Genomic DNA, 72089 nt, shown 5'->3' on the forward strand with positions numbered 1-72089 from the left:
ACAGGAAAAGGCATTACCTTTAAGGCATACATCTCTCATGCACAGAACATGTATTTTTAAATCTGGGAAGGGGGAGCAATGGTGGAGTGAGGACAGTGTTAAGGGCTCCTTGCCCTTCTGTTTGACCATTGCAGTGCCGGCACAAGATTGCTAATATATATATATATATATATATATATATATATATATATATATATATATATAATTTTTTCTTCAAACAGAAAGCATCATTGGGCTCTCAAGCAGCCACATGCAATGTCATTTGTCTGAAGGATACATAGGTTCCACTGTGCAAGACAAAAGGAACACCTTAAATTGACTACTGAGAGGGTCACATGAAACAGACTAAGCAGATCAGCCCTGAGGTTCATGGCAAAATAAAGAAGAGCAATTTAAAACAACAACTCTGAGCAACTCAGTTATCTTTCAGGAAAGGTCAGTTTCATTGTTGCATGTACTGCAGTAGCCCCCAGTCAGCTGTGGATACCTGATTTCTAGAGAGAACACAAGAATCATTCTTGGCTGTGCTATGACAGACTGGGGAGACGTTCATGTTTCACTAGAAGTTCATGTTCTTCTTGTACAAGGTATGTTATATACCTCAATTCCTCAATTCCAAATGAAGCTCAGAGATCAGTTCTATCATAGGTACTATACATACTATAGCACAAAGGTGTTTATAGAATAAATCTCTGTGTACAAGTGCGGGCACACTTCTCAATCAAAATGCAATAGCATCTCTGTGTAGCCCATCAAATGAACTATAACCCCCAATGAGTGGTTTACGAATCCTGCTCTTGAGAGGCTGCAGATCTTTGTACTGGAAGACACTCATCTAAACTGAAAGCAGTTATGAAGATCTGCTGTTATGCATGTACTAGTTTACAAAGAATAAGAGGACAGGTCTCTGCCCTATGAAGCTTACAATCTAGAAAACAATACAAGACAGGCAGAGGAAGGGGAGGGAAATTTGGTTACATGTACTTAGGGCAGTGATTTTCAACCTTTTTTGTCTCATGGCACACTGACAAAGTACTAAAATTGTCACAGCACACCATTAGTTTTTGAACAACTGACAATGCACACCACCCTGTTGGTGGGAGGCTCATATTCCCCAACGGTCCTATTTATAAATGACCACCAAACTGCCACAGCACACCTGGGGACCATTTGCGGCACACCAGTGTGCCATGGCAGTGGTTGAAAATGGCTGACTTAGGGGAAGAATATGCAGTTAAGTGTACTTAGGCTTAGTTACAGTAAGTGAAGTGTGGAAACCACTCCAATTCAAAGGTAAAACATGTAATAAGATTCTAGTTCTGGGACCTTTGCAAAAAAAGTCCACTTGGTTATATTGATGCATCTGTTAGCCTCATTCTTGCTGACCATACTCATGAAGCTTTGTCAATTAATTTGACCTTTTCAATAAAAAGGCACAAGAGCTTGAAAGAGAATTGACAGAGTCTATATACTATAAAACCCAAAGGTCATTCTTGGTTTCAGATGCAAGTTTAATTCCGTTGACATTTAGTACAGAAAGATTAGAAGCAAGTATAATCTTTAGAGATATCAAATGAGGGCAGACCCTCTTACTCTTGTATGTGGTCAAAATTCCCCTTCCCCCGTTTATCCTCTCAGCAATCCTCTGAGGTTGGTTAGGCTGAGATGCAGTGACTGCCCCACCATCACCCAGAGAGGTTCAGAGCCGAGTGGGGATTTGAGCCTGGGCTCCCAGCTCCTAGTATGTCACCACACCATCATCCTCTGAAGGTAGGTTGATCTAAGACTTGCACTATCTCCAAGAAAACGTTTGCAAGTGTGTGTAGTCTTCGCCACCTGGCTAGTGCCAGCATACCACACTAAAAGTGGAAGATTAACATTGCATGCCCAGAAATGAGTAATTTGGCCTGTTGTCCCATTTTGTTACATATCATGTAGGGAAGCAAGCAAAATCCATGGTGGGAAAGACCAGGGGAACTTTCTGCTGCTGCCACTGTTCCAACTCCACTCACTCACTCACTCGACTCACACCCCATAAGCTATTTATAGGAGAGGAAAACAGCTGCCACTGGCTGCCTTCCTGAGCACATGTAGCTTTGCCTTTACTCAATACACACACCAGGAAATATAAATTTCAGAGCTGCTGTTAGTGCCTATTCAAGGATATGGTTTTTATAGTGATTCATACTGTGGAAAAAGAATAGTCAAGACAACAAAGCTGACTAGCTTCATTGCTCTAGGCTAGTTTGTCAGCCCCAAGCACAGGGACCTCTCATGTTACATGTGTTTGATTTACCGTAGATGTTTTTGAAAAAAACACACTTGTTCAATTAATAACCAAACCTAATTTACAAATTTTTGGAATAGCATGGTCATTTTTTTTTTAGATTTATGAGTTTTTGAGATACATGCAGTTTTCTAAAAACTTATGTAAAAGAAGAGTGTATTTCCTGAAAACACCAGTCAATTTATAAACTGAAGACAGGCTGGACCCTCCAGCTATCAAAAGTAGGAGATGCAGGCAGTTGGCAGAGGACGCACTTCCATTCCACCTCAAAAACTTCTTGTATCAGCCAGATGATCCCCCCCCCAAAGTCCCACTGATCAGTCTACATTCAGTGAACAGAAGTACCTCTAACACTAGTTTCTTAGAGCTGTTCTTCATACTATTTTATTACACTTTCATCCTCTCCATTTCTCATGAGTCAATACAGACAGTAGTGCTCAAGTTCTGCTATTCTTTATGTTAACATTTTGTTCAGCACCTTGATTTTTAGGCATGTAACAATAATCCTTATTACAGCATGGACTGTGCGTGAGTGCCTCTCCTACCTCTCAGAAATGGACGTCATAGCAGCCATTCCCCCAGAACATATTATTCCCTACCCTCCCTTGATTCTTGAGGTTTACAATAAAATCTAAGAATACCTGGCCCAGCCACATCACAGAAGTATCCTTATTTGTGGGGAGCATACTTAAGAGTATAGGACAGCTCTGGTAAGGAGTCAGACACTCTTCACATCTCAAGTGACTTGCCTAAAGAAGTGGTGGGTGGATGACCAGTGTTCACTGTCTGAAGAAAGACCTGTATGACAAGTACTAGGCCTGCTATGGCTTGAAGAGAGTTCAGACTAGATCCGTACCCTGTTGCCATAACTCATGGATTTCAAGACTCTGAAGTTGGCTTATCAATAGCTGGCAGGCTGCCAGCTCTAGGGACAACAATAAAATACAGGCTTTGGCAGGAACCAATCACTCACACTTTATAACACAAAGTATAAGGGGATCTTCCATATGTTTACAAGTTACAACCAAAATACCCGACATATACACAAAATCAAGGAATTATTTATGTATTTTAGAAACTTTTACAGACCTTTGCTTAAAAACAAAAATCAGTGAGAAATACAATACATTGCAATGAAACTGACATTAGACCTTTGCAAAAGTGTCCAACTTGAATGCTGGAATATGTCATCCTCCAGGAAAGAAAGAACATTAAGTGCCATGCAACCATAATGGAAGCCCCACCCCAACCCACCACCCAGGAATAATTGGCCTCATATAAGGCCCTGAAATGTGCTTGGTAGCTAGCAAAAACAAAATGACAGCACCATCCATAATTGGAGCTATTACAGCATTGTGGTTGGTCACCTTTTCTGGTATCCAAATAAAGGGAAACTGGCAGGAGAGGATCTCCATCACTCCAGAATATAAAACAGATGTCTCCTTCTGTTAGCTGCCACATAACGACACATTCCTGCAGTCAAAATCTCAATGATTTGGCATCAAAGACACACATACTATCTTGCAATTTACTCATGCATTTCCGTCCTTGATCAGGAAAGCATAACAGTTCTTAGCTTCTGGCCAGTAGGTTATTGTGCTGGGTAATGCTGAAGAGACAACTGAGATTCATGTATGATAAATAAAAACATTTTCCTAGATGCCTTTTTCCTAGATATAATTAAGACTACTATAGAAGGAAACAGAGTTAAATTTCTTTACATTCAGTTTAATCTCTAATTCATCAGGTAGCCTAGGGCACTTTCTCCTACTCTCAAGTCCACTAGGCTAAGATCACTAGAATTCAATCTCATATGCAACACAACTGGGCAGCCTGGGTTCCCCTGGGCCTGGGAAATTCAGAGAACTTGCCTCGCAAGGAGTACTTTTGAACATATACATATTCCATAAGAATCTTATTTTCTGATCACAAGGAACTTCAAAATATTATAACAATCTTAGTATCAGCCTGAAAATCTTTTCAATTGAAGACAACAGGTACCAAACCACGGGCACAGATCCAAGCCACTTTGAATCAGAGATTGTTAAAAAAAACACATATAAACATACAAAAGCCTTACAATGAAGCAAAGCTCCAGCAAGCCAGCTATTTTCATAGGGGGCTTCTGAAGGGTAACAATCATAAAAGTGATGCCCTGGGTCCTGTTCCTGAGGGACTGGCACACAGAGTTTTCTTGGTCAGCTCTAGATTGATCCCTATCAATCTCCCATCCCTTGGGTCACCGTAGAATTGAGTTGCCCCATTGCAGGGCTACTTGTCTTATGAAAGTCCCCTTCTCCTGAGGAGCCGCCAGCGCTGCCCATTGAGCACACAGGATGCAGTGGCAGTCATTTTTTTTGCACTGCTGCAGCCCTGGGCAGCTCATGATTGGGCTGCCAGTGTATTGTGCTGACTCATACCTTGGCTATGCCAATTCTATAGTCTTTCCAGCATCCTCCACACTTGACTGAATGAGAGATTTACTATAACACAGCACATAGGTGCTCTGGAGACTTATTTCCATCACCACATGAGTTTTCAAGTAAAAGAAAGAGCCAACGGACCTCACATTTATCTCTACAGAATTGCCTGCTACTCACACAAGGATATTTTACCCACAGTGAAAGTAGAGTATCATCCCCAGTAAAAGACTTGGTGTCTGCATCTAAAAACAGCTGCAAGACTGGCTAATATTTTAATAGGTGCTTCTTGGATGTATTTTCACTTGCTAACATGCAGAAAACACAGCCAAATTTGACACTTAATCTTCATGCTTGTGCAGTCTCAACCTTTAAACTGCAAATGCCAGCAGAGGGAGAAGATTTCCTAAGTGTGCATGAGCCATTTAAGTTCAGCAACTTACTGTGGCATTGCTAGGATTGCTGCTTGTCCTTTGGTGATGCCCCTAAGCCTTGAACAGCTTGCATAGCAAGCTAAAGTCAACAAGTACAGCTTTCTCCATTAATACATTGGCTGAATTTCTGCCTGCTGAGCAGCTGTTCAAAGCTTTGGAATACTGGGGGGGAGGGGTTAATTGGTCTCCTAAACAAAGGTAGCAGGTTTAAACAATCTACAGATAATATTATTGTTCAGGCAATAGCCTCTGGTCAGAAAAGCTCTGTGATGCCTTAAAGCCCAAGCTAGATTTTCAATGGCTTAGCTAAGTATTAACACCCAGGTGTAACACCACATGGCTCTGTGTAATGCAGTTTGAAACCAACACTCAGACAAAGATTTGACATTACCATCACTGGAAAGAGAAAAGTTGTTTAGAAAATTCTATTTCACTATCTCTCGTAGTTTGTGATTACATAGTATCCTGTTCCTTGGCCTCGGAACACACGCAGTAAGATGTCATGTAAAGAACTAAATTTCCACTGCAGTCTGGCGCATCTTAGTAACAGCAAGTGCATATATGCAGTGAATGCAACATCAAGCAACAAAATAGGGAGCATGTGAAAAAGAAAAACAAGTCACCACAGAGAGCACTTCCCTGCCACCTCAAGAACAATACTGACAGTGGAGGCAGTTTACATATTTAACACTGCAAATCAGTAGTAAGATAGTGGCATACACACATGAGTAAATTGGGCCCAGTTCTTAGAGATTTTAGATAAATAGTGGTTATCTATTCAAATCATCTACTTTCCAGTAATACAGGGAGGAAAAGTTAAAGCTTTCATTTATTTGAACACAGAATCTTGGTCTGAAGACAGAGACTAATGATGCATCTAGCTCCAAGGGTTTGAGGTTGAATGTGCAACAATTAACTTCTCGTTCCAAGTAGCATTAAATCTTGCGTGTTCACCATTGTATCCATTTTCTTCTCTTCCCCATTCTGTTTTGCTCTCTTTTTCTCCTCTCACTCAGCTCCAAAAAAATGACCTGGAGGTGCTCTCGAAGTGTATAATTAACAATTATCTATTATCCATATATATTATTCATGAATTTAAGACTAAAGAGGCTGTGTCTGATAAAAATATCAAGAAAAAATTCAAAGAGGAGCTTATTTAAAGTTGGGACAGCTAACTCCTTTCTACATGATGCTCAGAAGCATGATTTAAGTCTGACACTGGAGCAGCTGTTAATTGGTCCTGGGAAGCATCATTGGCTTCAAAGCGCAGTTAAATTGAATGTTGCTAACGTTCTACCCTACAGGGTTATGGATCAAAGTGCATTTCAGCCAATGGTGCAGAAGAGCTCTTGTGCATTTCAAATGACTGGATAAGGCCATAGCTCAGTGACAGAGCATGTGCTTAGCATCCAGAAGGTCCAACATTCAACCCCAAGCAAGTCCAGTTAGAAGGACCTCAGTTAGCAGGGCTGGGAAAGAGAACTCAAACGAGATAGTCCAGATGGACAGGATTTGGCTAGACAGGCCAATGGCCTGTCTAAGGCAGCTTCATATATTCAGCACAAGTCAGCTCCCGAGGCAGCAAAGAATCAGAACTGAAACCTGACAGGATAAAAGTTCTGGTCTGCCTTTGCAAACAGGCACTTGGTCATCAAAAATATCTCCTTTTACTACATAAAAGCAAAGAACCAAAGAGGCCAAATGAGGTACAATATGTGGATGTTTTGTGAAACACAGTGTAGGGGCACGTTGCAAGTACCTCCCTGTCTGAGAAGTGTGCATAGAAGCTATGCACAGCAATACTTTACAGTGCTAAGTAATGGCTTTGATACAGTGTTGGATAATAAGTCAGTCTAGTTTTCCTGCCAGATGTGGAGATCTCTTTTCATAGCATTTGGTCTTTACTGTTTTACATATAACCAGTTCCTCAGCTTGAACCTACCAGAGAAAGAGGAAGGAAAATCCCACCATATCAGACTTGCTTTGCCTGCTCAGTTGAGCAAAGAGGTAGTTGTTCAGAGACATTCTTGTCAGGTGCTGATAGAAAAAAATTAGTACTGATCAACCTGAATCAGGATACTGGCCAGACATCACAAAATGCAACACAGTGGAATTAAGGTACACCTCCCAGATGCACTTTGGTGTTTCAGGCAGCTGAAATAAAGAAGTTCATTCCATTAGCTCTCTTTTACTACAGTTTCTATAATACAAGGCTGTGCATTACAGAATGCCCCAATGTACTGCAAGAAGGTCCATCAGGCAGTGCCAATTTCTAGTTAAATGAGCTCTCAGAACTCAAAACAGGCTGAAGGGATCCTAAGAATAACAAAGCCAAGGAAGATAGATTCTGGGAATCCAGCAAGCTACAGACATTTTATTACCCCTTAATTAACAGAACTACTCTGACTAGATGGCTATAGAGAGTTTTCAAAAATAAGGGATGCTGCAGAGAAACAGCATTCACTCCAAGGTATTTAGTTTGTTTATAGCAGGGGTGTCCAAAGTTTTTGGCAGGAGGGCCACATCGTCTCGCTGACACTGTGTCGGGGGCTGGGGGGAAAAAGAATTAATTTACATTTAAAATTTGAATAAATTTACATAAGTTTACATAAATGAATATATTAAAGATGAACTTAATGAATGAAGGTCTTGCAATAGCTCAAGGCCTACAAAAGGCCTTGCACAAAGCAAGGCTGGCCTTTCCTTTGCTGCCGCTACTGCATCACAGATGTGAAACAACAAGCAGTGGAGGGAGCCCTCATCCCACAGCTCACACAAGACGTCAAACAGTTGCCCTCACGCTGAGAGCAGTTGCATCGGGCCAGTGTGGGCTCCAACAAATCTCCGGAGGGCCAGAGGCTCATTGGAGACTGGGGGCTCCCTGAGGGCCGCATTGAGAAGCCTTGAGGGCCGCAAGTGGCCCCAGGGCCGGGGTTTGGGCACCCCTGGTTTATAGCAATGCTTCCCCAATTCCTACAAGAGAGTTGGGAGTACTGTAAGTTGTTGAAGGGGACAGGGGAAGGCAGCAACGCAATTCCCCAGGATCACACTGCTGCTGGGGACAGGAGGGTTTTTTGTTTGTTTTATTTAAACTTACCTGCAGCCAGTGCTGTAGTCCTGGGGGCCCTCCGCATGGCTCCCTGTGCCTGCAAAAGTCTTAAAAAAGAAAAATCCTGGCACTTCCGGTTTCTGTGCTAAAACCATAATGCCCTTTCCCCCTTTTTAAAGACTTTTGCAGAGGGCTCTTCTGGACTGCAACACTGGCTGCGGGTAAGTACAAAGACCCCTCCCAACCCTGGCAGCAGTGCTATCCTGGGGATCATATTGCTACCTTTCCCCTCCCCACCCCTTTAAAGGGCAGGGACAAGTGCTTCCCAGGCCGATGGGTTGTGTTTAAAGTACTGCAGTGTTGCAGAGTTAAGTACTGCAACATATTCTGGCAGGAGTCCCCAAATATAAGTCAAATCCTTTTAAAGATATGAACACTTCAGGCACCCACCTAGTGCTTGCAAACAGCTTCCTCTTTATTAATCTTCCGGCGAGGCTTCAAGACTTTTTTTATTTCAGAAGGCTTTTGCCTGATGGAGGGCATGATGGCTGCTTTTCAACAACTGTTTTACTGCTGTATTTATTGCTGCTGTTTTATTATCTATTTTATTGTTGTTTTATTTTTTATATTTTATGACTTTTAAATGTTAGCCACCTTGGGTGTCCTTCGGGGAGAAAGGCGGATTACAAATCCAACCAACCAAACCAAACAATCCCCCGTCACAAGGCACTCCACCAATAGCCAAGATGTATTAAATTTTCCCACTTTTCTGTGTTACAACATTCTGCCACTCATCTATTGGAGAGTCAGGTTTTGTCCTAGCTGCATTTTATCTAGACCAGGGGTCTCTAAACCCTGGCCCGGGGGCTGGATGTGGCCCGTAGCAAGCCTCTATCTGGCCCGTGGCCAGCCTCTTGTCCCCTAAAAGCCTCTGGCCCACTCAACTGTACATGACCAGAGCTGTACTCTGATTGCATCTGGAGGGTGTTCTGAGGGCCGAAGAGGCTGAGTGAATGAGCCCACTCATTCATTTATTCATTCATCTAATTTCCTTTTCTAATTTATTTATTTAAATTTTTTATTTACATTTTTTTCAGGCCCTCAGTACTGCACCAGATATTTCATGCAGCCCTCTGGCCAAAAAGTTTAGAGACCCCTGGTCTAGACACTTGCAATATCATGCCTACTTTGTAAAACATATTCTGCCTGGAGTTAAGAAACCAAAATATGGGCACGTCTTTGAAGAAAGACACCACCAACACACATCCCGTTTGCCAAACAAATTAGGAGAAGTCCCATTCCATCTCACCTGATCACATCACAAGGCATGGTAGCCCCATGCACCCTTGCTTCCCATCTTCACTGCTGTTTAGTCTTTTCATTCGATACTGGCGAATCTCCCTCACCAGTGTGTAAAAGGCATCCTCAACACCCTAAAGGAGAATAAGGTCAGAAACATGCAGAAACAGGTTGCTTTACCCCAGATTGTCCCTTCTCCACATACCCCATATCAAACTTACCAATACCATGCTCTATTAAGTAGGAATCCCTCAAACTACGAAAGGCAAGATTTTGCATCACAAAGGTATACCATAAAATGTTTACTTTTCCTTCTGCATAGTGAATTGTGATATGAGAAACATCACCACTACAGAAAGTGGGATTGTCCACTATCAGACAGTCCAAATTTATCACACAAATTTGCTTAGCAAACATCAAACCCTTTAATATGCTCTGTAAAATGTAAGCAAATAGTGCACAAAACAGGGAGATGCTGTTTGGATGCTTTTTACAAGAGATGCTCCTTACAGGAATATGACAGGGTCCTGACATTCATGCTGAACAGGTACCTTAGGGGCAAGTACTAAAAACAATGCCAAGTTTGAAGAAAAAAACAAAAGCAACTCAGTAACTCTGGAGCAAAACATAGTTCAGGTCTTCTCCCTATCCGCAACAATGTCATGAGGGTCTGCAACAGAAGAGAAGGGCTTAACTATGACCTATGACAGATTTCACCTTTTCAGAAACCAGTGCCTGTAGATAACAAACAATAAATCTGCAAACAGAACCAAGCAGCTAATTACACAAAGTCCATAATTCTTTCAAATGTAAGCACCCCACCAAATGTGTTCCTGCCAGCAGGCACCAACAACTGCCTGGTTAGCATTGCTAGTGCACAAGAGCAGTGCTGGTAGTTCTCTTAAGAAAGAGCTGAGCAGAAGTGCAGAGATTCATTACCTGTCTTGTTTTGGCAGATGTCTCAATGAAGGGGATCCCGTAGCTCTTGGCTACTTCCTGAGCCTGTTTGGTATCTACAGTTCGTGTTGGCAAATCACATTTGTTTCCCACCAGCACCATTGGTACATCTTCAGAATCTTTCACTCTTTTTATCTGTTCTCTAAAAAAAGAGACCGTTGAGGAGAACACCCAGCCATGCAGTGCTTTAGTCCAACATGCTGCTACATAACCCAGCTACTGGGACTGACATGGTGTCCCTGTTTTACCCAGTTAACAGTACAATCCTGTGCATGTTTACTTGGAACTCCCACTAAAGCCATGTGTGCACAGGACTTCAGTTTTCTATCTTCCTATCCCTTATCAGGGTGTTTCCCCACATCTGCAGTGCCCTGCTGAAAATATTTGATGATATAGGCAAAATCATTTAGGATTTTGAGTTTATTCAATATTGACTCATACAACTCACTAAATGCTGGTTACAACTTAGAATGTTGGCTCCGGCTAAAGATCTGGGTATCTATACATACATGAACACACCCAGACATATACATATTGGTGTGTCAGTAACCATATGACCACTTGCTCTCCCCTCCCCACCTCCAAGATTCTAGTGGACAAGAAATACATAGAGTCTATTCTCTCTCATCCACCTCCAAGATTCCAGTGGACAAGAAATACATAGAGCAGGGGTGCTCAATAGGTGGATCGCGAGGCAAAATGAGTAGATCGCGGAGTGCCGAACCCCCCCCCCTTTCAGGTGCCTCTGGGAGGAAACGCCAGGAGTAAGGCCCATTGTACTCAATGGGGCTTACTCCCAGGTAAGTATGGATAGGATTGCAGCCTCACAGCCTAATCCTAGGCATGTCTACACAGGGGTAAGTCCTGTTATACTCAGTGGGGCTCAAGGTACACCAACATACATTGTAAACATAAATGTTATATGTTATGATGGCGCGAACATTGTAAAAAAAACTCTGGTAGATCTCCAGGCCTTGCTGGGTTTCAAAGTAGCTCTCGAGCCAAAAAAGTGTGAGCACCCCTGACACAGAGTCTATTCTCTCTCTCATCCATTAAACACACAGACGCTGGAGGGCAAAGCCAGTAAATACAGCCTCACTCCCTCACTGTGCACTGACTGAAGGCATAAATGGAACATGGACAAAAATTTTATACCCAGGAATTCTCTCTAATGTGCTACTCTCTGAATGTGCAAAAATTAGTATGTTAATAGTTTTCAGTGCCTTCATTTTGTTTCTTAAATTTAAACAACATAAGAGGACACATCATTGAATAATCATGCCTTAATATTTATAAGTATTCCAAGAAAAATAAATTTCTAAGCAAAGCTTTGATTAAATTTGAACATTAATACAAACCCTATGCATGTTTATTTAGAATTAATCTTACTGTGTTTAACAGGACTTACTCACAAGTAGAGGTGCACTACATTTCTCTAATCAAAGATTTTAGTTCAAAAACATCTGGCTGTAGGAAAAGCTTATTTTACATGCTATATAAATACAACGTGGGATCGGTTTTTCATTTTGTTTACCAAGTCAAGCATACACCTTAAATCAGTTTCTAATCAGTGTAGGTTACTGGAAAATTTAAGAACATTTCATGATTCAGATTTTCCTGAAGTTCCACATGTATGCAAGGCATTTGAATAATTTCTGAACACACACAACATTGAAGGAGATATTCAAGCACTACTAGCTGTCTTAGGACCCAGTCCTATCTAACTTTCTAGCACTGATGCAGCCATACCAATGAGAGAATGTGCTGCATCGTGTGATGGGGAGGCAGTAATGGAGGCTTCCTCAAGGTAAGGGAACGTTTGCTCCCTTACCTTGGGGCTGCATCTGTTCTGGAAAGCTGGATAAGATTAGGCTGCTAGTAATGCAGCCTATTCAAAGGCTGTAGTAGATACTGCTCAGCACCAGTACACAACTGTGCCTATCCCAATTTGGACATTCTTTCCTATAAGCAGTTCTTACCTGTAAAGATTAATATCTGCAAAGGATTTGCTGTTGTTAATAGCAAAAACACACAGAAAGCCTTCACCAGTTCTCATATACTGGTCCCTCATGGCACTATACTCCTCCTGTCCTGCTGTGTCCAAGATGTCTAGTAAACAAGTCTCCCCATCGATAACTACCTGTTTCCGGTAAGAGTCCTGTGGGAAATAAGGGAAATTTCAATAAGCAGAGAATAGAGTGAGCCTCTGAATTCTGCCAACACCACACTTCATCAGCACCTCAAATGCACACATAGTTTTAATAAATGGCCACTTTGTCCATTTCTTATTTATACTATAAATAATGAAGCACCTCTAATAGTGTGGTTTAGGGTAGGGGTGTCAATCAAACATAAGGCCCGGGGGCCAGATGCAGCCCCCGGAAGCTTTTTATTCAGCCCTCAGGCTCTTAGCTGCTGAGCACTGCTGAGGTGTTACTGCTGAAACAGCAGCCCACATGAAAGTTGGGCTTTCCTATATCTTGAAATATGATCAAGATTTGTGTATTTTCATTAACTGTCATTTCCAGTTAATGAGAACAAAGTGCTGATTTCTGGCCATCAGCTGCTTAATATCACTTTCTGGTTAATGACATCACTTCCAGCCCTCAGCAGGCGCCCTGAATGCTGACTTCGGCCCTCTATATGAAACGAGTTGGACACCCCTGGTTTAGGGAGACTTCACACATTTTCTCACAGCCTGTAGAGATGGTAGTTCACATGATCTCTTGTATAACAAGGAGGCATAGCAGTTATGATTCAATGCAATTATCCAAGGCAGGGAGTAAACAGGATTTCCCTTATAAATACTGCTACACCCAATGTTTTTACAAATCTGTTTTGTGAAGTATAAAGAACAAGTGTGCTGTTCTACAAAGTGTAGGTGCATATTCTGGAATAGATTGGGATGCGATGAATCAGAATTTGTATTTCAGAAGTCTTTTCTAATTCTTTGACTTGGAATGTTATTAAAACATCTGAACATATAGAACACAATTTCCAGGTTCCGATCAGAATCCAGGTCTAGAACAAGGGAGGAGTCCATGTTCCAAATCTGCGGAGCTCCCTGTCCTTTAACCTTACATTGTCGTCTTTCCCACACCTTTATGCATTTCTGCATACAATTGTGCAACTGAACACATATGGCCCTAGGTTTTATAAAGTCACATATTTTAACAGATATATTTGCCCTCCATGTATGAAATCTCATATGCATCCTAGCCCACACACTGCATTTGCCTTTGTGTTGCTAAAACTTAATGTTTTAGAAAAGTGACTCTGAGAAGTCAAGAGCTTGTTTTAAGGGCAAACAGTCTTACAAACCACAATGCTCAGTCAGTAAGGACAGTTTCCTTCAGTAGACTCAAGTGAAAGTTTTCCTGGACAGTACAATATGGGCAAGGGACACATTTTGAATGATATCCTTGATGAAATAGAACCATCTCTGTATATTAAAAATATTTAGGTAAGAGGCCTCAGCCTTCTGCTTGACAAGTGCAGCAAGGTTTTCTAAAATGTTCAGCTATGCAGTCCAAAACAGAACAGGAAAAACTCTGTCATAGGTCCCCTGATGCACAAACTAGCCCAATGTGTCTATACTCCTTTAAACACACACACACACGCACACGCACACGCACGCAGAGAGAGAGAGAGAGAGAGAGAGAGAGAGAGAGAGAGAGAATGGCTGAAATTAAACACATTTGCTGCACTGGAAAGATCAGGTGTGAAGTTGAAATCTTCTGGAGAAGACACTTCTAATGCTACAATGATGTATGTATGTGGCTATTTCTCTAAACCTGACCACATCTCTAAAACATGACTAGAGATTTAATATTAAAATGAGTTTGGCTTCTAATATCAACATTCATAATAGCATGTTCAACCCTGCTCATGGTAGCAGTAAAACAAACACAGGAGACATGGCTTCACACACACATACCCAATATGGTGTAGAGGATGCAAGTGCCTGCAGGGGCTCACCTCTATGGTTGGGTCATATTCATCCACAAAGTGATTCTGGATGAGCTGGATAGTCAAGGCACTTTTTCCAACACCACCAGCACCCACCACCACCAGTTTGTACTCAGTCATTGCCCTCCTTCGGAACCTGTTAGAAGCATAGATACATTATAAGGAGAAAGGAGCTCCAAAATTACCACCCTTTCCAAACTGCACCCAGAGCAGAACATCCCCTCTGAAGATATGACATTTAAGGGGGGGATGTTATCCAGCATATTTTGTAATATGAGCCACTTTAAGGGCCTTACTGTAGCCCAGAAGGCATGCTATAATTAAGGCAGACATGTACAAAGGAAAGTCAGAGACTATGAATGTCAAGACTTGGACCAATTCTCCCCATACATGCTCAATGGTGTAGAAAAATCAGGGCAGTGTTGAGGAAAGACACCTCCCTGAGGTGAAATCATGCGGAACTTTAATTAACCTCACATCGACTGGGTCAATTTGTGCTCTGGTCATGAAATTTCTTGACATGCTAAATTACTGTGCTTTAGAGCAGGGGTCTCCAAACCCCAGCTCGGGGGCCAGATGCAGCCCATGGTGAGCCTCTATCCGGCCCACGGCCAGCCTCTGATCCCCTGAGAGCCTCTGGCCCAGCAGACCAAACACAACTAGAGTTGTGCTTGTGGGGTGGGGGAATGGGGGTCCATTTAAGTGTGTGCTATATTTCTTGGGCTGTGTTCGTTCTTGGAGAAGTCCTGGACATTTGAGCCCATTCATTTATTCATTCATCTAAGTTCCATCTCTAATGTGTTTATTTAAATTTTATATTTAATTTTTTTCCCGGCACTCGATACTGTGCCAGATATTTGATGCGGCCCTTCGGTCAAAAAGTTTAGAGACCCCTGCTTTAGAGCAACTTGTCATGGAACCCACCAGAGGACAGGTGACTGGACATAATATTGTGTGGTACTCAGGACTTGGTTAGAGACGTAAATGTTACTGAGCCATTGTGCAACAGTGACCATGCTGCGATTAGTTTCGCTGTTCATGTTGGGGGAAGAGTGTCAAACAAATCTGACACAAAACCCTTTGACTTCCAAAGGGCAGACTTCCCTCAAATGAGGAAATTATTATTATTATTATACAGTTAAAAGTAGTATGTAAATACTGTTAATAATACTAATACTACTACTAATAATAGCTTCAAATATAAGCAGGAAACCTGCCAGAGAAGCATTGGCCCTCTAAACGGTGAGGGAGGGAAATGGGATATAAAAGGAGACTTGGAGATGGCAGAGAAATTAAATGAGTTCTTTGCATCTGTCTTCACAACAGAAGACCTCGGGCAGATATTGCTGCCCGAACGGCCCCTCTTTACTAAGGAATTAAGTCAGACAGAGGTTAAAAGAGAAGATGTTTCAGACCTAATTGATAAAGATAAATAAATCACCAGGCCCAAATGGCATTCACCCAAGAGTTATTAAGGAACTGAAGAATGAAGTAGCCAATCTCTTGACTAAAATATGCAACTAGTCCCTTAAAACAGCCATGGTGCCAGAGGATTGGAAGACAGCAAATGTCACACCAATCTTTAAAAAGAGAAGGAGAGGGGACCAGGGAAACTATAGGCTGGTCAGCCTAATGTCTGTTCCTGGTAAGATGGTGGAATGCCTCATCAAAGACAAAACACATAGACATGCCTTCTGTAAGGGTAAGTCTTGCCTCACGAACCTTATAGAATTCTTTGAAAAGGTCAACAGGCATGTGGATGTGGGAGAATCTGTGGATATTATATATCTGGACTTTCAGAAGGTGTCCGATACAGTCCCTCACCAAAGGCTGAGGAGGAAACTCCATAGTCAGGGATTTAGAGGGCAGGTCCTCTCATGGATTAGAAACTGGTTGAGGACCAGGAAGCAGAGAGTGGGTGTCAATGGGCAATTTTCACAACGGGGCACACCACTTTTCACCTCTCTCCAAGGATCTATCCTGATACTGGTGCTTTTCAACCTGTTTCATAAATGACCTGGAGACAGCAGTGAGGTGGCTAAGTTTTCCAAGTGGTGAAGAGATTGTGAAGAGCTCCAGAAGGAATTGGCAGCAAAATGGAAGATGCTTTTCAATGCAAGTAAATGTAAAGTCATGCACATTAGGGCAAAGAATCAAAACTTTATATATAGGCTAATGGGTCCTGAGCTGTGTGTGACAGATCAGTAGAGAGATCTTGGGGTGCTGGTGGACAGTTCAATGACATTGCTGACCCACTGTGCGGCAGCAGTGAAGAAAGCTAATTCCATGCTTAGGATCATTGGAAAGGCTAATATTATAATAACTTACAAATCGATGGTAAAGTCACACCTGGAGTATTGCATCCAGTTCTACTCACCACATCTCAAAAAGGATATAGTGGAAATGGAAAAGTGCAGAAGAGAGCAACTGAAATGATCACTGGGCTGGGGCACCTCCCTTACGAGGAAAGGCTACAGTGTTCAGGGCTCTTCAGTTTAGAAAAGAGGCGCCTGAGGGGGGACATGATTGAGACACACAAAATTATGCAGGGGATGGATAGAGTGGATAGAGAGATGCTCCTTTCCCTCTCACATAACACCAGAACCAGGAGACATCCACTAAAAATTGAGTGTTAGGAGAGTTAAGACAGACAAAAGAAAATATTTCTTTACGCAGCCTGTAGTTGGTCTGTGGAACTCCTTGCCACAGGAAGTGGTGGTGGCACCTTGCCTAGATGCATTTAAGAGGGGATTGGACATATTTCCGGAGGAACAGTCCATCATGAGTTACACACCATGACAGATATGTGCAAGCTCCTGTTTGCAGAAGTGGGCTACCTCAGAATGCCAGATGCAGAGGAGGGCACCAGGATGCAGGTTGTGTCTTGTTGTTTTGTGTGCTCCCTGAGGCATCTGGTGGGCCACTGTGAGATACAGGAAGCTGGACTAGATGGCCTGATCCATTAGGGCTCTTCTTATGAAAGTTCTGCCATAGAGCTACTGGGTGGAGATTACGTAATCTAACAAATGAACCTGAGCTCAGTAGAAGTAAAACAAGAGGCAAATGTGAGAATAATAGGCACAGGAGTTTCATACTTCTTTTTTGGTCAAGGGTTTGTTTTTAAAATACTGGACATATTTTCACAGGAAATGTTTTAGATGTAACCTCCCTTAGCCCACTATAAGAATTCTAGTATACAAGCAAATCGTCTTAATAGATAATTGGTACTTGGTAATTATCAAGTTGATACTTGATAAAAGTTAAAAGTTGGTACTTTTTCAAATGGGTGCTCCTCTTTTATTTAGCGGGGGGAGGGGGAGGAACTTACCCTCCTCATCCCAGCAGTGTCTTTTCTAGAGGCTGTCTGCTAGTGTCCTTTTGCATCTTGTTAGACTGTGAGCCCTTTTGGGTCAGGGAGTTATTTGATTTTCTCTGTTAACTGCCTTATGAACTTTTTGTTTAAAAGTGGTATATAAATAATATTAATCACCATCATGGGTAAAACAACACATGAGAGAAGTTCAAGGCTGCCAATCTTTGATTTCAAAACTACTCCTTGGGGAAACACGGGGGGGGGGGAAGGAGGCAAAGCTGGGGCAGGACACATTGTCTGTACGAACCAGGAAAATGAAGACAGTTGGCAAGTCCGCTGGGGGCCCGCCCTGTGTCAACAGGACATGCCACACTGGAAGGAGACAGGCAGCAGCCAGCACATGCCAGGCATTCTTCTCCCCGGGGGGAGGGGACGGGACGGGACGTGTAAAGAATTCCCCCCTTGAAATGACTGAGCCCCCTTCTCCCCACAGCCAGGAGGAGCCCTCTTGAGGGGAGCAGGAGCCCCACACAGAGAGCTGTGTCGTGCGGGGAGAGCAGGCACCTCCGCCCCATAAGCACCACCTCCCCAGGGCGGGGGGGGGAACTGCCTCCCTCCCAGCACCCCACCACCCAAGCCCCTCTCAGCGTCCAGGATCTCAACGCTGAGCCCCTCTCACCTCGCTTCCCGGCTCCACGGTCGTCCCTGCCGCCGGAACGCCCCTCCCAAGAGCGGCCCTTCCCATCCGCCCTACCAGCTACGTCATTGCCCGCTGCCGGAAGCTTCGGCCGACCGTTGAAGCTTCCTTGAGTCATGACTGTGCGACGGTCGCCTGAGGCGAGGCTGTCGTGGTGGTGATTATTTTTTCTCCCTCCCCCCGCGGAGGTGGACGAGGAAGCCGTTGGACATTGCAATTGCGTCAGTGGCTTAGAATCAGTGCGCTCTGTTCGCGTACTAGAACCGGACCTTGTAGAGAGGCTGCTCCCTGCCAGTGTGATGGGAGAGCCACTTTTGCCCACTCACAGTGCCAGGGACTATGTTGCCTTCTGCTGGTGCTATGGAAACCATTTGGAGGGCTTTTTAAAAATTTGTTTTTAATGCTAAAAAATAGTATGTTTTATAATGGGATATAAATTTCTCAGATAAATAAAATGTTATACAAAGCAACGCCCCTGTGTCTTCTGTAGCTTTTATGAAGGTGCCTTATTGAGGGATGAATACCAAGATCCAGCCCAGTGTTTCTCAATGAGTGGTATGGGTACCACCAGTGGTGCTTGAGGTGGTGGCCGGTGGGGAAGCAGTTGAGGCATAGCCTCCCCATGGGCGCGCTGTGGGCGTGGGTTGTGAATGCACACTCACATTTGTTGCATCACACCTGACATAACAATAATGATGTCATCGCCAGTTCCTTTCAACAGTACTTCAAATAGGTGGATGATATGAAGTGGTACAGTGGAGGACAAACATTGGGGAACATTGCTCTTGTTCCATGAGCAGCAGCTGGCAGGGGCCTTTCCCATCTCTGGATGGGTTGACTTGGAGTTGCTAGTGATCGACTGTGAATGCTCCTACTGAACAAGGAGCAATTCAATTTTTGCTAGGTAACAATACCAGCAACTATCACCTTGACGTATCCCAATTGAAAGGTATTATAAATACAGGTATTGGTAATATATTTTGGTCTTTGCATCATGTTTGTGCAAGCCCACAACAACATATCAGAAAACCCCATCCCCACAATTATCACACTTGTAATCTCAACATATAAAGAGGATGGGTTTGCTCTTTCCCCCTAAACTCTAGTCCTGCTAGATATACGCTCCAAACATACATCCGCTGAGTGATAAGAGAAAACTAACTAGTGAGACATTCGATGAGTGATATTCACATTGATTTAGAATTTATATTTAGTCAATAGGTGTTCAGGTTTCCTGTGCAGCTGTATTCTATTTGCAGTTTTTCTGGAGAAGGCTGAGAAATAAAACTTGTTCTTTATTAGAGATCAAGGTGACCCAAGACACTCAGGATGGTGTAGTCGTGGTTCTGGTGTTGGACCTGGGAGATTCAGACTCAAATCCTTACTCAGCCATGAAGCTTCCTGGGTGAACTTGGATCAGTCACTATCTCCACACCTAACCTAACCAGTTGCAGGGCTGTTGTGATAATGAAAGAACCATGAACAACACCCTGAGCTCCTTGGAGGAAAGGCAGTATAGAAATGCAGTAAAATGGATAGTAGTTTCAAGACTAAGTAGCTTCACATAACCTGCTGAGCAAAGATGCACCTTTTAACACAATGTTCTCTTCTATTTAACAAGTAGATTTAACTGTCCCAGATGTCTCCACTTAATTTTTTTTTAGACTGCAAGCCTAGAACTTCAGGCAATGCCTTTGACATATTTGGATGGCAACTAGTGATGCATAATCTATAGGGGACTTGTTTGAACACAAAATATATAGTCCTACTTGAGACTCCAAATTCTTCCCAGGCTATGGTGACTGACAGATAAACATATGCTTTATGCCTGAAGTGGGTCACAATAGCCATTTTTAGGCTTGAGGAGCCCTGTCAAGGGCTCCACGAGCTCCCCGTACCCTCTGGAGGGCCAGTGCTGTCAGGGGTAAGTGGAAAAAACCTTTTGTCCCTGGCAGTGGCACAATTTGGCAATTGTGTCAATGCCTTTGCCCCTCCCCCACAATCACTTACAGCACTTACAGCAGTTCTCAGTACTCCAGCAGTTGCCAAACTCTGGAAGCATCTATAGATATGAGTGAAAAGCTACATGATGGGATACAGCAAAGCAAGTACATATCAATATACAGTGATTTTGGAACACCTGCTTTATTATAATCAGATCTTCTGTCAGGTTGGCAAAAGATTGGGGCTAAACCTTGTCCAGATTGCTGATGTAGCTATGCCAATGCAGCATGCATTGCATGGGAATCCTGTAAGGGAATGTATGTTTGCTTACCTTAAGTTGTCATTGTGGTTGCATTTACACTGGAAAGTTGAGTAGCACTGGGCCCTAAAAGGAAACATTTTTCTCCAGAACACCCAACACAGATAACATGCAGGAGAATACTGGGGGCCATTTTGAAGTCCACCTTGAGATATAATCAGGCCCATTTAGCCAATAAGAAAAGAGACTAACTTATGGATCCAGTTGGTAATTATGGGGGGCAGGGTAGGGAGAACCTCATTTTATCACTGAAAACAGCTTCTTCTAAGGGGGAAACATAACCACACATTTTTACTGAAACCCTTATGACTATGTCAATAAAGTCTGCAATCCTAAGGAAGCTTTACTGTGTGCACAGGGGAGGACTCTGAAATTCACAGGTCAAACCTGAAGGCCTGTTAGGAGGTGAAAAGGCAGCATACAAATGTCAACATCACTGCATTAGAAATTTATCACACAATTGAACAGGCAAGTCAGTTTCTACAGTGGCAGCCATACAAATGGGTACAGGAATAGCTTCAGCACCAGTGTGCAGTTGCACAGGGTTTGATTACCAGCATAAAACTTTTGCTCAATTCTAATACCCAAACTATTCACACTAAGGACTGCCAATTGATGGCACATTGGCCAGAAAGCCACTTAAGTGGTTTTAGCAGCCCTACTAAATCCTATTCAATATGTAGCTAAAAACAGCACTTATTTGTAAAGTGAAATGATGAGCCTCTATGTGATCTTCAAAATAGCAATACTATAAACAGTGATGCATAGCACAAAGGACTATTGCCTAGTCTACTTTTTTTAGAGGGGAATGGCAAGGGGAGTGCATGTTTCTGTGAAGCACATTGTTTCTCTGCACATCAACTTTTCATCTCATGCCATCTGAAGGCATGTGATTTGAAAAGGGGAAATCCTTATGGGTAGATGACATTTTATTGTGAATCTGATCATCCATGAAGACAGAATAGCCTCTGAGGTTGACCAACCCTGATTTCCACCATTCAAAGTATATTTTTATGTGGAGTAGCTTAATAAAGGAGTTACACAATTGAGGCAATTTTTCAAAATCAGTAAAACTTTATTCTATTTCCATTCTTTGCCATTAACAGAAAAATTGGAGAAAGCAATGTTTTGTTTTACAAAGATAATGCATCTCCCAGAGAAGAAAAACCCTAAATTGAGAATAGAGGTAACATGGGAAAAAAAACACAGTACTGCCCTCTATTCAAAGAAAATAACTCCTGATCTTTTTGGTTAAAGTAATACTTAGACCAATCATTCAGTTTGTTTGCTTGATAAAGTGTGGCTGAGGGAAGGAAGGGGAGGAAGGAAGAGAAGGGGCCTGGAGGGAGGAAAAAAAAGCACACAGACATCAACTATTTCACCTTGATGAAAGTTTCAATACAGCTATGGAAAGCCTAAGTATTCTTTTACAGTACACTGGGTGCTGGCGGCAAAAAAAATGTATTCACTTCAGGCACAACTTTTTAAATTTTTTAATCAGTAAAATAAACTGGGTTTAGAAGCTGCAGTGTTCTAAGCAGCAGCAAATTTGTGTATTGTTTTAAATATCTTTAAGTTATCACACTGATGGCACACCTCATCCTTATGAAATTCTGCACTTTGCATGCTAATTGCAGGTAATTACAAAAACTATAAGTCTACGTTGGAAGATACTTTCAATGAGATCTAGGAGATAACTTTGCTATATGGACTCAAGTTTAAATGAGACACAAAAAACATTAACATTTGGCCATCAACTTAAGGAACTGGTTTGAGTGCTCATACAGGATCCTATATATAGTATATTCATCCTCATATGGTCCTCAAAACTGGAGCAGAATGAACAGAAAATTAACCTCCCCTGTCTAGGAAAGTGTAAAGCAACTGAAAGCTAAGGCATAGTAACACCTTGGCAGGTTAATTAAGGAAAAAGTAATAAAAATATATATATATATACCTTCAGTGCAGAATTTCATAAGGTCTACAAGAGTAGAACTGTCTATAATGTTTACTTAAAGAGGCAAAGTAATTTGCAGTTACCAGTTGCGTTAAATGCACCATTCAAAAAGCTTCTAAAATGTGATACTATAAGGCGCCACCTTAGGTTCTCCAGGATGCAACTGTGCATATTTTAAAACTGTTCCATAAATTTATTTTTAAACATAACATGAGGAAGGTGTTAAAACTGGTGTGATAGCTCCTTAGAATTTGGAAGGGATGAATATAGGGATATTCAGTACCCTTCATCAGACCCCACCACTTGCTCATATGTAGTTATTTGCTCTGCGACCAGTTAGTCAATAACACCAGCTTGACGAATCTTTCTCTCTGCACCAAATCCCTGTAAACAAACAATTTCATGAGTTTAAATTGAAACTTTAAAGGAATGAATAAAATGAAGAGAACTGTAAAGAGAATAACAGTTACCTTGCTATTAAGTACAGTGGCAGGAAAACAGAGAACCTGGCTTTCCTCACTTTAAATCCTCCTCTGCTATCTTCCTCATCTAACTCCATTACATGTTCCCTTGATCTTATTCTTTCACAGCACATTGTGAAATCTCACCTTTCATTACCACCCTCTCAACCTAGTACTCCCTTATCACTTGCAAACTTGCTACCAACTATCCTATTCTCAAACACTTCCCTTGACTATATTTCTCCTCAATCAGCCAGTCTTAGTTTCTGATACACTCATCAGAATATTAAACATAATGTGGTCAAGACTGATCTTTTATCCTCTCTCTCTTCTCAATTGCTCTAACATTATGCAGCAACCCTTTTTTTCCTGCTGACCAGACACACTTGTGTGTTGACTTTCTTTGATTCCTCCCTCACCTTTGCTCCCCACAATCAGTTATGAAGCCAGGTTTCTTCCCTTGCACAATACTGAAAACAAAATCCATTATTTCCTTTCTGTTCTTCCAAGCTAGAACTCTGGTTTGTCCCACTTGACTACTGCAGTTTTCTTCTGACTGGCCCTCTCCCATTGCACCTTAAAGTCCTCACCCTCTTGTAGTGTTCTCTGCACTAATCTCTTTACATAGCTCCTTGCCTTTTACCTTTAAAACTTTTCAGAGTCCCCATTATATGCCTGCTCATCTCTATCAGTATTTATTCTACTATCCTGAACTGTCTAAAAGGTTTAAAAAGATTTTGATCAGTCTCCCTTGTTGTCCCCTCCAGAACATGTGACCACTAATTTACTTTCACATCTTACACCAGAACCTATCTTTTTCACAACCACTTAAACCTGATTATAGTTGAGATTGAGAATTAAATACATGTAACTGCATTTGCTCATATTTATGCCTTCCTATCTTATCTCATAAGAACATAAGAACAGCCCCACTGGATCAGGCCATAGGCCCATCTAGTCCAGCTTCCTGTATCTCACAGCGGCCCACCAAATGCCCCAGGGAGCACACCAGATAACAAGAGACCTCATCCTGGTGCCCTCCCTTGCATCTGGCATTCTGACGTAACCCATTTCTAAAATCAGGAGGTTGCGCATACACATCATGGCTTGTACCCCATAATGGATTTTTCCTCCAGAAACTTGTCCAATCCCCTTTTAAAGGCATCTAGGCTAGACGCCAGGACCATATCCTGTGGCAAGGAGTTCCACAGTCCGACCACACGCTGAGTAAAGAAATATTTTCTTTTGTCTGTCCTAACCCGTCCAACACTCAATTTTAGTGGATGTCCCCTGGTTCTGGTATTATGTGAGAGTGCAAAGAGCATCTCCCTATTCACTCTGTCCATCCCCTGCATAATTTTGTATCTCTCAATCATGTTCCCCCTCAGACGTCTCTTTTCTTGGCTGAAGAGGCCCAAACGCCGTAGCCTTTCCTAATAAGGAAGGTGCCCCAGCCCCGTAATCATCTTAGTCGCTCTCTTTTGCACCTTTTCCATTTCCACTACGTCTTTTTTGAGATGCAGCGACCAGAACTGGACCAGAGATTCTACGGTTGAGTCGGACCCACCAGAGTCGGACCCACCTTCAATCTCTACTTTGCTGGATTCTATCCATTCCTTAACATAAAGGGCCACCCCACCTCCAACACGCCCCTGCCTCTCGCCCCACTCTGTTTGCAGTTCTCTGAGAATCGCGTTTCTACAGCAGTTTGATGTCCTTCTCTCAGGTCCTATTGCTGACAACAATTGACTAATATTTACTACAGTTCCTGGCAGTAAGCAGAGTAGACTGAACTGGTTTCTGATTAAGTGCATCACAGAAGCCAAATTCCACGTATAATGGTAAAATCTCACTGACAAATATCACAATGAGTACATCCAGCATACCTTCGAATTATCAGGTCCCCTTGGCTGACGAAGAACGGTTAGACGAGGAGCACTAGCATCATCCAAATTAATGCTCTTTAAACGATTAACAAGTCTGTCAGGACGTGGAGCAGCTACAGCTTTAGCGCCTTCACTGTTAATAGAAACAGGTCAGATTATTGGGAGAACCAGTAAGTGCATACAACTTGAGTAACATTTTAAAATGCCAACTACCTACTGTAATAGTGTTTATTTCCCCCATCCCAGGAATTAAAGTTCCATCTTAAATGGGATCCAGTACCCAAACACACTGTATCATAAAGGTAGTTTTAATGTTGGATTCTAATGGGCAGGAGGTCTGGTCTAGAGGGTAGAGCCTCCATTTGCCTGAAGATTAACATCCACAAGGTCGCCAGTTCGAGGCCACCGGCACCGTGCGACCTTGAAGCAGCTGGCAAGCTGCAGCTGAGCTGTTCCATCTGCTCGGAGCGTGGGAGGATGGAGGCCAGAATGTTAAACCAGATCGGAGTGTAACACCTTGAATGTAGTGGTTCTTGAAAGAAAGAACCTTCTTTCAATTTGTAAAAATCCCTGCGTGGATTTAATAAGCCTGCCTATGTAAACCGCCTTGAATAAAGTCTTGAATAAAGATCAAGAAAGGCGGTATATAAATACTGTATATTATTATTATTATTACTGTCAAAATTTCAAGGGTAAATGCATCCTAATAGTTGAAACTTCAAAATGCAGTTATAACTTTAGGATTATAAGAATACAGCTGTGATCATCTACAAGTATGAATGCCGTGCAGAAAAGTTATCTTTAAATAATGACTTTGCAGCTGCACAAATTTGGTTACTTTCTGAATTTACCTCAAATTGGAGATCAACCAGAGCTGCATGGATTTGGCTGCTCCACCAAGTCCTTGAAACAATCTTGGCTGGACAGCCAAATGAGCAGAGAACAAGAGTCATGAAGACTACAGAGTTAATATGCAGATGAGGAAGTGGTCTTTTGACTCTTACTATCCAACTTCAAACAGTTTACTTGAAAGGAACATCTATCAAGTAGAGTGGGACATAGTGCCAACAGATATGCATTAGTAGCTATACTGCTCTAGTCCTTGGTCTATGGGACCAGGTGAATACAATTAACCACTTAATATACTGCAAGCAAGGTTTCTGAACTACCAAATTTCTATTAAGACTATGAAGTGTAGAAAATACTTGCCGCTTCCCTATTAAAGTAATTGTGTATGAACATAGTAGTCAAAATGGTCAGAGGCAACCCCAAAGAAAGCAGAAAATCCAGGGGAAGCGGTGTTGACAAAAACGTATGCATCTCTCAAAACCTGGAAAAATCTTTGTAATGCAGTTTGAGGATTCTAAGGGATGTGCAAGTTGAACCAAGGACGACATTTAGGAAAAAAAGGAGGCCAGTGCAGGAGGCAGCCCTTCCTCTGAGGGAAGGGACGACCACTGAAAGCATGTGAAACATGCTTTCCATCCAGCAACCTCCTAAGTCAGGGGTGTCAAACATAAGGCCCGGGGGCCAGATGTGGCCTTTGGAAGCTTTTTATGTGGTCTTCAGGCTTTCAGCTGCTGAGTAGTGCTGAGGTGTTACTGCTGAAAGGGCAGCATGCATGAAAATTGGGCTCTCCCATATCTTGAAATATGATCAAGATTCATATATTTTAACTTTTGTTATTTGCAGCTAATGAGTTCCTAAGTGAGAAAAAAGTGTTTATTTTTGGTTATGACTTGTTTAATGACATCACTTCTGGCCCTCAGCAGGCATCATGACTGCTATGTGGCCCTCGGTATGAAATTAGTTTGACACCCCTGTCCTAAGTGACATCTGTGAGTCTGGTTGTTAACTGAAAACACTTCAAATATTTTGATGATGAAAGATAAGGAAATAAGGACTGTTTCTGATTGCACACAAGGAATCAATGAAGTTGACAATAGTGGGAATATCGGAACAGAAATAAGGTAATATAGAAGGATATTGTAGAATACAATAGTGGAGAGAGTACAAGAAGTATAAGAGGTTGCAACCCAACTTTCAGTGAAGCACTGCTTCCTGTCAGAAACTCCTTCTGCTCACTGAAAGAACACTGCACTCACACCAGGGGTCCTCCCCCAAGCAGACAGGGTCCTTTCAAGAGTGCAATTCTCTTTTAAATGAGCAGAAGAACACACAACATATTTTTTGTAAAGGTTTAAGCATGCAAAAGTTCACATAGCATGGGGCTGAATGGGGAGAGTCTGACTTGGTTCAGAATCCTGGTACATATTCACTTCATTACTTTGATTTGCAATAACATTCAACTTAAATTTAACTGACAAACAACTGTTTGTCCTTTCTCACAAAAAAGCATCAAATAATGACCTGCAATCCTGGTTTGGATGACACTCCTATTGTAGCTTATTAGTTTGGATGCAACAGGAAAATATGTTTTCCACCTAAGAAATATCAATCCAATTAAACAATGCCACACTCAGAAGGGCTAACAAAAATCCCCCAATTCAAAAATAGCTTATTTTTTAAAATACAATTCCTAAACAATTTTATCATTGCCGGTGATCTGTGAACCAGTGGTCAGATTAGTAAAAGCAGCTCAGAGACACAGAACATGTTCCTATGAAGAAATAAAATTACATTTTGCTACAACAGAAAAGATCTGGATTGTTTCATTTCCCCCTACAATGTAGATAATGTAAATGCCATACCAAACACGCCACACATTACAGGCACTGCATTTCCCTGTGCGTTGATTGAGGATAACTGAAAATTCCACTTCATCACCAGCCTGCAGTTCCACACCATCCTGAACTTCTTTCACATGGAAAAACAGCTTTTTGCTGTCACCTACTTCATAGTTTATGAAACCAAACTGGAAAAGAAATAAAAACCATGTCTTAGGCAATCTGAGGGGGCTCTTCTACAAGTGCTGCCTCTGTCCCAAGTGAGAGGGGTGGTGGCTTGGGGACAAGCCTTCTCTGTAGTGGCGCCACAATTATGAAATTCACCTTCCAGGGCAATTGGGAACTACTCCCTCCACCTCATGGCTTATCGGATAGGACTCAAAATGTATTTACAGTGGTGCCTCGCAAGACGAAATTAATTCGTCCCGCGAGTCGTTTCGTATTGTGAAATTTTCATCTTGCGAAGCACGATTTAAAACAAACCAAAAAAAAAATGCAAAAATTTGTCTTGCAAAGCACGGCCATAGAAAAATTCATCTTACGAGACACCAAAAAAATCACAAAACGCTTTCGTCTTGCGAGTTTTTCGTTGCGCGAGGCATTCGTCTTGCGAGCATCACTGTATTTAGTCTGGCATTTGGTTTGATGGATGGATAGTTGCCCTCTACTGTGGCTTGACTGCTTGCCTGCACTAATTTGTTTGCCCCAAGTGTTCAATGTTGTGTGCTGAATTTTGCTTTGTTTTAATGTTTAAGGTTAGAAGTAAAGTTGTAATGCTGTGTTTGCCATTGCTTTTTACTTGTTATGATACATTATACATTTATTATGGAGTTTTGTAAGCCTTGGGCATTTGCTTCAGCATGGGAAAAGGATACTTCAGCATACTGCATACTTCAAATAAAGTAAGTGTGTATAAGTTAAGCAAGTCATGTTTTCTACAGGGTTGGCAGGAATTGTTTCCTTATGCTTAACACACAACACAATTCAGAACACCAAAACCTTTCCCATCATAAGGACACACAAATTTATCATCTTCACATTTCTAGAGAATCTTGGCCAAGTCCAATAGGGCTTGAAATTTACACAGAATTTAAACTGCAGCTTCCCTACAGTCAGTACCTCCACATGACTTGCAATCTCATTACTGCACTGTCTCATGAATTCCACTTTTATTTGTACCCAAAAGTTGTAGGTTTGGTGGATCCCTAAATGTGCATGATTGAAACCAAAGAGGTACATTAAATCTCAAATTGCTAGATAGTAAGCAAAAGAATGAGAATTGAAGGATTTTCAGTCATTTAGTGATCAAATATGTGACTGAAACCTAGCTAGGCCACCATCTGTACAAGAAAATGCAGCAAATAAGTTTCAGTAAGTTTCCATTATGAAGGCATGCCTTAAAGTACTTATTAACTTTGATCTTCCATACATGTGGGCTTTCAGGTTCTGCATTTAATATTGAGCAAAATGCTGGCTAATCTCTTAAGGCAGCTCAGTCAATGTTCCCTTCAGGTAAGGGAACACTAGGTAGGTATAGAAGGTAAAGATTTTTAATTTGTTCCTGAATTACAGTACCTGTGTGGACAGGACAGTATTACATGTAACACTCTGGATGCTTGACTTTGGGCAACTCATTTCATTTCCTTTAATACATGTTTTCAGTTACACTGAATTTTGTACTACAGTGTTCAAGATGCTCAGACCCACCTATAAGAAATTACTTTATCTGTTGATCTAGGTTTTTTAAATTACAATATATCTGTGGCACAGGACAGAAGCTGGAAAGCGCTGCTTTTCCCATCAGTTCCAGAATACTTGCATTAACATGCAGTCTATTCAGTTAATAAAAGCAGAAGCTGGCATCACTGACAATAATCCTAGAAAAAGCAATACCTGATACTTATTTTCTTGTGCATTTCAATACACTGCCCTAGAACTAAATTAGGGAAGTGCTTGCATATACAGTTTTGTTCCTACTCCATTGACAATTCTGTGTTATATTTAACTTTGTGTGCCTTCAGGGATCAAGTTCAAATTAAACATTAAGTCAGCTTAATAGATATGACAAAGGCATGACTTGCAATACTGACCTGATCTTTCACACATTCCACTGTGGCTCTGCGGAAAGGTGTAATGTTACAAGCCATTGTTTGTGCATTCTGACCAAGGACACAAAGCTGGAACTTTACTGTCTCTCCTTTCTGCAAACAGTCACCCTTGTTTGCCATACCGACAATTCCAAAGGGATAGACCTCACCTTTCATTTCCCCTAGGAGGAAGCACAAGGTAACAAAGTGTTGTCAAAGTAACAATTTCAGTGCTAAACACCATGTTTTCTTTGTTTACCAATTACCAAATATGCAAGGCTCATTTCAACCCAACATTCCTAGATGCAACAGTACCATCCAAACACACAATGTTCAACACACCACTGAACAATTAAGATATACTACTCACCATCCTCCATTACTTCAATCATTCCCTGGTATTCAGTTTGGGTGGGATCTACACTCCTGAGAGGGCGAATTACTTTACCCGTGTAAACAGTTGGATCAGCGTCATCGGTGATGCCATTTACTACAAAACAAGATCAACCATGCAACAGGTTATAAATGTTCAAGAAAACATTTGTATAAGGAGTTTGGCATGTTACACTGTTTCAACTACAGTTACTATAGTGAAATGTTCTGCAATTGGCACAATGGTCAAGATATAAAACCTCAAAAGCAGCAAGACAGCAAAATCCAGAAGATTCTAAAATCTATAGTGAGCAAGCAAGCCTGACCCCCTTCTCCTAAAATCACAGTATCAATTCAAAATGAAGACACACTAGTGCAACATTTCCCAAACTATGGGTTACAACCGATGCTCCCTGCCTTACTGGGAGCCTCTGGAGGCTGCTTCCAGGTCATGCCAGGCCCACAACTCACGACCCACTCCTTTGGTCTCTACGAGGGCCAGAATGCCTTAACATGGTGACCGGAAGTGACTTCCAGTTTGTGCCTGCACCTTCCACCTTACTTTTGCAGGCCTTCTGAGCAGAGGCCAACTGAGTGGGTTGCAGACCCAGCATGACTTGGAAGTGGCCTCTGAAGGTCCTTGGTTCAATCCCTAGTATGGTGGGGCTGGGACAGGCGTAGGGACAGATCCATCTGAAATCCTACGTAGCCACTATCAGTCAGCATAGATAATACTGAACTAGAAGGACTGGTTGTTTAACTCAACATAAGGCAGTGTCTGATGTTCAAGTGATTTAACCATTTCTATTCCTCCATCCTTGGCAACTCAGGTTACTTCAACTTTCCAACACCTTTAACATAGAATTTCCATCTCATACGTAGATTAGCAGCTCTTGAAAATCTTTCTACTGGCCAAGACCAAAACTCATTGTTAGCCTATCCAGGCACACACCAACACCTGAGAATCTACTCCAAGGTAAGTATGTTTAAACATGCAAAATCCCACATAAACAGGTTTGCAATTAGCCACTCTGCTGCCTTTTATTCTGGCATGAACTGCTCCCAGGAAAGACATAATTTTCATTTCTAGTCTTGGAGAGCTACTGACTCAAAGTGGAAACAAGAAAAAAAAGACCCATGATGAGCCCTGGTCTTCACTAAAGTACAGCAATGTTACAGTGACAGCACTGTACAAAAACTTCACTTATGGTTTCTAAAGTCCAGTGCTAATGGCTGCTGCCACCCAATCATCCCAAGCAAAGTGGGGGAAGCAGTACAGAAAAGCTCAGAGAAGTCAAACGACTGGGGGGTGTAGCCTTTCCTCCCCCATTTGTACTTTCAAGTTTCAATGTATACTGCTCAAAACAATAAAGGGAACACTTAAACAACACATCCGAGATCTGAATGAACAAAATATTCCTATTAAATACTTTGTTCCTGACATAGTTGAATGTGCTGACAACAAAATCACACAACAATCATCAATGGAAATCACATTTATTAACCCATGGAGGTCTGGGTTTGGTGTCATACTCAAAATTGAAGTGGAAAAACACACTACAGGCTGGTCCAACTTCAATGTAATGTCCATAAAGCAAGTCAAAATGAGGCTCAGTAGTGTGTGTGGCCTCCACGTGCCTGTATGACCTCCCTACAACGCCTGGGCATGCTCCTGATGAGGTGGCGGATAGTATCCTGAGGGATCGCCTCCCAGACCTGGACTAAAGCATCCGCCAACTCCTGGACAGTCTGTGGTGCAACGTGGCGCTGGTGGATGGAGCGAGACATGAAGTCCCAGATGTGCTCAATTGGATTCAGGTCTGGGGAACGGGCGGGCCAGTCCATAGCATCAATGCCTTCATCTTGCAGGAACTGCTGACACACTTCAGCTACATGAGGTCTAGCATTGTCCTGCATTAGGAGGAACCCAGGGCCAACCGCGCCAGCATATGGTCTCACAAGGGGTCTGAGGATCTCATCTCGGTACCTAATGGCAGTCAGGCTACCTCTGGGCGAGCACATAGGAGGGCTGTGCGGCCCCCCAAAGAAATGCCACCCCACACCATTACTGACCCACTGCCAAACCGGTCATGCTGGAGGATGTTGCAGGCAGCAGAACGTTCTCCCTGCCGTCTCCAGAATCTGTCACGTCTGTCACATGTGCTCAGTGTGAACCTGCTTTCATCTGTGAAGAGCACAGGGCGCCAGTGGCGAGGTTGCCAATCTTGGTGTTCTCTGGCAAATGCCAAACGTCCTGCATGGTGTCGGGCTGTCAGCACAACCCCCACCTGTGGACGTCGGGCCCTCATACCACCCTCATGGAGTCTGTTTCTGACCGTTTGAGCAGACACATGCACATTTGTGGCCTGCTGGAGGTCATTTTGCAGGGCTCTGGCAGTGCTCCTCCTGTTCCTCCTGGCACGAAGGCGGAGGTAGCAGTCCTGATGCTGGGTTGTTGCCCTCCTACGGCCTCCTCCACGTCTCCTGGTGTACTGGCCTGTCTCCTGGTAGCGCCTCCATGCTCTGGACACTACACTGACAGACAGAGCAAACCTTGCCACAGCTCGCATTGATGTGCCATCCTGGTTGAGCTGCACTACCTGAGCCACTTGTGTGGGTTGCAGACTCCGCCTCTTGCTGCCACTAGAGTGACAGCACCGCCAGCATTCAAAGGTCACCCAAACATCAGCCAGAAAGCATAGGGACTGCTTTCTGTGGTCACCACCTGCAGAACCACTCCTTTATTGGGGATGTCTTGTTACTTGCCTATGATTTCCACCTGTTGTCTACTCCATTTGTGCAACAGCATGTGAACTTGATTGTCAATCGGTGTGGCTTCCTAGGTGGACAGTTTGATTTCACAGAAGTGTGATTGACTTGGAGTGACATTGTGTTGTTTAAGTGTTCCCTTTATTGTTTTGAGCAGTTTCAATTATCCATGCATCCAGTGAATACGGGGGGGGGGTGCCTTTTAAAAAGATAAACAAAGGGTAGGGGAAGCTTAAAAATGGCTTCCTTTACATTATCACAGCAAAACTGCTGCATTTTCAGGGTTGCAAACACCCTTCCTATTGCCTGGTAGCTCTAAGGTTGCCCTCTTCCCCAGTGTAGTCCCAGAATGCAGCATGACCAGGAAGAGAATGCACTGCACTGCACTTTGGGATAGAACTTCAATAACTTTTGTCCTGGAAAATCTTGTTTAGTTTGCATTATGTCTGTGGTTAGACTTGCCTACTACAGAGAAGCCAGACCAAGTGACCTCTGGTGGCACAGCACAGGCCAGTGCTGGCAGAGGGAGCTATACCACAGACTCTCCTAGTGTCCAGACAGAAGTATGGCAGGTGCTGCTGTGCTCCCAGTTAATATAGGTCAGACATCAGTGTGGCCCATCATGTTGTCCCCTTCCTTAGCAGCTGCCACCACTGTGCTGACTTCAGGCATCCACAACTCTGGTGTTGTCTGATGGGACAGGGCAGGCACTCCCCACCACCAGGGTTGCTTGAGCAACAGGAAGGCTTCAGATTCCTTTGGGGAGAAGTCAGGCGAAGTAAGGCTGGAAGACCCCAAGCCATAAGAGGCCAAGTTACGGATGAGGAGGCAGCAACAGAGTGCTAGAGCAGGCCTTGCCTCCCAGACAGGGGGAAGCCAGCCAGCCTGAAGAAGCCACATCACCAGCCTGGGTGGAAGAAGTGAAGTGCGCCATATCAATCTCCTTAAAGCCAGAATTCCAAGAACTAGATGGGACAATCATCTTGGGCATCCAGGTTCCCTGAGCCAGAGCCCTGGGATACTGGAGACCTCCTCTTTTTCTTTACTCCACTGGGGCAGCCCTTGCCTTTGGCTCCACCCACATACACATAACATGCACCTTCCAAATTCAGTTTCTGCAGTTTGCATTTTTAAATAGGTCATCAGACTAGACTGAAATTCCATCTAAAAATATTCTAGTTCTAATACTCTTAGTTTTATATAAGCCACTAAAGACAATGACTCAACAAAAAGCAAATCAACTACAAACCAAAAATATGCACAAATCTTTTACCAACACCCTATTCTTCTGCATGTTTTCTGCTCTCAATTCAGTGACAGATAGTGACCAGTACATTTTCTGGTCTGTTTGACTAAATAAATAAATAAATAAACTTTATTTATATCCCGCCCTTCTCCCTGAAGGGACCCTGGGCGGCTAACATGTAAAAACACATTTAAAAACATAAAGACAAATAGCAGATAAAAACATTAAAAACACATTAACGAGACCTTAAAAAACAGTAGTCAGATTAAAAGACAGAATAAAAAGAGTACAAAAGAGCAAGTCACAGAGGAATCAGGCCTGTAAAAACTACAAAATGTGTAAAAAATGTTAAAAAGGCCAAAGAATCAGAAGGCTTGTGTAAACAGCAGTGTCTTCAGGCCTCGCCGGAAACTCTCAAGAGAGGGAGCCATTCTCAAGTCAAGGGGAAGGGAGTTCCATAATGTTGGTGCCACTACCGAGAAGGCCCTATTTCTTGCAGCCATCCCCCGGACCTCCTTGGGTGGCGGCACTTGTAAAAAGGCCTTCTCTGATGACCTGAGAGGGCGAGCCGGATTGTACGAGAGTAGGTAGTCTCTAAGATATCCTGGCCCACAGCAGTATAGGGCTTTAAAGGTCAAACCCAGCACCTTGAATTGGGCCCAGAAACGAATGGGCAGCCAATGTAGCCCCCGGAGAAGCGGACTGACAGAGTCAAACCGCCTAGCTCCAGTGACCACACGGACTACACTCCACTGCTGTGTTTCTACTCCATGGGTGCCCCATTTTATAAACCTTTTCAGCACTTTTAAGGGTTTTAACATTACTAAGACAGAACAAACATATCCACCAACACCCTGTGTATTTACAACTCAAGCGAAACATTTAAGACAAACTACACAGAACACATTTTGGTTTTGAACCTAGTTTGTAGGTAGTATTCTATCCTCAAAAGGGTTCTCCTGAATGACAACAGAATGAAGTAGACTAGTTTGACTGGGTGCCAGTTATCAGCTTCCTGGTATATGATACCGTTTCAGTCATATGGAGATTCCCACTCAATTGCCATCATCTAGAAAAAAACAAAGCAACTTTACCTGCATGAGTCTTGTTCACTTTCTCTGCACTGACTTTGTTTCCTTTGCCTTTTGATAAGCTGTATTCAACCATGTCTCCAAGTTCCAGGCTATCAATATCACCACAGAATTCACTGTAAAAATTATACAGAAACATTTGATACATAAATGTGACCAGGAATACCATCATTACAGCAGCTAAGGTGAACAGGCATTTATATTTGACTAAATGAGGTTCTAATGCAACTGCAATGTAATTTTTTTTCCTCCCTTAATATTCACTATAGGACAAAGTATAGCAAGTCACTGTAAGCAGTCAGCTTACTCTCAAGATTTACAAAATAAAGAACCAATTTACATTATGAAGTAGTCTCAAATCCAAGCAGTGCAACCCACCCAAAAAGTCCTGTCTTCTGTTAAGTACTCCTCTCCCATGAAACAATGTTCAGATGAGACCAGACCACCATTTGCAATGCACAAATCAGGGCTAGCTCACAATGTACCAATCAATTCAATGCTTTAAAGGATGGAATTTTAACAATTCTTGAGGTCTACAAAATTAATACTGCAGCCTAGTAGAACATCTTAAAGGTATTACTTTTCTTTCAAGAATGATTTCTAAGGTGCTGATCTGATTCAGAGTTCATAACCGAGAATAATTAAACACTTGCCACCGCTGAGTGTACTCAAGTGGTACCAATACAGTTACTGCAGCTACAAACTGCCCTTACAGGAACATCTATCCCAGAAATTCAATGTGCACTACTGAGCTATAAAGCCCTACAATATACTGCTCCAGTAGCAATTGCACGTAACTGAATTGAATACTAGTATTATACCTTACCATAACCATAGCAGAAAGTCAAATAAGCAAAAACTTTCAAGTTCTTTCACAATAGGGCAGCCTATGCATTATACACCATCCATATTACATTGCTCTATGTCAGGGCCTCAACCTTGGTGAGGAAACTCAAAACAGTCATCCTCTCACGCCATCCTTCAGTACCTGCTCAACAGAACGAGCATGTGCAAATGCATCCATGCACTCTGCAGAATCTGAAGATCAGGACAGTAATCCAACACTGATACTTGAAGCAGAACAAACAAGATGTCTTGGCCCATGTATGGAAACACTACTGGAAAAGAGCACCAGCTCTTGCCATTTCATCCATATCTGAATAATACACAGCAGTCACCCCAACAAATCCAATGCGAGTGAGGACCATCTGCATTCAACCCACTTACTTGACATAGCCAATGAGCAAAAGTGGCTCTTGCCTTAGAGAGCCCATTCTTTCCAATGAAGTTTGTACTTTCCTTCAATGTGTTCATCACACACCTGAAGAAGGCGCTTGCTCTAACTGTTCTGAAAGCCAATATTCTAGACTTATGCAAAACAACCCAATTCTATATAGTGATTACTCCACACTGTCATAATATTCAAAGTCACAATGATTAGTCTTCACAGTTCTGCCAGCAAACATCAGGAACAGAAGGTAGTGGTGCAGACATTCCTGGAAGCTGTTGTGTAGACCACATAGAAGCTATTTCAGCTGGCTTCTACACATCTTGTATATATGTAGCCACCTCCTAAAGCAAACACTTACCTGTAATGGAAGAAGATCTCCTTATCGTGATTTGCTGTTTCAATAAATCCAAAGTTATCCTTCAGAGTTGCCACATATCCCAAAAGTCTTTTTGAACTGTAGTTTCTACCAAGCATTCTGACAGATGTAGCTGTTTGCAAGCCAGTTCTTTTCACTTCACAAACAGTAAATTCAACCTGCATAGGAATCATACATTTTAGACTGAAATTGAGTGCCTTCTAGCAGGATAGGAAAGAATGCAGGAGTCCTTAAAAGTAGTTTTAACTATACATATTGCTTGTCCACTGAAGTTAGAATAGCCAGTGGCAGTTACAGATGTCTTCTGCATTACACTCATAGACAATTCAATGCTTAAGGACTCAACCTTGTATCAACATTAAACTTTTAACTGGCACCGAAACAGGCCAACTATTTTGCATATGCTACCAGGCCAGTATCAAAGAGCTAGGATTTTTATACAGACTCAGAACTGACTTTCACAGTGATCAAAAATATTGTTCTGTTGAAATCTCATTTGATTATGCAGCTGACCTACATTTTACACCTGACAATCTCACACAAATTCAAGTATACTATATGTATACCTCTTCAAGACAGAAAAACAGTTTAAATAGCATAGGCAACTCTGCCCACCATTTCAATTACTCTATGGCCCAGTATGAGTCTGAAACAAGAGAATGAAGCTGCTGTTCCTTCAGCTCTCATACATACTGCCTCTAAGAACTAAAAGTACAGGCATGCACCGCTTAACAAGGGGCTGCATAATAACAGGCTGCATATATGAAAGTGGTCAAAGCACAATAAAAATGTTCTTAATGAAGCAATCAAGTCTCCCATAGCCTGCAGCAGAGTGTCTGTTTACACAACAGAGAGCCTCTTAATGCAAAGAAGATACAGTCTATTTCCAGTAGCCTATGCAGCCAACAAGTGTCTGGCACGGAGTGTCTGCTTACAGATAATAATAATAACTAGGTATTTATATACCACATCGGATTACTCCTCTGACTTTAATCAAGGCGGTTTACATAGGCAGACATTTCTAAATCCCTCAAGGGGATTTACAATAGTAGAGGTTCTCTTTCAAGAACCAACATTTCAGAATGGATCTTCCTGGTTTGGTCTCACTTCTGGCCTCCAGTTCTCCCATGCAGGCTGACAAGCAGCTCCATCTCTCACATGGAGGGCAGCCAAGATGCTTCTTGCTCACACCAAGAGCAGGTGGAATCACTCAGCTTGGCTTGTCAGCTGCTTCAAGGTCTTGCCATTCTCAGCTATTCAGCGAGCTGCTAGTGTCCTCGAACTGGCAACCTTCAGATATCTTCAAGCTAATTAGGTTCTACCCTACATATCCCACATTAAGTGGTACACACCTGTACAATATTTCTTGACTTTAAGGGAGCTTCAATTATAAGAGATTTTGGCTTTATGTGCTAACTTTGAAATACAACCCCTGTGTAAGATGCAGGTCAGCTACAGAAAACCAGCCTTGATAAAACTTGATCTAGGGGCAGAGATGTATAGTATCGCTGATCATTAAAGTCTGAATGATTCCAGTTTCTGAACACACAGGCATAAATACCAATTCTCACTATATATGTGACTGTTTAAGTATTTAGAAGGTGATATGGAGACATTGTGAGTTACCAAATGAATACAGATATTTTTACCAAGTTGATCCTAAGCCCAATAACTAGCAATGCTTCTATATGACAACACCCAAGGAATTAGAATATATATTGCCTTGTCTCCTATCTGAGGAGAAGTAGATCCTTCCACATCCTTGGCCTGATATGGAATAGTCAGCTTCACCCCACAGTCATCATAAGCAATTATTCCCTCTTCAGCTTCCTAAAATGAAACAATACAAAACAAGAATCAAGTGTAACCATGAATCTATTTAACAGATTAGACGTTTAGTCAGTGCAACTACAAATATAACTATTCAGAGGCACTATTAAGCCAAATTCTAAGGTCACAGAATCCATTTTCACACAATCAACTTCATATAATTTGCTGCTGCTTATTACAGGGGTCTTAAGAAACCCCTGCTAATTGGGTAAGAGGCACTTTTTCAAGTGGGTGCTCCTTTTCTTAGCAGGGGGAGAGTAACTGTCCCACCTCACCCCAGCACTGTCTGTTCTAGTGGCTGTCTGCTGGTATTCATTTGCATCTTTTTAGATTGTGAGCCCCTTTGGAACAGGGAGCCATTTAGTTAGTTGATTTTTCTCTGTAAACCGCTTTGTGAACTTTTAGTTGAAAAGCGGTATATAAATACTGTTAATAATAATAATATATAAAAAGTTCCTCTTTCTAAAGACATGTCTCCAATGACTGTACATCTTCAACATAACCTATATTTTTCAAGTTAGATCTAGATAATTCATAACCAGTTTCTGAAAATGGAATACCATGAACAATGACATTTGCTAACCTTGGTGCTTGTAATTAAATTTCAAACAAGCAAGAGTAAAGAACATTAACGTAAATGATATTCTTCATGTTTAACTGAAACACATACCGCTTTTGTATTAAGGACAAGTATTCTTAATTTCGAACAGTGTAGTTAAAGGTTCCGTTCAACATTAAACACTTCACTTTTCATCATCTTAGTAGAAATGTTTAGACACCTTGGACAGGAAAGACTTGCCACAAAACTTTCTGATAGCACTAGTTTCATCCTTATTAATTTATTCCTTTTTGAAGTCCAAAAAGGAGAGACTTACAATGCTTCGGTCCTTCAACAGTTCTGATAACTAAATAGCTGGAACAACAGTTTACAGTTATCCAGGAAGCACACTCTCCAGAAGAAGTAACTAGACTGAAAACGATAGGCTTAAGGAGTCTTAGAAAGTGTTAGGCTAAGGTAAGGAATCCTGTGTCTGCACTACAGGGGAGAGTATATTAGTTACCATTATTCACATATTACATTCTGGTCTCTAAGCAAGTGGTCTTTAAGTAAAATCATTAGTCTGAATGATGGACTATATACCCCATCAACACATAAGTCATACCTATTACTACAATTCAAGCTACATTTTTAGGTTCTGTTTAGATGCATTCTCTTGAGATCATGCCTGCCTGGAGAGGGTGTCCCCCCATCTTGTTCAAAGAATGATTCTTGTTCTGTGCCAGCAGTTACAACATGCACTTGCAAAACAAATTAGGTTTAGTCTGCTGTGTATGAGGACTAGCACTCTGTTGCTTTTTCCCCCTGAGATGTTAACTATAAAGAACACAGTTAAATATTATGTTGGGACTCTAACCGAATGCTCATTAGATGCAGGCTATTTACTTTCACTTGAGGGACAAACAATATGACTGGGACCTTAGTGAACCCTAGCTATGCAATACATTCACCATGTACCTATGTGTTAAGATGTATGCAGCTACTTGTAGATCCTTAAGATAATGCAATTTGAAGTTGATCCTTAACAAGGCTGGATCAAGTAGGGTCTTTTTATTTTGGCCACACAAATTGTTAATTCAACTTCTATTTCTGTTCATACAAGGCAAACCAAGTTGTGTGAGTGCCAACCTAGAGTTCTTCCTCAGACTGGAAACATGGATACTTGCCATCTCTTTTAGGGCATTTTCAGTGACTGTTTTACATGGTGGAGAGGGGAGCCAGTAAAACAATATTACCTTCTCTTTGCCTTTGTTTGGACTAGTGGATTTGGCAGAAGTGGCTTCCTTTTCTATAGTGCCCACAAAACGATGATCTGACTGGGTGTGAAATGAAACAGTGCCCTTTGGAAGTTTTTTAATCCTTATAGCATGATTTCTTTGGGCAGACAGCATATCCTGGAAGGACAAAATCATAACAATGTTAAATATAGCAACATAAAGGCTGGTAACCTAATTCTATAAAGATTAAAGTTTTACTCACAGGGACCACGGTGAATTCTACTTCATCTGAAATGTGGAGCTGGTTGGCATCTAGAATTTCACTGAAGTGAAAGAACATGCGGGCATCTCTGTCAACGCATTTAATGAAACCAAAGCCATCCCTCATTGCAGCAATCACACCCTGTGGACATAAGACAAAATTCAGTCCTCTAGTGACCCATCTTTAGAAGATGTGTCACACATCAAATAAGTACTGCTGGCAAGAATAGAGCCGGAAGTCAGACAGTTTTGCTGAATTCCCAGAGCAAGAGTGCAGAACCACAAGGAACCAAAGGTCTACTCCTAAACAAAGACACAGTGCCACATTTATCAGATTAGCTCAGGGTTGCAATTTGTCTCTCAAACCATTTGTTTCAAGGAGCAACTGAGTGCTTGCTCAGAGAGCAAACATTTACCCCACAATACTCCCATATTCCCTTTTAACCTTACAAAAGGGTTATTCTGTCACTAAGGCAATGAGGGACCTTAAGCCAAAAATGAAGTCACTAAGCAAGCCAGCTACATGCAAGACTTGGGATCTTCCTCTACTTAGTATTCCTTTAATATCAGAAACAGGAGAAGCACAGCAGAAATCAGTAGAAGTGAGAAGACAGACCAACAGCACAGACTAATGGAAGAAACTGGAACTGACTCTGAATTATATGCAAAGTTTTGCCAAACTTCATACAAGTCTTCAAACATTACTTACAACACATTTCTTTTAGGTAGCAAGATATTCCATCACTCACAATAGCTCTAACTTCTCAGAAGATGGGCACATTGCAAGGACATACATTTGGGAGTCAGATTCCAAAGAATCACATAACCAGTTGTGCTTGACCAGCGTAGCTTTAAACATGTTTCTCTCAAAGAAAAGTCTCCCTCATACTCAAATGGAAAACCATTTTTCAAAGTCAAGAGAATTTCAAAAACAGTTAGCAATAACACGCAAGGATCTATTGTTCAAAGTCAGAAATCCCCTCTGATGTATGCAAATCTTTGAGCTTCAGGCAGCCCCTATATGTTGTGTGCGTGCACCCCGGGGCACTGATGGGTTTAATTAAGTAGACATTTGGATTATAGCCTCAGTTTAAGATGCAACAATTCTTTTTCATCTTGGTGAGAAAACACAGAAGCAGTGTGACTCTAAATGATTTATCTGCAACACCTGAACCACAGCCAACTTTAACAGGATACATAAATCAGGATCTCTCCAAACATTATATCCCCAGATCTTTATAAGTGAAAATCAGAAGCATTTCCAGGTTATTTCACACATTTCCCCTCTGTGAAATCTTTTCAACACTGGAAAGACTTCATGAGAAAATCGCAATTGCAAAGCACTAGAGGCTCCACAGGTAATCCTATGACATGGGAACCACATCCCTGCTCATTCAGCTTAATGTTACAAGTTTCCATGAGACTCAAAGGTAAAGCACCAGGATTTGAAACAACATTTGACTACACCTACAAATCTGGTAATAGAAACCCTCACTGCTCAGTTTCCAAAACCTGTAACACTACTCCTGCTGAAGGCAGAGCAATGCTTCTTGTAAGTACAATTCTACCCATAGTCAAGAAAACTGCAGTGTGCTGAACACTCAAAATTATTTCCAGGACAGCCTAAGCAGTCAGTACTACAGACATCTGGCACCATGCTCCAAGCTTAGCAACAGGATGAGACAATACCACACAACTCTCATATTCCATTCTCATCTCTGCACAGAACATTTGAGTACTTGCCATTTCTCTAGCCTCATTAGTGAGCTGGAAAGTATTGGGAAGAACTTCAATATTAGTGGCTCGTTCCAATTTGTCACGCCGATCTGTGGAAATGTTGAATCGAACATGGTCTCCTTCCAACAGCGTCACCTTTGACTTTGTATCTTTGTCGCCAAATGGAAGTTCTTTAGGAATCACAAAGTCAACCTTTATGCGCCCGGGCAGTGGGTCATTCTAATCACAGTACAGAAGAAAGTTCAGATTAGAGGTTTTAAAAATTCTGTAATGTTAACTAAACTAAATAAGCAACTGCCCAATAGTTCACTTTCCCTTACATTCTTGAAGTAGGTCAGGACCAGGACTTGATTGGAAACGCATTTTCTGAATTTCTCTCTTTATTCCTAGTGCCAATGGCTATCAGAATGCTTTAAAAATATTTGCAACCATAGTATTTGTACAAAGAACGTTAAACAATTACCTGATTTTTGTTGGGTACTTTTGGAATTACTTTGGTTACTGTTCCCTCAAAGTGTTCAATGCTGATATCTTCAAAAATAACAGTTCCTTGAGGCAAAAGTCTAACATCAGTTGCAACTTCCTTACCCTGTGAGAAAAAGTAGTAAATAGTTATCTAGAAAAGCAGTGATTGCCAACAAAATACAATAGACTTCTGAGGCAAACCCTTCAAAGTAAACAATTCAATCTAGGGCTTTTAAGTTTTTAGAGAAAGAATTTAGCCTTACATTTCTGTCTTTGATTGTGAACTCCACATCATCACCAGGCTGTAAGGCTTCTAGGTCACCTTTAAATTCGCTATAGTGAAAGAATATCTCCCTTACAACATCACCCCTTTCAATGAATCCAAAGGCTTCCTAAGAGAACACATTTAAAAATAGTTTACAACAGGATAAAAACACAAAACACACATTTTTGAAACAAATGCAATTATTTTTTTAATTACATGTGCCTGATTAAGTCAAAATTTACCCTGAACAAATTAAAAAGCACTTAGAGTAAACTAAAGGAATCAAATACATGAAGTACAGTCAATCGCTGTCTATAAACAAGTGCGATGTCAAGTTATAAGCATAAAGGATTCACAACCTATGTCTCAAAATTAACCAAGGTCAGATAATGTATCAATTATTCAATATATTTCAATATATTATATTATTCAATATATTTAATGGCTTCACTGCAGTTGGGTGGAATCAAAAATCATGAGACATAAGTTCTTGTTGAGTATAATCAATTTTCAATTAAAAGGGACTCCAATTCTGACTAAGGATTCGCACACTAAAGAATTCAGACTAAAAAATGTTTAACATGTAATTTTATTAACACGATTTAGCAAGAAGCAATTACCTTGATTTAGTTCATCTAACAGTTCCTAGACAGAACAAACTGTTTGAAAAGGCTATTTACAACTTACAGCTGAACACCTTTCTATAAAGAAAACTAAAATGCACCAGACTGGTTTATACTTAACACCTGCTTGCTTACAAAGACACAAGATTCAAGTTCAGAAAGGCTTACCTCCATGCAAGCATGTGTAAGACTGCAGAAATACTAGTACCTAGAATAAGTTTACACACCCTCTTTGTGCTTTCATTGCTTTACAAAGCATAAATCTTCTTAAATTGAGAAGTAAATGAAAGTAGCAAAATGTTACATACCTTCATGGCACAGACTACTCCTTGACACCGAGCTTGTTTCTTTTTCAAAAGCATTATGTTACGAGCACTTACAGCACCAGTACTAGAATAGAAGGTAGAAAGGTGAAGCCATTTGCCTTATCCCTACAGGATCAACTACAAATAACACACTTCTTAAATTGTGTGTTTTTAAACATATATTAAATCCTATTTTACAAACTGAACCCACAAGTCTTTGTCAAGCGATAAAGACAGAAAAAACGAAATACTGTATTTGAAATGGACACGCCAACCTTAGGGGAAAAAAAGCCAAGTTTCCAATCATAGCCAAGTATAGATGTTAACAAGAAACCATTATTTCTCAGTATGAAAGTGAACCTGGGAGGCCTGTGGGCTTGCACACTTTGCTGCCCTTTCATGCACAATAGAAAGAAAGTGAAAGCTTCCACTTTCAGATTGAAGTATCCAGTAGTTCTGCATTAGGTACAAACTCAGGAAACTGTGTTACCCAGTTAAGTAATCAACCAAAACCTGAACATACAGTGTGATCCTACTCTTGACTAAACTATAGTTTCAAGTTCGTATAAAATAAAGAACCGATTTACTTCAAGCTGAAAGTTAACAGCTTTCATTTTTCTTTTGCACATGGAATGAGAAGGAATGCACAAATCTACGGTTCTCCCCAGCTCATTTTCACAGCAGGAAACTGTCATTTCCTTTTACATATGAACCCATTCACCTGCTGTTCACCACACACACAAAAAGGACTTCTATCAGTTTGATAGATATAGATAACTTCAAAGTCCAGCACCAAATCCCAGCAACAACTGTGATTAAGAGGGCATTTCAGAGCTGGGACTTCAAATTAAACCAGCAGTATTAGTTTTGGCGAAGCTTTAGTACTTCAGCAAACATGGATTCAGTACCTTACAAGGTATCAACTTACTGTTTATTTGTATCAATAATAAAGTTTATTTTATCTCCAGTTTCCAGCTGAACATTTCCTTCAACATCTTCTGGGGTATAAGTTAGGTAGAACACTTCCTGTGAATTAGAATTGGATAGCATGGATATTCTGCTAGTGCACTTAAAAGAAACATCTAGATTATTTTAGCATCTATGTTTTAAAACTTGGGAAGTGTTTAGAACATTTGCAGTATTAGACAATTTTATAAAATTAAAAAAGACAGTAAAACATTATTGAACAGTTTACTACTTTATTTTAAACTAGCCATGTAATTCTAGACTGAAGTTGTGAAAATGTTTTAGAATTATATAGTCAAACATGAAGTCAGATGTTTTTCTATCTGTTGATTAAAATAAAAGTTTTAGCAATTTAAATTTAACTTTTAAGCAGATAGTTTTAACTGTCTACTCTGACAAGTATTTTAGCTTAAGTCACATTGGAGGATCAGTCAAAAAGTTTAAGTAAATACATAAGTTTTACCCCATTACGTTCGTAGCATACACTCCCTGTTGGACTCTGACCCGGGGCAGCTGGAGACTTACTCTCTAAGTTGTGAGGAACAGCACATACAACCTACCAGTCAAAAAAAAATCCATTGCTAATTATTTCCAGAGGCAGCATTATGCATCACAGACTGTTAGTTATCTTCTATTATACAGGGATGCACTTTACAGGTAACCCACAACAGTATGCCATGCTGCGAAGTTTATATCTTACAGTGCTCATGTTAACTGTAAGAACTGTTCTTGGTTAGGTAAAACCCCAATTTTTATGTACTTGCCAAAAGAAAAAATCAAATTTGAAAAAAATATTTCTACGCAACTAAGGAGAGGCATGCTACACTCAACACTGCCCTTGTCTGTTTGACTATAGCAGATACAAACGACATGCATGTATGTGAACTAATCAGAGCCACTAACTTGTCCATTTATTCGTTCTTCAGGTAATGTTTCTGTTTTTATCTTCACAAGTTTAATAGCAATCGGTTTTCCAGTTCGCCGGTCAGAAGAGACTTCAAATTCAACATCATCTGTAAATAATGACAGGATTTTGCAGTTATTTACACATAATAGGAATGAAGTTATTACACATCACACCCTTCCCAAGACATCCACCTCCCACTGCCAAAACCAATTCCCATTCTTCAAGAGCAGTTTGTTAAGGGCGACGAAAAATGCCAATTAATGCACACACATCATTAACACAAAGCCCCACTGAGTTCAATTCTTTGTTTACAGGTAAAGGGGATTCTCTGGAATTCATTTAGTGATATTCATTTTGATCAAGTGTCCAATCACAAAATTTATTGTTTGAAAATATAACTGCCTTCTTTGAACACATCTTATACAACAAGCATTCCCCATAACTGTTTGATGACTACTTTCTAGTGCGATTCTTGCTAATATGACATCGTGTCAGGAGCAGTCATATGGTAAGTAGACATGTTTCTTCTGTATGGACTCCATGACAGTTATTCTAATACAGTGGTTTTCAAATTTTCTCTGTTTGTGAAATCTTTACCATACAGATTCATCTGACAAAGAACCACTGCCTGTTGCTAAAAATCCTGAAGAATATTGTAGAGTCAATCATTGGAAAGCACAGGCCAGGAAGAAAGAGCCTCATTGTTGCCCTACACCAACTGACAGTACACCCTAGAACACACACAACAGCTTCTGCAGCTGAACAAATGCAACTGAAGGAAGTCAGTGTCGGAGCAAGCTTGTTTCTCACTACTGAGGAACAGATAAGCCCAATGAAGCTCAGAGTTTCCCAGAACAGTTCGAAAATTAAAAGATCCCTGCTAATATGACATCATGGCAAGCGCAGCCATTAAGTTTTCCAAATGAACACATTTAGCCAAGTTTAGCTTGTGTTTGCCTAGCCACCTCAATTACTAACCCAGATAATTCTGTCAATTGGTTATTTACCTCCTACTTTAAGCTCCTGTAGGTTGCCATTATACTGTGAACAGTGGAAGAACAGTCTAGCTTGCCGTTCTGAACACTGAATGAATCCATAGGAGGTCAGCAGTTTTTCAATAACCCCAGTTTCACGCAGTCCTGCAGAAGTACCATTGGGGTACCCGTTGTGTCCATTGTTATGGAGAAGGTTTGGATCAAAGCTCATCTGTAATCAAAAAGAAACCTGTGAATCTCCCATTCCTTCAAAATTCTTATTCTGAAGATATGACATTAAATGATATGTATAAATACAAGCAGGCTTCTAAAATAAGACAGATCTTAAATAGTTTATTTTAATTAAAGTTTATTTAAAAACTTGCTTAACTAAGCTGTGTTCCTTAAGCACAGTTATACGACAGATTAAAAGAGCATTATATTTTCCCTCATAAATAGGATAAAATCAATACTATACTTTAAATTAGTCATTTGTACAGTCTGCTTTCACCAATGGAAGTTATCAAGAAAGCAATTCCAAAGAGTTTCTTAACAAACCTGATCAGGATGATTTCCGCAAGAGTTAGTTCCTAACCTTTCCTTAAGCTTAACTAGTGGCCTAGTGTCTTATGAAGCTTGATTATTCCTGGTTCTATTCATTCACCTCAAATACTTGTTCTCCATCCATAAACAGATCCACTAACTCCATATGACAGAGAAGAAAAGTTACAGAATGGATGAAGTTCTCATTATGAATTCTTTTTTAAGTAAAAACAAATCCAGTCAAACAATCATCTTATGTGAGGATTTTTACAACAATGTCTTGGCTATTGTAAGTTCACACAGAATTGAGTATTACAGGATCCCCAATATCTACTGTTAAAAAAATCAGTTATTCATGCAAGTCAATTGTTCAAAGCAAGGCAGTGCCAAAATCATGCATTCTGAGATTACATATTTCATGTTAAAGTTTTCTGTATATCTGTTTAAGAAAACCAATATCAAGTTTCTGCAACTCCAAGGAGCCTATAAGGTTTTAGACAACTGGTTCGATGGCAAAATTTTATGACGGAATAGATTGAATTGCCCAATCCTATACTATCTACTCAGATAGTACTCTATCTAGTACTGAGTATTCTAGTACTCAGATCTACTCTACCCCATTGTATTGAGTTCAATGAGGTTTACTCCCAAGCAAGTGTGCATAGAATTGCATCTGTATTGAAAGCTGGTAATAAAGCAGTTTTATTAAGGTATCAGCTAGTTTTTGATCTACCACTCAGAGTTGCACATGAAACCTGCATGATATTTTTGAAGATTAAGATTATAATCCTATGCAGACTTATCTGGAAGCAAGTCCCGCAGAACTCAATGTCTGAAAGAGACACTAGCTTTTTATCAAGTAAAGGTGCTAAGATGACACTATAAAACCTGGAAATGGGGGAATTGCTCCTTTGCAAACATACACACCCACCCACCCCAAACCCATACTGAAGCCTTAGGAGGCAACAGGAGATGCAACAACTCCCTGTTCAGACAGTAATGGAGATGGCACCTGAAACTTTACATTGTTTTTTGAACCACTGCAAATGTATCAAGGAGAGCTCAAATCTATGCCATCGTTCTTTTGGAAATCAAATAACCAACCTTAGTTGAACTAAGTCAAACTCAAACAGGTAAGAAACATAACATCTCAAAACACAACCCACCCACCACACAGAGTGAACCTTTCATTAAGTTTCTGAAACAGATACAGGAAAACACAATTTAAGAACCCAGTAAATTTCCAGAATTTTTGGTAGAATTTTATTCTTTAACCTGTTGAAAAGATTTGAACACAAGTAAAGTTAGAAGTGAGAACACAGGCACAGAAGAGTTAACTGCTAAGGAACCCCATGCTAAGACAACATATGTCAGCTGCTGCCCTGACTTACAGATCTCTGATAAAGGGGGGTCCTCTTCTGTTTTTTAGACCCAGATGAAGTAGAAGATGAAGAGAAAGGTAAAGGATGAGAAGGAGGGGGAGCTGCAGGAGGGGGGAGAGGATCTGATGACACAGTATAATGGTTCTCCATCTCATACAGCTGTGATAACATAGTACACAGTATAACTAGTCAATAGTTGGTACATCTTTAAAATACATCCAAGTAACTATCAAATTCCTTGTCTTAAGAGACTTAGATGGAAGTCAGAAGTAGTCAATCCAAATATTATTTTCATAGGATTACACCATCAAGTGCACACACAAAAACGCACTATTTCTACACCAATAATTCCTGCCCAGCAATGTTCTGAGTAGCTCATACTACCAGGTTTCTAACCAAGTAGTTTCTACTTGGTAGTAGAAACTACTAGGTTTCTACTACATAACATAAGGTTTCTACTTTTATGTACAAAAGTAACCACAGGGAAAAGTGGCACTGGAAAGAGATGTAATACAAGTAATAACTGAGTTAACACTTGACAAACTATATACGTTTTTGCACTGCAGCAAAGAATATGCTGGTTATTAAACAAACCAATTAGTGTTTATTCTTAGTTTCTTTCCCTTTCCATTTTAAGGGATATCAACAACTGATATTTAATGAGAGCCAGAAAAACAGCCTTTGGCTAAACAGCTTCTGGGTGTTTTTATAGCTGAAGTCTGGAGACATTAAATAAAAGGTTCCAAGACTTGCATGCAAAGGCTTGTATGCAAACTCTAAAGAATATGTTCATATAGTGACAGTTTAAGTTTTCATGAGCACTGATCTTTCATAACACTAAGACTAGAAAAAGAGACCATCACTCCTATTTACTCTTTCCCATGAAGAACCTGAATGTAAAATAAGGTCAGTCAACAAACAAATTTTTGAAGTTAATTTAGTTCTACCTCAGGATAGTGGCAGCAAGTTTATAGCAGGTCTTACCCCACAGGTTTATTAAATATGTGTTGAGCGAACAATGCACAGAGCAAGAATTCAAGTGAAACTGCTATAGACTGACCATGTTTTATGATATATATTCTACTGAGTACATTATGCTAATCTTATATTTATGGTCAACTGTTGTCTCATGTGTCAAACCCATAACACAGTAAAACCAATTCATCTGTTAAAGTACAGTGTGAGTAATTTTCAATTTAAGATGAACAAGGTTTATATTCTAGGATGATCCTTACTTAAGTATATGAAGTTGCTTCGTGTGATAATCTAGTCCAGTAGAGTCTACTCCAACTGGCAGCATCTCTCCAAGATCTCAGGCACAGGTCTTTCATTTTATCCAAAGGAATTTCAGGTTAAGATCATTTTTATACTAGAAATGTTACAGATTGGAGAACCTGGAGATCTTGTGCATACAACCACTGAGCTATGGTCCCTCCACAGGCTACCCTTGAACTCCAATTTCAGCCATCTTTAACTATATTCAAACAAGATCTTAAGAAACTTGACTCACAAAAGTTAGTGTTGTGACTATAATTCCATTACTTAGTAATAAACTTAGTACTTAGTAATAAACAAGTCTTTGGAAACTTTTAGATATCCCCTCTTCCCTTTACTCAAAATATGCCAGACATGAGATAAATGATGCTAACTTAGTTTGAGCTTAAACTCTACTCTTATTGGGTAGTTATTTGCTAATGTCTGGACTTGTTAAAAACCCCTAACATTTACGTACCATTCTGATGCTAACAATGGACGGTGAGGGGCAACTCTAAATTAAGTAGCTATCAATGGTATTCTCACAAGAATGCTTGACAGACATATACTCTGCCTTTTTCAAAGAAGATTCTCAAAATCAGAATCTTATGCTTTCAAAAACATTTAAGAGGATGTGGACCCCCTAGGGTTTTCCACCAAAGTGAACAAAAGTCCAAAATTCTCTATGTATTCGGGAGGTTCTGTTTTTAAACAGCTGGAGAGGTAACCAGTTGCCCTAGAACAGGAACTAGTCTGGTACAATGACCAATGAAAAGAATGATTGGGAATGAGCGGTGAGTGTGAAATGATTTTCAAACTGAAACTATTAAAATTAGAGTCTTTTAGTCTGCTCACTGCACTCTGGCAGGGCTACAAATGCCTCATTTGACAAGAGGTCCAAAGATGAGCAGGCATTTCTGATAGTAATCTGCATTTGGGCCACATTTTTCTTGCTCAAAGGAGGTTGTTGCATCACACCATCTGAGCTAGTTTGGCTTTACCCTTAAGAATATTGCTAGTATGGCAAAAGAACTTACTGATTGGCCATAAGGTGATAAATTCAGTCCGACTGGAGATGCATTGCCCAGGTTGGCGCTAACGTATGCAGTAGGGGGAGAAGACGGCATGGAAAATTCAACAAATTCTTTCCAGGTGCTTGCCATATTTATACGCCTGTTTCAACTTAATTTTATAATGCTGCATGTAACAAAATCAAACAAGACAACCTTGTCAATGTATATCTGCCACTTATCCAGTGTCATCAAAAAGCTGCCATTCCGGCAGCCTCCTAACATATGAGATAAGAAGGGGTTGATGTTCTAGTTAAAGCATTTCTTTGCTTTATTTTACTTTGGGGGGGTTCTGAATGGAGAGCAGAAGCTAGTTGCTAACTGAACTCATGATTACTATTCATTCAGCTATCCTTATAGCAGACAATTTACATTTAACCTATCAGCTTATGAAATGGAGACTCACTGACCGATACCAGTAATTGGGAGAAGGATATGGAGAAGTTTGAGACCCAGATTTATAGCATTAGAGTAAGCAGATTTCAAAAGTGAGAAACTGGAAAATAGTAGCAGAAAGCTTAAAGAAACGGTGGCAATTACAAGACTGCATTCCATTGTTAGCTCAGCAAATGTAATACTGGAGAATCTGAATTTTAAAAGGTATCTGCTGTGGTACTGGTTAGCTCTGGTTTGATATTCTGACCAACCAAGGCAGTAGACACACTATTAATTTATGTGAAATAGTTTGGCTTTGGAGTATCTATTGCTGTTTAACAGAGTACATGCACCAACCTCGCAGTGATATTCTAATATTGCACTTTCAGTAGTATTCGCCGATTCTTCGTTTCAGCACACGTTTCAAAGTTTGACGATTGCTATTGTTAAAAAAAGAGATAGCAAGAGAAAAGTGATCTATCAAGCTAATAAGGAATAACTGGCGCTGCACCAGTTTCAGCACAGCACTGAAGAAAACAAAGACTACTAGCAGCGTTGGGACGTGCTCTTTTGAAGCTGTTGAGTAGGCACAAACTTCTTGTTTCAGATCAAGTGTTGTGTCTTCAGTGTAAAGTTTACTCTTCTTTGGTCTTGTTTTGTTGTTACGATGTGGTATGTTCCTTTCCTGATCTGAACTTGAAGCAGCAGTTTCAGGTGGTAAATTCTGTTCTGTTACACTTCATACTGAAGAGAAAAAACAAGGAGTGATGTCAAAAGTTTTAAACAGATGTACTTTTTATACCTCTGAGCAGATGGGGTCCTAAGAACGTTATTTTGTGCACTAAAAGCTATCTCAAGCACTGATCAACTGGTGGAAGTGCAATTGAAATGCATAAATGATTGGCAAGTCTCTTGCCTAGCTTCAATAATCAAAGAGGCATACAATACTGGTTTGTGAATAATTTCACAATTAGAACAGAAACCTCTACTGCAACAAGATACACAGAGAAAGTAGAAAACAATGCAAATCCTTAAGAATAACCATAAACACATAAAACCATATTTTGAACATAGTCCTTTGCAAAAAGATCTTTTCTATACTTTGTAGAGTATTATTACAGCTGAAAATAGAGCTACAAGAGCAGCTGTGATATTTCAAACCATTATACAATATGACAACCAGCATAATGATGTAAGAAGCACAGAACTGACCACAATAGGTTTCTCAAAGTCAATTCATGCCATTTATTTGGGCCAAGACCACTGCCAAAAGATCTGAATTGCAACATAAGTCTATTTTTGTTTCCATTTATTTTCCATTCTGAGACTGCAAGTTGGGGCAGGAGACAAACAGCTACATTTGTGTGTACTTGCTTTTTGTTTTGAAACCCTATGCATCATTTATAAGCAGTATATTACAGTCCAAGGGCATTTCTTCAGAGATTACTTTGGGGCTGTGAATACTATGTAATTTATCAGTTTTCCCTTATTGAAAGGTTGTATATTCCTCTTTTTACACAGTGGCTACAGCATAAGAAAGAATAGATCATCTGTACTCCAACATACTTCCTCTTAGTATCCTATCCTAGCTGAATATGAAATGCAAAATGGATGATGTTAAACAACATCTGGTCCATCTAATATAAAAAGGAGGTAAATTAGGGATGTGCTGTAGAATTGGGAATAATCAGGAACAAAAGTTAAGAAATGGGAGTGAACAAGGAAGATTGGTTTCACTAGTTTTGTAACTTAGATCTAATTGTATACTTTGTAGCCTTCCTCTGCACCCTCTCCTTTCCTGGTTCCTTTTGGGCAAAAGTAACATTCCTGTGACAGGAAGTACTTTTGTATATTATAAAAGAAAAGCACTAGAATAGTAAAATAAAATGCTTAAATTAAGCAACTGAAAGTCAGGCAAAAATGGGAGTTACTCAGCTTCATTCCTAGCCAATGAAACTAAGATAGGTGGGCATCGAAGGTAAGACAGTGCTTTAATATTTTTTAAAGAACATGACTTAATAGCTTACTCAAGAAACTTGTTTTAGTAGTGCAAATTCCAAATGACTACAGGGTGTTATCCAAAGCCCATGTATACAAAAGTGGTTCTTTCTTTAACATAAACTCGCTTAGGATCAGGTTGCTCTCTCCAAGAAATCCAAAGAACAACTAGCCTGATTCTAAGTATGTTTACTCAGAAGTACCCCCAAATGGGCTTGCTTTGAGAAACCGTGGACTACAGGCTAAATCATCTGAAATTCAAGTATTTATCTGGACAGTAAAATCACTCATTTCTTCAATGTTGAGAAGGCTGTAGCAAGAACTTAAGTGAAACCAGTGTATACGTCTGTGCTTTAAATTCTTTACTTTTCAGTTCAGCTGCTATAAATACTCCTCCAAATAGTAAACACCCAGTGCAGCTGCCAAACCATCAGTGCAGCAGTCTCTGGTATAGCACATGAATTCGCAAAGGATTAGCCCAAGTCAAACACAGTAAGGAGAAAGTTAACAGCTGTTTTTTTACTTAACTTTTTTATTTTGTTACCTAATGTGTGAGATATTTTACAGATGGACAACCATTTAAAAATATAACAGCCATATTATGGAACTGACATGCTAACAGGATACACTGCTATTATATTTTGAGATGCCTACTATGCATTTGTTACCAAAGCAGCTTCTTTAAAGAAATCTTTTAAGAGATGTACTTCAGCATATTATTTGCTCTCTGCTAAACGCAGCATGTGACCCAGAGACAGTAATAATTAAATAAGACTAAGTGTAAGTGGGATTGCAACAAATTAAGGTTCCAAATGCTTACTTGAGAAAGTAAGCAAACTTACTTGAGAAAAAGATCTTGAGTTTGGTTGGACTTACTTCCAAACTTACATAGGATCTGGCAGTAATTAGGCTATAATATGACTTTGGAAAATACAGTATAGCATTAGTTTCCTTTGCTGCAGAGTAAATTAGCAAATGAGTATATAGCCATTGGTTTGGAGACAAACAAACCAGAGCCAAATTAAATTCAGCAGCAATAAAGACAGTGCTACTCTTATAGTTACTTAAGGTTTTACATTGTATGCAAATAGGAATTACTGCCTAAATAACAAAACAAAAACCAGCCTCCTTTCCCTGCTAACTGAGCAAGAGGCACTTTTTCAAGCAGGTGCTCCTCTTATTTAGCAGGGGAAGAGTAACTGGCCCTCCTCACACCAGCAGTGTGTTTACTACTGGCTGTCCGCTGGTATGCTTTTGCATCTTTTTAGACTGTGAGCCCTTTTGGGACAGGGAACCATTTAGTTGCTTGGTTTTCTTTGTTAACTGCTCTGTGAACTTTACACTGAAAAGCAGTATATAAACACTGTTAATATTAATAATCATAATAATGTGTATTTAAAAGCACCCTTAGCTACAACAAGCCTCAATAACTTGCTCTGCAGCCTGAAAGCAGGATTACAACTGCTCAAGGCTACAATCCTCCCCACAATAATGGAGCTCGCCTCTGAATGGACAGGCATGGGGTAGGGCTCTGAGGCTGCAATCCTACCCACATTTTCCTGGGAGTAAGCCTCATTGACTAGAATGAGACTTACTTCTGAGTAGACATGCATAGGACTGGGCTCTGCGGCTACACTCCTACCCACACTGTCCTGGGAGTAAGCCCATTGACTAGAACGGGGCTTAGTAGACAGGCACAGGATTGGACTCTGAGGCTGCAAACCCATCCACTTTCCTGGGAGTAAGCCCCACTGGCCATCATGGGCTTACTTCTGAGTAGACAGGCATAGGATTGTGTTCTGAGCCCCCAGACTAAAGCAAGGGGCCGCAACGGGCAGCGCTGAGGGTGACCCTCCGGGGAGGCCACGGAGGCTCCAGGGCAGGCTCTCGAGAGGGCCGCGGCCGCCGGCCTCACCGTGCAGCAGGCCCGGGCGCAGGCTCAGGGCGAGGCTAGACCCGGCACATGGCACAGGCAGGCAGCAAGATGGAGGCTCCTGGGGCCGGGGAGCGGAGGCCGGGCCGCATCCGTGGAGCAGCGGAGGCGAGGTCCAGCTCCTGGCCCTAAGCCATTGCCGGGGGGACGGGATCCAGGCGCGGCGCCCCACTGCCGGTCACGCCAATGGGGAGCCTCCCCTCAGCGCTGGGCGTGTCCACCCGCTGCCCCGCTCCCCAAGCGGCGGGGGGAGAAGGAGACGGAAAATGGCGGCCGCTCCCCCTCACACAAAGGAAGATTGACCTCCTCTTCCCCTCCCCACACTTGCACGCTGCATGTCGGGAGAGGTAGTCCACAGCGCCGCCCCTGCGCCGCCACGGACGAGCCACTAGGACTCCATTCCCCAGAAGGCGCAGCGACCCGACTCCCCCGCAGGCCCCAGGCCGGGAGTTGTAGTGTTTTCCACCGCCTCTGCCACCACCGGCACCGCGCCCCCGAACTCGGTCCCCCAGCGGCCCCTGCGGGAAAGGAAAGGTGGCGCGGTGCCCACCGGGAGTCGTAGTGCGAGGGATGGGGCCAAGCGGCTTCGCCTCTCGCCCCTGCCCGGGTGGGGGGAGGAGAGCGGGGCCTCCCTGCCCAGCCCAGCCCAGCCCAGCGACGCTCCTTCCCTCGCTGCCTCCCCGCCGCGCGAGCCCGTCCGTCAAGCCGGCCGGGGAGGGGCCTACCGCGCCAGACCGTTGGCCCCCCGGGACTGCGGCGGGCGGCGTTCCAAGCCCTCGGCCCCCTCCCGGCGCCCTCGAGGCCGCGCCCAGCGAGCGCACCCCTCCGCGGACCCCAACTCACCCCAACAGCTCAGCGCCCCCGCTCCAGCGCCGCCATGAGCAGCACGGCACAGCACGTAGGAAGAAATCCCGGCTTCTCGCGAGAGTCGCGGCGCCAAGGGCGGACTCGCGCATGCGCCGTCGGGGAGGGAGGCGAGGGCGCCCGCGGGCTGCGCGCTTCGGCTATGTAGGCGGCGGGCGCGTGGCTGTGGCTGAGCCCCCGCCCTGCGAGGAGCCCGCGCTCTCCGCGCTTCCCTGGGAGGGACCCCATTGGCCAGAACGGGGCTTCGCTCTGAGGAGGAACGCGCAGGGTGGGCTCTGAGGCTGCGAGCCTGTCCACACTTTCCTGGGAGGAAGCCCATTGACTCTCATGGGACTTCCTTCTGAGCAGGCGTGCATAAGATTGGGCCCACAGCAAGACCTTTGAGCAGGTGTACTGCAGGCAGGCAGGCAGGCAAAAGAGTTTCGCATCTCTGTTCAGTAAGAGCCTCCAGTCGGTTTCACCACGAGGAGCACTGCCCTTGAAGGCCCTGCCAGGGGGGAAAAAGTGACAGGCACCCACTGAGGAACACAAAATGGTACAGAGTGGGCAGGGGGTGCTCCTTTCCCTCTCACAGAACCAGGGCACAGCCACTAAAATTGAGTGTTTGGAGAGTCAGGACAGACTAAAGAATATTTCTTTACTTGGTATGTAGTCGGTCTGTGGAACTCCTTGCCACAGGGAGTGGTGATGGCACCTCACCTAGAGATCTTTAAAATGGTACTGGACAAGTTTCTGGAGGAAAAGTCCATCACTGGGTACAAGCCATGATGGGTATGTGCAACCTCCTGATTTTAGAAGTAGGCCACAATGCCAGATGCAAGGGAGGGCACCAGGTTGCAGGTCTCTTGTGGTCTTATGTGTTCCCTGAGGCACCTGGTGGGCTACTGTGAGATACAGGAAGCTGGGACTTTGGCCTGATCTAGCAGGGCTCTTCTTATGTTCTTATGACAGCCCTGCCACATCTAATACCCACTTCATATTTACCAACACTGTGAGGCAAATGTTAATTCCACCCAACAAAAACCTAATTATTGTAAATAACACAGGCCTACAAAATTGAGGGTCAGAAACGGTTTTCCCAAACTTTATGGTGGTTTGATATGAATTTGGAGTGCCAATTCCAAAAATGCCATCCGTTTTGCCCTATTATGTCTAGTTTTGGAGATATAGTATAGCCTCATTAGTGAATGGTTCAAGCAGCTTCCTCATGAGGAAGCCATGGTATAGGCTTACTTATGAGGAAGCTGCTTGAACCATTCACTAATGAGGCTATACTATATCTCCAAAACTAGACATAATAGGGCAAAACAGATGCCATTTTTGGAATCGGCACCCGAAATATACCCAGGAATTGTTGTAACATTTAAGGAAGCAAAATGTGTGTTGGCTTGTGTAATTTAAATAAATAAACTATCCTCCTTTGCCCTGGAGACAATTTCTTTAAGAGTCACTGCTGCAGAATTTGTTATGCATGACCACTGGTGCAGTGGAATCTAAGCACATCAAATCTTATCCTAGCAATGAACTTAACAGGGTACCTCAGCCAAAATACCCTCAACTCTCCACCCCCACTATAATATGACAGTAGTAATGCTATCCTGCCTAACAGGACTGTTTTAAGTGCCTCGGAGATAATGAAGTTTTATAAATACTATTATTTTCCTTCTGCTCACAACTGGTAAGCTGCAATGGTGAGGTAACAGAATCACACAGAAGCCAATTTGCCATAATCAGGTGTTGGATTTGTACAGTGATTCCCAACATCATGAGATGGCAGAAACATAATTCAGTTCATATGTACACAGCTGCTACAGTTCTCCATGCAGGTACTACTCTTCTGTCATTGAACCATGCTCTTTTCCTCAGCTGCTTCCTCCCCTTGGTTGAACTCAGCAGAGGTGTCAGAAGAAGATATTATCTGTAACCATGAAAAACATAGGATATTTTTCTGAATTAGGAGGTGCAACCTTTGGCAAGGTTCCTATTTCTTTAATAGTTACACATCAGGCAGAAGTTCAGTTACACATCAGGCAGAAATTAGCAGGTAGATAGGTTGGGAACCTTCAGTCTCGAAAGACTATGGTATAAGCCTATAGCACCCAATATTCTCAGGCAGTCTCCCATCCAAGTACTAACCAGACCTGACCCTGCTTAGCTTCCGAGATCAGACAAGATCAGCAGGTAGAATATTGACCATTACTGTATCTTCCTAGCAGGAAAAGCATCAGCTGTTGGTTTTCAGACCACTAATGCATTGTGAGAAGCTAAAGAGTATGGGGGGAGGGGGGACATGGCAACTCTAACTGTTGCAAACGTATTTGAATGCTCTGGTCCACATCCAGGTTCCAATATATAGCATACCCCTAAGGATGTGTGGTGGAAACACTCAGATGACCATATCACCATGTGCACATTCCATCCATAGTCTCTGCCCCCCTTTTCTTCTGTTTTGCTATGAAAAGTAAATTTTATGATTTAATAATGAACCGACTTTAAACTTATGGACATGCAGAACTGACTCGCAAAATAACTCAGCTGCAGAGTGTATGCTTTGTATGCAAAAGGTCCCAAATTCAGTCCCCAGCATCTCTGGTTAAAGACACTGGGACTTTGGAAAATCCCTGGCAATCACACATCACAGACCAGAGGGGCCAATGGTCTAACTCACTGTAAGGTAGTTGCATACGTTTATCAATAAAATGTCTCCAAACCCCCAAATGCTATCCCAAGGCTGGATATTCATCACGTAGAATACTGCTGATTCTGTATACAGAATACTGCTGTAGAGCTGATTCTTGATGGTTTTGAATGATGATGTGAAAGTGATCACTGAAAGGGAAGGCACTGGACTGGGAAGGTAGCCCAGGACCATCCCATCAGCTCTTAGATCTTTGCCTTTTGATTTTCTCAGCTCCTTCACTTCTGTGTGTCACTCTTTTATTAGTGATGCTGTGGAGTTTCAGACTTCTAAGCCCAGAAATACAAGTCTTGGAGTTCATAGTACTCATTTCAAGTAAAGTGTGATTATTCCACCTCTGAAGTGCTTCTCCAGTATGAGAATTCACGTAGATTCCCCCAAATCTGGAAAGGAAGAGGAGTTAACACTCTGCCCCTTCCCTATATTTGTTGTACTGCATAGTAGAGTGTCAGACCAGAGTAATCTCTGGGAAAGGTAGTTTCTGCACAATAGACATTGGAGGCATAAGTGGGGGGTGAATTTGGGTTGGCTCAGAAATAAGCTAAGCTACTTTCAATTTTGGAGAAAATAACTTGGCTTATTTCTATCCAACGCAATGCAGAGGAGGAGGGAGTATCTTCCCATTGATATTCTTTAGTGCCTTTCTGCCCAACTGCCCCTGCTGCACAGTAGTAACTCCAGAGAGCTGCACAACTTTGATGCAGAAAGAACTGGTGGTGTGTATAAAATGTTCTAGAGCAGGGGTCTCCAAACCCTGGCCCGGGGGCCAGATGCAGCCCATAGCAAGCCTCTATTCAGCCCGCGGTCAGCCTCTGATTCCCTGAGAGTCTCTGGCCCAGTTGACCAAACACAACCAGAGTTGTGCTTGTGGGGTGGGGGAATGGGGGTCCATTTAAGTGTGTGCTATATTTCTTGGGCTGTGTTCGTTCTTGGAGAAGTCCTGGACATTTGAGCCCATTCATCTAAGTTCCATCTCTAATGTGTTTATTTAAATTTTATATTTTTTCCCCCAGCCCTCGACACTGTTCCAGATATTTGATGTGGCCCTTCAGCCAAAAAGTTTAGAGACCCCTGTTCTAAAGTAAGGAGGTAGACAGAGGACAAAAATTAGGACTTGCATGAAAATCCCGGATGTTCTGGCTGTATATATGTCAAGCTTATGACCCCACTTGGATCAAAAACCTGTTTCTTATAACAGGCAAGAATGGCCCAATTCTTGCAAGTACGTAACAATACCTTTGCAGAGTGCCTTTTCTCAATACTGAATAACCAGAATCACTTCACATACATTTAAGAGTAAGAGCTGTAAGGGCCAAGAGGACCAGGAATGCAATTTCCTTACAGACTGAAAGCTTGGTACTTCAAATACTCACCCAGGCTTGTAAAGATCCCAGCATCAAGCACACTATTTCTCTTCTTTCCAAGACAGCTGGATCAGGGAATCTAATACAGATATCTAGGGAATTGTAGACTAGAGGCACTAAAGGCCATACTGTTAACTTTTTTTTAGCTCAGATGCACATTTCTTATCAACTCCATACACTTTTGTTCTCCAACTTTTCTCCTGAAATCTTCCCTTTTCCTTGCACTGGGAAGCATGGAAATAATGAACATATTATGCAGCCTGACATAAGAAATTTCAGCTGCTGACTCGTGACAGCACACCAGCTGTTCTGTAATACCCAACCCTACTCAAGTTAACTTGTGTACACTCTCCTACCGCACAGGGGAGTAGCTGCTTGACGGCTTAGAAGCTGCCTAAGACCCCTGTAAACACTTAGAAATAGAAGAAGGGAAGTAACTCTAGCTTCCAGCAGAGAAAAGAGAATACACACCGATGTAGGAAAAGGGTGGTAAAGAAAGAACAAGTTATGATTTCCCAGTACAATTGACTAAGGTTGCAATCCTATCCACACTTACTGGAGAGCAAATCCATTGAATTCAGTGGGACTTACTTCTGAGTAGACATAGGATTGCACTGTAATACTGTTAATAATAATGTCTTTAAATCCTTCTTGTTCATCATAAAAACAGCATAAATGCTTTGAGAGTCAGGCTGGAAGCATCCTCTGTGCTTTGGCACTCACCTGAAATCTGATTTTTAACTCCTATGGTTTGGCAATATGCCACATGCATTCCAATACATGTTGAGAAATATCAACAATTGCAGGCTCATTCTGGGCACCCAGTGCCTCCAGACATGCAACTGCGATTTATATGAACAGAATCTTAGTGACATCATGTGGGAAGCTGTTTTGGAAGCCATGCTGAGAAGTGGGGTAAAAAACCCTACCTAAAAGAAAGCTGGCAAGTTAGACAAGCCCAGCCTGCTACCTGGCATTTTAGTTGCAACTCTATTATTATAATTTATTAGCACACACCAGAAAAACGCAGCTCCCTTAATTAGATTTGCCCTGTGTCACCACATTTAGTAGGAGTGGCTGTTGTTGACATAGTAGCACCATTCACTCTTCTTGTGCAATTATATACCTTGGGGAAGGTTTTGATGTAGGTTAAACTTCACAAGTCATAATATTGACTGATATGCCAACTCCAGGTGCCCTATCCAGATTCTTTCCTTGTGGATGCAATAAACCATATGAAAAGCTTTTCAACAACAAACAATGGCTTGGATCCAAACTTGCTCGGTGCAGGCAGAAGGTATCTCTGAACTCAAAGGTTTATCAAGTCCTCCACCACCACCCCCCAAAAAAACACAGCAGCAGGGACCTTGCACTTCTCAAGTCACTGTAGAAGTTCCCCCAATATTCAGGAGCAACTTTTCAGGGGGCTGTCATTTTAAGAAGGGAAAAGCCTTCCTAGGCTTTTCCTGAGTCTTGTTCTACTTTTATCCCCTGAGGGCTGGGGATAAGAATAGGCCCTCAGTTTGGCTGTACTTGTCATAAGAGGCGACTAAACAGCCACCAGGTAGATGGGACTCCTTAGCCTGGGAAGGCAGCTCATCTGAGAGAAGGAAAACTCTGATCCCAAACCTCCACTGCCTTGTGGCTACATCCAGTTATGGAAAAGGCTTCAGGAGTCAACCTCGAGGCAAAATGCGGAGCCGGAGTCCCTGAGGCAGTTCATGGCTGAACACAGTCACTTTCTGGCAACTCCTGCGACGCCGCTGGAACCAACCATATTGGCTTCTGCCTTTCCATTGGACCATTTCAGTGACGTGGAGAAGGGGGATTTGCTGCATGGTATCCTCCACATCTACTTTACCCAGGTTTCACGCACTGGAGAGGATACTCTGTTCCAGAACCACCATTCAGAGTGCGATACCATAGTCTTCCGAGACTGGAGGATGCCAACATTTGTTCTACTTTGGATGAGGATAATTATGAGTGTCATTGTAAAATAGCCAAGTGCAATTTTGGGCTATTAACTGAATTACTGTTTTCTAAAACACAGAAGTTACTCTACTCTAGCTGAGGCCTAATCATTGCAAGGTAGTGCTCAGCTGTAGGCAGCACACTTATAAAAAATGCAGACACACTGGACTGGTGGGAGAAAGGAAACAACATATTGTTTACAAGACCTATGAAAAAAGCCAAGCAAACAGAGTAAAATCATGTGGTTTGTAGATCCTGGTATATAAAAAGAGATAATAAGTGTCCTCACTGGCCAACTGAAAGGGATTTAAAATGGTATTTTTTAAAAAATACCATATCATTCCAATATAGGAAAGTTATCATGGCATTTCTTTCCTAAGCTTAATTTTCAGGTTCAGTAAGAACATTTATATACCATACTGCTTTTCAACAAGGCATTCACAAAGTGGTTTACATGTGAATGGCTTTCTGTCCAAAAGGGTTTGCAATCTACAAAGATGCAGAACACCAGCAATGGCCACTAGAAAAGACACTGAAGAGGAGCACTTACTCTCCCCCTGCTAAATATAAGGGGATCACCTCTTTTCCCAATTAGCAAGGTAATTAATACACAACAGTAAACCATAATATCCAAGCAGTTAATTAAAATAAATCAAAGCTATTAGTCAATGTTAAAATGTGTCTAAAAATAATCCCTAGTACAAAAGTGTTACAACGCATAATACTGCCTCAAAACATTTATTTCAAGAAAATAATGAGTCAATATACATATTTAGTAACCTGAGAGATAAAGAGAACAGTTTCAGATTTACTGATCAGAGCAGGCAGACAAGATGGTGAACAACACATCACATCAACACCTCCATAAGTCAGTTATTTACATAACATTCTATAGGGTATTTACAAAATAAACCAGAATCTACATATAGACTGAGAACATTTTGCTGCCCATTACAAGAGGTTGTCCGATTCTGAAGGTGGCACTGATGGCATATATTTAAGGCATAACACTGCAAAGTGATGACACAGCTTATTTTGTCCTGCTGACTAGGCTATATTTGCATAATGCATAGAAGCAGCAGCTTTTAGTCAGCCGTATCCTCAGGAGCACACACAGTTTGGGTATGACAGTTTAACAAATCAAAATAGGAGTTTAAATATGACCCTGACAGTTCTTCAAATCCCACTCATGGAGGATGAGGACAGCAGAAAAAGTACACATGTACCTTTACTTTACCTTTGTGCCTCAAGTTCAGGTCAAGGATAAAAGCAAGAAAAGTCACAGACAACACATAGAAACCTCGCAGATCCTACTTACTTTACTTGCAAAAAGCAGAAGGGATTTTAGAATGTAGGTATGTTTCTAGTCCTTATAGGTCACAATGTTTTAGCAATGCTGTACAAGCTATGAGGGCAAAGGCATTTATACAGATATTTAACCACACCAGCTAGACACATGACATCTTAGATTCTATTCTCTACACTCTCAAGCACAATCATAGAACAATCATAGAATCTACCAGGTATGAGGACATGGCCAGCCCAGCCATGAGGCGAGGTGAAACAGGGTGCATTGAGTCACCTCCTCTTGCTCCCACTGCCCTCCTTTGCGTTCTTTGCTCTGCTACCCTGTTTTCAAATAGAGCAGCAGTGCAGGCTGAAAGGACATTGGAAGAAGCACAGCCTCACATTCAAAAAAGAAATTGGAGCGGGGAGGTGCTTCTCTTCTTCCAGATCACTCTGCTGCTCTATTTGAAAACAGGGTGCCAGATCAGAGACCATGGAGGAGGAAAAAAAGAAGGAACAGTGGAATAGGCAGACTATGGGGGAAGCCTCCAGAGTTGCTTGCTGCTAAAATTGTGTGGCCACAGGAGGAGGAGGTTGTTGTCACTGGAGTTCCTGCCACCACCCAGCTACCACCTTCTCTCTTATCCTCCTGGCCAAGTGAGTGGCATCCAGCCAACTCAAAGGGGTCCAGCATCAGTTTCTCTTTCTGACTGGAGTCAGAATACCAGGTTGGGCAGATTCAGTCATCTCATCACCATCAGGGTTCCTGCCCACCTCTCTGAGTCAGGCTGGTGGTGGGGAAATTTGGCATCCTGCAACTGCCTCCTCACCAAGAAGGGTGGATACAGCCAACTCATACAAGAAGGCAGTATCCACAAACTAAAAAAGGGGGATGAATGTTATGCCAGCACTCCCAGTGATAGATGCATATGTGCTAGCTAGTGGGACATGGCAAAATGGAAGAGGGTGCAACATCCACCACAGCCTTGGGTAGTGGATCAGCTGGGACCACCCCTCTATGAGAATGTGTGAGTCTATAGGTGAGTAACATGGAAGGCAAAAACCAATAATCCCATGACCCCCCAAAAGTTTCAGAATGCTGTAAAAATAACCTTGGTCAAATTCCTACAAAAGCAGTTTATGGTTTACTTTTTTTCCCTGTCACCAAGTCTGTCTGGTGAATGTTTACCTGAAAGAATTCAGAATGGTGACAAGTTCTTGCTCCTAAAAAAAGCTTTAAAAATGACCATGAAGCATCCATCTAAAACTTTAACATAAGAAGAAATAAATCAGTTGTTTCAGCAACACTCATTGGAGCAGTGATATTTGAACACTTAACAAGTTATGGAGTAACCTTTAAAATACTTGATCTGGATGTCCTGCTTTTAGCAGATCAGTAATGTTTTAATAATCATCTCTAGATCAGCGGTGGCCAAACTTGCCACCACTGCGCAATGGAAAAGCGGTCCTGGTTCAGACCACATCTTTCCATTCCACCCAGGTGCTGTGTGTAGTCCCCCATGATAAGGGAACAGGGATGCTCTGGGCAGTTGCGCCTCCTGCCTGGCATCACAGAAGGCCATGTGACTGAACATCCAGGCAAACGCGGACATCTGAACCCCAGATGAGCCAGGGTTCGAACAGTCCTAGATCACTTCAGTAGTATGTAAACCTATATATAGAAAGCATGAGGCTTCCGCATGCAAGTGTAATACCTGCATGCAGAGGAATCTAACAAAGCCTCATTTTCTTCTATCCCTTCCTTCAGCCTGCATGTGTGGACACTCAGTGCAACAAGCTAGTTCAGGGACAGGAGACTGGTGAATAACCCTTGCACTTGGTCAAGGAACGTGAGCCAATATTCCTTGATTAGGGGGAGGTGAGAAGCCTGGACATGAAACATAAGGCACATCCAAGTCTCCCATTCCCTGTAATTGGATGGTGCTCTGAATACTCATGCACATACATTAAAGAGCAGGGAAATACATAGCTCAATTATGCCTTATTCAAGTACATTCCTCTGTGCATATTTACTTTGCCCATGTAAGCAATTATAATACTGCAGTGTTTCAGATAATACTTTTACAAGAGAATTTTGCGGTATTCTCCATATTTGTTGATTTAAGATGTAATTTGTCTGTTTTTAAACGACACAATAGAACCAAAAGGATACCATCAAATCAATATTTCAAAAAGGGAGTACCTAAAGTTTGCATGACAATTTATCCTAAACACAGTTACTTGGAAGAAAGAACTCACAAGAATCATTAGGAGAAACTTCCAAGTAAATATATGTGCTTATACTATTCTACTGCCCTTCTGATAAATGCTATGAGCTTTAAAATAATTTATTTCCACTTAGGCCAGTAGTATTCAAACTGGGGTGTCGCGACCCCCCAGCCTGTGGGTCCTTGCCTCTTTCCCCTTAAGGGGTGGGGGCAGCCAGGAGGCAGGGAGGAGACAGTGGCGCGATCCCCAGGATTGCGCCACTCAGGGGGGCTGCAGGGGCTTGGTGCACTTGCCCAAGCCCCCTACAGCCCCCTGGGGCTGCAGGGAGCCCTGCATGACCTTCAGCAGGGCTCCCTGGGTCAGGGAAGGTGACAGCAGAGTGATCGCGCCCCGTTCCGCTAAACCGGAAGCGGTGCGCTATCGCCCCACTTCCCCTTTTGACCGGGCTGCAGGGATTGGGGTGCACCCTCCAGTCCCTGCAGCAGCCGTCCCTGGCTGCGGGGAGCAGGGCACGAGCACCTGCAGGGCTCCTCAGGTCAGGGGAAGTGAGAGTGCGGTGATTGTGCTCCACTTCCCGTTTTGCAAAGGCAGAGCACGATCGCTCCGCTGTCACCTTCCCTGACCCGGGGAGCCCTGCCGAAGGTCGCACAGGGCTCCCTGCACCCCCGGGGGGCTGCAGGGGGCTTGGGCAAGTGTACCAAGCCCCTGCAGCTCCCCTGAGCTGCCTCCCCCCCGACCCCGCAAAGACTTACTGCAGGATTCAAACTCCCTGCGAGTTTGAAAACCTCAGACTTAGGCTGAAGAAGCCAAAATTGACACAGTAGTTCTATGCAACTGAAATTTCTGGGAAAAATGTATACTCAAGAAAAAAAAATTGCTGAAATACAGGTGTGCAGGTATTTCTCTACATAAGCAAGCAATGCAAATTGTAACCAGCAGAGGGTGCCCATTCAAAAGCTGCGTACAAAACACAGTTTAGAATACAGCAAAAGACTGGAATGATACCCAAGAAGAGACTGAAGGAATTAAAAGATAGCTTGGAAAATAAACACACATTTTGCTACAGTACAGTTACCAGCTTCAGAAATCAACTATTCAGTGGAGGTGTTTTTGTGGACTGAGCCGTGTCATTGAGAAGTTCTTCTTGTCTCACCTCAATAGATTCTCTGCTGATTGATAACAGTTTTCGTAACTCTTTGTTTTCAAGCTGTAAATAAAACCAAAGTAAATAAGCTAAGACAGTGACCATAGACTACTACAAGCTACTACAAAGCTTGTCCCTTCACCAATCTTGCTCACAAATAGAGAAAGTTGGGTATTACCGAGGAGGAAATGCTTTATGGACCTTTTCCTTACCCACTCAGAAGATTAACTGAGCCTATATTTTTAACTTGTACCTGACAGCCTATCATGTGTTTTCAGAAATCTACCAAAATCCATTCTACAGTCAGCCAACGAATTAGAGGCACTTCATGTATGTCACCAAAACAAGAAAGCAACTTTGCACTTTTTCCTGCCTCACCATTCTCACCACAACTTTTTATGCAAAAATCCTTCAGTAGTTACCCATTAATCAGTCTTGAACTACCAAATAAAATCCTAATAACTGGATGCTATAGAAAAACCAGGCATTCCCATTTCTGCTTAATTGCTGACTTCAAAATATATTTTTCTCATGCTATGAAGTTCTGAGCTAACTACAGTATTTTTCGCCCTCTAAGATTCTAATTTGTGTTATATCAGAGTGAAGCAGGAGAGATTAGAGTCTTCTAATTTATCCAAGAGTGGTGGCCTCTTGATTTAGGCATATTTAAAGTTACAGATCTGCATTCTACTGTCTTGAGGCTGCCTGCCTTCCTCTTCCCATCAGCTTCAGCATAGTCTACAGTAGTGCTACATTGGAGCAGGTGAACATTAGCTTTTAGCAGAGTGGCAGTAAACTATTTCAAGCTAGGAGAATGAAGAAGCTCTACAGATTTCTTTTTAGTAAATGTAAGGCATAAACTTCTTCCCCTTTTATTCCACACTCCAGAGTTGTTCAAGGTCTTACCTCTAATTGTGCTAGTTTTTCTCGTATTTCATAGTACTGGTCATTGTCCACATTAACAGCTTTCCTCATCACTTCTCCCATCTCACAGATTCTGTCTATGTGATTCTCAATTTCCTGTGGATAGATTTCAGAACAACTTATTCCAACAAAATCTCCAGTGAGAAAAAAATCAAGTCATATCAGACCATGAGAGTTTTCTGTAAGTTACTGATTTTGTCAACAAAGGAAACGGTGGATTGTTGTTTTTCAGTACACTCATAACCTAGACTCACATAACATCTTTGAAAGAAAGTCTACAAAAGTAATCTAGAAAAACTAGGCGCATACCTAATTGATGGAGGGGGGGATATCTTTCTAGGAATATTGCTTGTATAGGGTAATAATCATTCCTTCAACATATGATTGGAAATCCAGTTAAGATGGAGGATAACCATCCAGGCAGCTGTACTCAACAGTCAGTGGAAAGTTGTGGTTTAACACTCTGACAACTACACTGACACACCACACAGGATGTCAGGTACTAGGACTGGAGAATCCTGGGTTCAGATTGCCATTCAGCTATGAAGCTCACTGAGAGCCCCGTACAATGTCTTATTCTAGAAAGAAAAGGCACTTCTGAGCTGTGGTCACTAGTGGAAATAAGATGTTTCAGAAAAAAACCTCTTGAGAGAAATACAAAAAAGAGATTAGAAGCAACATCATAGAAACAGAGCACAACACCTAGGCAGCTCCCTTAAGTGTCATCTTTACTACTATTACTATTATTATTACTACTACTACTGTCAACGTCTCCCCCCTCCCACCAAAGAAAAGATGATGGGAATAATTCCTTACTGCAGATTGAGACTGATGCACATTTAAAACTGGCTGGGCATCCATATCTTTTTTTTTCATCATTAGCTGCAGCATGTGCTTCCTGTATTTGCTCATAATAAGTTCCAAAGCATCCTGGTGTTCCTCCAAGGACACCCACAGCTCTGGGGGGAAAAAAAAACACCACAAGGAATTAGAAATTAGAAAAGTGGAACATAAATATGATGATGTTGTTGTTATTGTTGTTAATAAATAATAATAATAATAATAATAATATGAAGGAAGGTATCCTTTACACTCAGTGCAGAAACCCTTTAACGTAAATGCAACTACTGTACCAGAAGATCACATTAAGGCTGTGTAATTTCTCCAGTTTAACTTAATTTCATAATTTACAAAGTTCTCCATCTGCATGGATCAGGGCCTATTTAATTGGCTGGGAACTCTGGACACTGCAGCATAATATCCACTGCTAACTGGGTAAGAGGCACTTTTTAAACTGGGTGCTCCTCTTTTATTTAGCAGGGAGAGAGTAACTAGGCCTCCTTATCCCAGCAGTGTCTTTTCTAGAGGCTGTCTGCTGGTGTTCTTTTGCGTCTTTTAGATTGTGAACCCTTTTGGGACAGGGAGCCATTAGTTATTTGATTTTTCTCTCTAATCCACTTTGTGAACTTTTGTTGAAAAGCAGGATATAAATACTGTTAATTAACAATTGAATCTAAGCTGGTGTGGATCTGATTAATAATCTGGATGGCAGACCAGTGGGAATGCCTGAGCAAAGATAGGCTACACACTGGCTCCCTGAATTATAGACAATTGCATTGGTGCTTTCCACAGGTGCAGTACATTGTTTGTGGTTCTTTCATGCAAATGTAATAGTACTGGGTCAACAAGAGCTGGCCTTTCGAGGTATGTGTGTTTTGAATTCTGGACAGAGTTTCAGTGGTTAAAGGTACAGGCACTCTGTCATCCATTGTATCTGGTCACTCTGAACACTCTGCACTTTCATGGGGGGGGTAGTTTTTATTTTTGCAGGGGAGTCTTGGGGAAGAGGCGACCAGCACAGAGGCCACCACAAGATACAAGATGTAACACCTTGATAGCAGGGACACGCAGTGGGTGGGGAGGCGGAGCCTCCCCACCCAAGTCCTTCAAAATGCTACACCACCGTGTGAGGCACTCAAGAATGGAACCAATACATATGTTGGCGACAGTGTATATTTAGTTAATACAGTGCAGACTTGTATGTTCTTAGCTCCTCTGATACCTCTTAGGCACTACTGATTAAAACAGAACAATTTTTCATTTTCCTGTCTCTCCTAATACCACTTTTTCAGACATCTCAGCCCAATGCTGTTTAGTCTGGGATTCCTTCTCCATTGATTCAAAATCTGGCTTTATGTCATGCAGTCATCAAGCCTGGCTTCCAATCCTGTGCATATTTACTTGGAAGTAAGCACCAGTATGCTCAGAGGTTTCACGTAAGCATTGATTATCACTTATAAAGCCTTACAACTATAAAGAACCTGGATATCTGAAGGCCTGTATTTTTCCACATGAGCCTGCCTGCACACTGTATTTATTATCAGAGGCCCCTCTCTGTAACACAGCCTACAGAAGAGTGGCTGGTAGGGATACATGAACAAGGTCTTTTCAGTGGTGGCATCCCCAGGCTGGAGGATTCACACTACTGTGAGGCCTGAGTGGTTTACTTATTGCCAACTTTAAAAAGTTTAGTTAAGACTATTCTATTTCATTTGGCCTTTCGTTAACAGCAGTGCCATGCTCTGTAATTTTATGTGTGCTTCAAGCTTTGGCTACTGTGCTCTGTTTTAATCAACTGAAACATTGTATTGTGATGTTATTGTATTGTTTTATTACTATGTAAGCCAACCTGATAACCCCTTTATTGGAACAGAAATGTTATAAACAGATATTTTAAATAAATAAGAGCGCATAATGTTGAAGTCAGTATACTTTTCTGTGGCTATTGTGGATTACATTTGCTGATCTACCTAGCAAATATTAGTACCTATACACCAGTGTTTCTCGTTGTATGCCCCTAGGAGCCCTGGGGCTCCCTGAGACCCCATCAGGGGCTCCAAGAGCCCACCATAAGTGGCAACTATCTGTCCCCTGCCCAGTTTGCTCATCCGCCCCTCCCACCTCCAGCATTTGGGGTTGCCCCTTCTCATTCCCCTTCTGTTCTAATACTTCACCAATATTGGGTGGCAGGCTCAGCACTGCTCCACTCTGCACATAACCTGTTGCTCTGAGACTCTGCATATGAACCAGTAGGGTTCCCTAAGAATTCTTTTAGACCAAAATATTTGAAAATGTTGCTGTATGCCAAGCGTAACATCTTGCTTTTCATACAACAGATGTTGAATCACCCAAACATACACAGCTTGAATTTGCATAATCAATAACATTTTTAGGAGCAGAAAACAATGCTCTTTATCCATTCAAAACAATCACAGAGATTATGCTCCAGAATGAAAAGTCTTCAGTTAAATCCAATTATATCATTAGCAGAAGGTTCACCTCTATTTTCCTGTTGCAGATCTCTGATCTGAGTGTTCTCCTGAGAGAGCAGGATGTGAGGTTTGTATTTAGACATGTCTTTCAGCTCAGCTGCATCTTCTTGATACTTGTAAAGCAAAGAGAGTCCATGTGAGGCCAGAAAAGTATGATTAATTCTAGGATCTAATTTGCCACCCTAGTCCCCAACCCTTTCATTTACCTTGTGAGAGAGAGCTGTACCAGCCTCCTTCATGGCCACCACCCGCTTATGCAGCATACTGGACTGGTCAATGAGAGACTCGGCTGCATTATCATGATCCTTCAACCTCTCCAGGAGTGTCTTTGCATCAGTGAGGATCTTCTCTATAGTACAGGCCATTGCCAGAGAACTGAATGAAAGTCAGAAAAGGAGAGAAATGGGGTCAAGACTCCACCAAAACCTGTGGGGCTGGGAAGCATTACCAACACATTCAGGGTGACCAGATATAATGGAGGACAGAGTGCCTGTACCTTTAACCACTGTATAGAAGAGGGGATTTTGGCAGGCGAAGCTCAAAATGGAAAAGTTTAAAAGCTGCCAACATACCCTCTTCTATACAGTGGTTAAAGGTGCAGGCACTCTGTCCTCCATTGTATCTGGTCACCCTGAACACACTGCAGTTTCATGGGGGGGGGGTAATTTTTGCAGGGGAGTCTTGGGGAAGAGGCGACCAGCACAGGGGCCACCACAAGATAGAAGTGACACCGCGATAGCAGGGATGTGCGGTAGGTGAGG

At 41.9% G+C, this 72089-nt stretch overlaps 3 protein-coding genes across 10 annotated transcripts in view; all 3 read right to left on the reverse strand.

Annotated features, from left to right (window-relative positions):
- Positions 1–3244: 3244 nt before the first annotated feature.
- NRAS (NRAS proto-oncogene, GTPase) lies at positions 3245–18468 on the reverse strand. The gene is made up of 6 exons (XM_066626579.1): positions 18408–18468; positions 14425–14551; positions 12426–12604; positions 10429–10588; positions 9500–9623; positions 3245–7295 (listed from the first exon to the last, which is right to left on the reverse strand). The coding sequence occupies exons 2-5, from the start codon at positions 14533–14535 to the stop codon at positions 9504–9506; spliced, it is 570 nt and encodes a 189-aa protein (XP_066482676.1). The 5' UTR covers positions 14536–14551; positions 18408–18468; the 3' UTR covers positions 3245–7295; positions 9500–9503.
- A 3274-nt stretch (positions 18469–21742) lies between these two features.
- Positions 21743–56448, reverse strand: CSDE1 (cold shock domain containing E1). Of its 8 annotated transcripts, none has more exons than XM_066623287.1 (22): positions 56359–56448; positions 51942–52328; positions 51177–51336; positions 48895–48921; positions 46994–47192; positions 45983–46092; positions 45543–45635; positions 45042–45139; positions 44117–44198; positions 43184–43312; positions 42919–43044; positions 42462–42674; positions 40720–40860; positions 40476–40634; positions 38574–38681; positions 36834–37009; positions 35248–35360; positions 30137–30256; positions 29770–29948; positions 27704–27867; positions 24993–25125; positions 21743–23029 (listed from the first exon to the last, which is right to left on the reverse strand). In XM_066623287.1, exons 3-22 carry the CDS (start codon positions 51300–51302, stop codon positions 22982–22984), a joined length of 2544 nt encoding a protein of 847 aa, XP_066479384.1. In that variant the 5' UTR covers positions 51303–51336; positions 51942–52328; positions 56359–56448; the 3' UTR covers positions 21743–22981. The 8 variants fall into 8 exon arrangements, with proteins under 8 accessions (XP_066479384.1, XP_066479380.1, XP_066479381.1 ...); XM_066623283.1 differs by having other exon boundaries at positions 48895–49044; XM_066623284.1 differs by lacking the exon at positions 56359–56448 and adding an exon at positions 55498–55516 and having other exon boundaries at positions 48895–49044.
- Positions 56449–66663: 10215 nt separating this feature from the next.
- SIKE1 (suppressor of IKBKE 1) overlaps positions 66664–72089 on the reverse strand; it is a 5853-nt gene continuing 427 nt past the window's right edge. Inside the window, exons 2-6 of the mRNA XM_066625532.1 lie at positions 71535–71703; positions 71336–71441; positions 68813–68955; positions 67979–68092; positions 66664–67135 (exon numbers count right to left, since the gene is read on the reverse strand). Coding sequence (XP_066481629.1) covers positions 67016–67135; positions 67979–68092; positions 68813–68955; positions 71336–71441; positions 71535–71693 — 642 coding nt within the window. The 5' untranslated portion in view covers positions 71694–71703 and the 3' untranslated portion in view covers positions 66664–67015. The remainder of the gene's footprint in view (positions 67136–67978; positions 68093–68812; positions 68956–71335; positions 71442–71534; positions 71704–72089) is intronic.

Source organism: Tiliqua scincoides, chromosome 4, assembly GCF_035046505.1.
Source record: "Tiliqua scincoides isolate rTilSci1 chromosome 4, rTilSci1.hap2, whole genome shotgun sequence".
NCBI classification, from domain to species: domain Eukaryota; kingdom Metazoa; phylum Chordata; class Lepidosauria; order Squamata; family Scincidae; genus Tiliqua; species Tiliqua scincoides.

Bases quoted from the DNA above. Each gene is read 5' to 3' on its own strand.
- NRAS (XM_066626579.1), bottom strand. From the start codon at position 14,535: ATGACTGAGTACAAACTGGTGGTGGTGGGTGCTGGTGGTGTTGGAAAA. The intron at 12,605-14,424 runs GTGAGCCCCTGC...TATTTCCCACAG, and splicing joins AATATGACCCAACCATAGAG to GACTCTTACCGGAAACAGGT. The intron at 10,589-12,425 runs GTAAGAACTGCT...CTCTTTTTTTAG, and splicing joins GCAGATATTAATCTTTACAG to AGAACAGATAAAAAGAGTGA.
- CSDE1 (XM_066623283.1), bottom strand. From the start codon at position 51,302: ATGGCAAGCACCTGGAAAGAATTTGTTGAATTTTCCATGCCGTCTTCT. The intron at 40,861-42,461 runs GCAAGTACTCAA...TTATGTCCACAG, and splicing joins CTAATGAGGCTAGAGAAATG to GGTGTGATTGCTGCAATGAG. The intron at 40,635-40,719 runs GTGAGTAAAACT...TTGTCCTTCCAG, and splicing joins TAGAATTCACCGTGGTCCCT to GATATGCTGTCTGCCCAAAG.